Source organism: Nycticebus coucang, chromosome 3, assembly GCF_027406575.1.
Source record: "Nycticebus coucang isolate mNycCou1 chromosome 3, mNycCou1.pri, whole genome shotgun sequence".
Classification (NCBI taxonomy): domain Eukaryota; kingdom Metazoa; phylum Chordata; class Mammalia; order Primates; family Lorisidae; genus Nycticebus; species Nycticebus coucang.
The window spans coordinates 65,440,383-65,512,316 of record NC_069782.1 but is presented as its reverse complement, the minus strand read 5'-3'; the positions used below and the strand labels follow the sequence as shown (position 1 = coordinate 65,512,316).

The 71,934-nt window shown below is 43.6% G+C and overlaps 1 protein-coding gene and 2 pseudogenes across 5 annotated transcripts; 1 reads left to right on the top strand and 2 right to left on the bottom strand.

Moving 5' to 3' along the window:
• Positions 1–3,283: 3,283 nt before the first annotated feature.
• On the top strand, positions 3,284–7,451 carry LOC128580990 (Bardet-Biedl syndrome 4 protein-like; annotated as a pseudogene). Its single transcript, XR_008378762.1, has 2 exons — positions 3,284–3,301; positions 5,617–7,451. The product of XR_008378762.1 is annotated as a Bardet-Biedl syndrome 4 protein-like (transcript).
• Positions 7,452–20,410: 12,959 nt separating this feature from the next.
• On the bottom strand, positions 20,411–21,726 carry LOC128582532 (40S ribosomal protein S13-like; annotated as a pseudogene).
• Positions 21,727–34,195: 12,469 nt separating this feature from the next.
• Positions 34,196–71,450, bottom strand: LOC128582517 (zinc finger protein 823-like). Of its 4 annotated transcripts, XM_053586484.1 has the most exons (8): positions 71,292–71,450; positions 64,657–64,783; positions 63,967–64,027; positions 62,521–62,893; positions 53,396–53,470; positions 48,482–48,552; positions 47,134–47,260; positions 46,029–46,576 (listed from the first exon to the last, which is right to left on the bottom strand). In XM_053586484.1, exons 1-7 carry the CDS (start codon positions 71,292–71,294, stop codon positions 47,251–47,253), a joined length of 720 nt encoding a protein of 239 aa, XP_053442459.1. In that variant the 5' UTR covers positions 71,295–71,450; the 3' UTR covers positions 46,029–46,576; positions 47,134–47,250. The 4 variants fall into 4 exon arrangements, with proteins under 4 accessions (XP_053442458.1, XP_053442456.1, XP_053442457.1 ...); XM_053586483.1 differs by lacking the exons at positions 48,482–48,552; positions 53,396–53,470 and adding an exon at positions 34,196–34,437 and having other exon boundaries at positions 46,516–46,576; XM_053586481.1 differs by lacking the exons at positions 48,482–48,552; positions 53,396–53,470 and adding an exon at positions 43,470–46,020 and having other exon boundaries at positions 46,516–46,576.
• Positions 71,451–71,934: the final 484 nt, after the last annotated feature.

Below are 71,934 nucleotides of genomic sequence, written 5' to 3'. Positions count from 1 at the left end.
CATTCCTGGGTTTTTTTGTTTGTTTGTTTGTTTTTAAAGAAAGGATCTTAGGGCTGGGCAAAGTGGCTCATACCTATAATCCCTGGGAGCTCACTTGAGCTTATGGAGTTTGGAGTTCAAGACCAGCCTGAGCAACAGCAAGACCCTGTCTCTAAAAATAACCAGGCGTTGTGGCAGGTTCCTGTAGTCCTAGTTACTCAGGAGGTTGAGGCAAGCAGATCAGTTGAGCCCAAGAGTTTGAGGTTGCTATGAGCTGAAATGCCATAGCACTCTATTGAGGGTGACGAAATGAGACTTTTTTAGACAAAGAACCACGCCTATATTCAGCAACATGAAAACTTGTTTAAAAATTCCATTTAAAAAAAAAATTTGTGTTTCTATCTACATCAACATAATTTGTTATGAGATAATTTGAATGTTTAGCTACCTGTGGCCTTCCTTTTCCTGTCATTATCAGAAGGAGGCATGACTTATAACCTTTTTGTTTAAGATGTGGTTAAGTCTTTAAAGAGACTACAAAAACCATTCCAATAGAAGAGTCCCTTAGGCTCAAATGGCTTTAACAAAATGCTTATGATTTATACAGCAATTTCCTACAAGTCTGAAACTAAAATCAAGATTCTCAATGCCTATAGAAAAGTACACTTTATAGTCTTACTTACTGCATTTGGTGTATTTTGCTCTTATGTTGCTTAAAAGGGTTTAAAGGTTAAAAAAATGCCTTCACCTCCATTCCTATCTGGCCTAGTACATTTCATTGGCTGTAAGCCTTTTTGACTCTTAGGCCCCCTTAGCCATAAGGGTCCCAGCAAGGGCCTAGATGGAGCACCACTTCAGCAATCAGGGATGTCCAGCCCTTTTTCTTTCCTGCTACACATAAGAAGAATAACACTCTTGGGCCACACACTAAATGTACAAACGCTAACAAAAGCTGATGAGCAGGCGGCGCCTGTGGCTCAACAGGTAGGGCGCTGGCCCCATATACAGAGGGTGACAGGTTCGAACCTGGCCCTAGCCAGCTAAAACAGCAGAGGCAACTGCAACAAAAATAGCCGGGTGTTGCGGTGGGCGCCTGTAGTCCCAGCAACTTGGGAAGCTGAGGCAAGAGAATAGCCCTAGCCCAAGAGCTGGAGGTTGCTGTGAGCTGTGATGCCATAGCACTCTACCGAGGGTGACAAAGTAAGACTGTCTCAACTGTCTCAAAAAAAAAAAAAAAAAAAAGCTGATGAGTAAAAATAGTCTATGCATACTTTTCCCTATGTCTTACACCAATGACAAGCAAAACAGTCCTCGAATCTACATTTGGCCCATGGGCTACAGGTTGGACACCCTTGCTGGCAATGATGGGACCAAAAAAAAAAAGGTGTGGCCATCAATGCTCCTTATGGCAAATCTTAGCCAAGAGGAAGAAAATATACCCTACCCCCATGGGACCCAGAAAACTTTAAAGCTGAGTTCCTGGCCACAAAGGAAAGGAATATGAGCATTATTTGGCACACTTCATTATACATCCTCCCTTTTTTTGAGGCAGCATCTCACTCTGTCTCCAGTGCAGTGATGTGATTATACCTTACTACAACCTCAAACTCCTGGGTCAAGGCAATCCTCCCTCCATGGCATCCTGAGTACCTAGGACCACACGCATGTACCACCACACCTCCTAATTTTTTAAAACACATTGTTTTAGGTATAAGAGTCTTACTACGTTGTCCAGGCTATGAAGTTGGTAAATTAAATGTTCTTTGTAAAGAACAACAATAAATTATAATATCAAAGAAGCAAAGAAACTGATTAAAAGACAGGCAAAGGACTTGAACAAATGGCCAATAAGGAAATGAAAGATGCTCAACATCATAAATCATGACATACAAGTATTTTTCACAGTATAGTTCCAGGTAGATATTCAACGCTTTCCACTCTGAGTATATGAATAATACTCATATAAACAAATGATACAACTTTAAAATAGAGCCACTTGATGTTCTTTGAACTAATTAAAATACTGCAGCTGTTTCAAATATAGCACGGGGGACACATAGTTAATAATGATGACAACTGGAAAGAAGTTGGCATTTTGGAACATGAGGATGAAACCAGAAATTTATGGATTTATTTTTAGCCTTGGGAAGAACTAGGCTGGGGATCAAGGTCTTCCTCTTTCACTAAACCTGAGTCATCCTCTTCCTGACCACCACTACCTTTTCAAGAAGAGCCCAGTTTTAGCAAGAATCTTTCTAAGGCAATTTAGAGAGCATTCCCCACACAAAGTTCATATCCAGTCGTTTTCCCTTTCTCCCACCTATGATAATGAATGAAGTGCCATTTCTCTCACCCTTGATACCTGCCCAATATCCAGCCTCTCCACCTTGCCCATCAGCCATGTTAGTACCGTCAAACCTCTTTCCTGTTACAGTTCTCATGACCTATTATTGCAGTTGTGTTGAATAAAACCTTCCGTGACCTTTTTAATAAAGTTTAAGTAACATCTCTCTTTACAAGGCATAAAATTGTTTTTTCTTTCTTTTAGACAGAGTTTCATATGTCGCCCTCAGTAGAGTGCTGTGGTGTCACAGCTCACAGCAACCTCAAACTCTTGGGTTTAAGCAATTCTCTTGCCTCAGCCTCCCAAGTAGCTGGGACTACAGGCGCCTGCCACAATGCCCTGCTATATTTTTGTTGTAGTTGTCATTGTTGTTTAGCAGGCCAGGTTCGAACCCACCAGCCTTGGTGTATGTGGCCGGCGCCCTAACTACTGAGCTACGAGTGCTGAGCCTTTCTTTTTCTTTTGCAACTTCTTTCTTTTTTTTTCAACTGGGTCTTACCACTCTGTCACCCAGGCTGGATGGAGTACAGTGGACTACAGTCACACACCACTATGCCTGGTTAATTTTTTTTTTTTTTTGTAGAGACAGAGTCTCACTGTACCACCCTCGGATAGAGTGCCGTGGCGTCACACAGCTCACAGCAACCTCTAACTCTTGGGCTTACGCGATTCTCTTGCCTCAGCCTCCCAAGCAGCTGGGACTACAGGCGCCCACCACAACGCCCGGCTATTTTTTTGTTTGTTTGTTTGTTTTTTTTGTTGCAGTTTGGCCGGGGCTGGGTTTGAACCCACCACCTTCGGCATATGGGGCCGGCGCCCTACTCACTGAGCCACAGGCGCCACCTGCCTGGTTAATTTTTTATTTTTGTAGAGACAGGGTTTCACTGTGTTGCCCAGGCTGGTCTTTACTCCTAGCCTCATCTCAAGCAACATTCCTGCCTAGCCATCCAAAGTGGCTATATGAGGACTGACCAGAAAGTACCGAGCTATGCAGGTTTCTATTTTTCAAAGTACATGGGTGGATACTTTCTGGACAGCCCTTTTATACATTTTAATATATGCACACACATATATACTTACCTGATACTATATTAGATAATGGCACAATTATACTATAATACTATAAATTACTATCTTCTTTAAATACTGACACAAAAAGCCTTAGTAATATACTTGTAAGGAAGATGAGAAATAAATGATAATATCTATACCCCATGATCAAGCAGAATTTATTCCAAGAAAGCAACTCAATTCATGCAATACACAGCAATAACAAAATCCACATCAAACATCACAAGAGGCCACGCACCACAGCTCATGCCCGTAATCCTAGCACTTTGCATGTCAAGTTGAAAGGATCAATTAAGGCCAGGAGCTGGGGACCAGCTTAAGCAACATAGTGAGACCTTGTCCATACAAAAAAAAATAGAAAAATTAGCTGGGCATGGTGGCAAGCACCTGAGTCCCAGTTACTTGGGAGGCTGAGGCAGGAGGGTAGTTTGAGCCCAGGAGTTTGAGGTTGTAGTGAGTTATGTTGATGCCACTGCACTCCAGCCTGGGCACAGAGTGAGATTCTGTCTGCAAAAAAACAAAAACGGAAGAACATCCTGTTAGATGAAGGAAAGTAGGGACAAACCCCAAGAGCTCTTCACAACAAGAATACTCAAGTAGCTGGGCGTGGTGGTTCAAGCCTGTAATCCCAGCATTTAGGAGGCCAAGGTGGGTGAACTGCCAAAGCTCACAGGTTCAAAACCAGCTTGAGCCAGTGCGAGACCCCATCTCTAAAAAAATAGCCAGGCGTTGTGGCGGGCCTGTAGTACCAGCTACTTGGGAGGCTGAGGCAAGAGAATCGCTTAAGCCCAAGAGTTTGAGGTTGCTGTGAACTGTGATGCCACGGCACTCTACCAAGGGCGACGTAATGAGACTCTGTCTCAAAAATATATATATACTGGATTCAACCAAGATAAGGGTTTCTTCCTCTTCATTTTTAATTAAGGGGGTCTCCATATATCACTAAGGGTAGCCTCAAAATCATAGCCTCAAGCAATCCTCCCACCTCACCCTCCCAAGTAGCTGGGACTAAAACTGAGAGTCGGCTCAGCGCCTGTAGCTCAACTGGCTAAGGCGCTAGCCACAAACACCACAGCTGGTAGGTTGGAATCCCGCTGGGGCATGCCAACAATGACAACCAAAACCAAAAAACAACCGGGCATTGTGGCGGGCACCTGTAGTCCCAGCTACTCGGGAGGCTGAGGCAAGAGAATCGCTTAAGCCCAAGAGTTGAAGGTTGCAGTAAGCTGTAATGCCTGGGCACTCTACCCAGGGCAATAGCTTGAGGCTCTGTCTCAAAAATAAATAAATACCCGGGCGCCTGTGGCTCAGTTGGTAGGGCGCCGGCCCCATATGCCAAGGGTGACGGGTTCAAACCCGGCCCCGGCCAAACTGCAACCAAAAAATAGCCGGGCGTTGCAGTGGGCGCCTGTAGTCCCAGCTACTCGGGAGGCTGAGGCAAGAGAATCGCTTAAGCCCAGGAGTTGGAGGTTGCTGTGAGCTGTGTGAGGCCACGGCACTCTACTGAGGGCCATAAAGTGAGACTCTGTCTCTACAAAAAAAAAAAATAAATAAATAAATAAAAATAAAACAGGATCGGTGCCTGTGGCTCAAGCGGCTAAGGCGTCAGACACATACACCTGAGCTGGCAGGGTCAAATCCAGACTGGGCCCACCAAACAATAATGACAGCTGCAATCAAAAAATAGCTGGGCATTGTGGCAGGCGCCTATAGTCCCAGCTACTTGGGAGACGGAGGCTGGAGAATCGCTTGAGCCCAGGAGTTGGAGGTTGCTGTGAGCTGTGATGTCACAGCACTCTACCCAGGGTGACAGCTTGAGGCTCTGTCTCAAAAAAAAAATTAAATAGAGTGTGGCTTTTTGTTTAATTTGGAGAACACATCATAAGGGGTTTGGGATCTTAAATTATGCAGAAAATTATGCTGCCTGGCATTTGAGCACAATGAGACAGAAGAAGAAATATCCCACAAGAGGGGACTTTCTAAACTATGTGTGTGCGGGACTAATTTGGTTTATAAAGCAATGTTCTCTAATTTTCTCTGTGTGATTAAGACAGTCACACAAACCATTCCCTAGGTCCTTTCTTAGGCCTTAGACCCTAAGAAAGGAGTTTGGATTCTAAGTCCCATTTCTCTCTTGCTGAGCAGTCCTCCCTGTAACCAGAGTTGAGATGACCTACTTTTGAAGAAATGCCCAAATTGTCTACATGTATTTCCATGGGTAGCAGGAGGCTCCATGGAGTCTCTTGAGTGTTGCACAAGGGCAGATTCCTGTGCATGCTTCTGAGATCAGTGTCTGTCATCCACATCTGTTTCCCTCTGCACATCTGTGTTGCAGGTTCTCACCAGAAAATACAGAGCTTCTTACAACTCTAGGATTACTCTACTTACAGCTTGGCATTTACCAGAAGGCATTTGAACATCTTGGGAATGCACTGACTTATGACCCTACCAACTATAAGGCCATCTTGGCAGCAGGCAGCATGATGCAGACCCACGGGGACTTTGATGTTGCCCTCACCAAATACAGAGTTGTAGCTTGTGCTGTTCCAGAAAGTCCCCCACTGTGGAATAATATTGGAATGTGTTTCTTTGGCAAGAAGAAATATGTGGCAGCTATCAGCTACCTGAAACGAGCCAACTACTTGGCACCCTTCGACTGGAAGATTCTGTACAATTTGGGCCTCGTCCATCTGACCATGCAGCAGTATGCATCAGCTTTTCATTTTCTCAGTGCAGCCATCAACTTCCAGCCAAAGATGGGGGAGCTTTACATGCTCTTAGCTGTGGCTCTGACAAACCTAGAAGATGTAGAGAATGCCAAGAGGGCCTACACAGAAGTAGTCCGCCTGGATAAGGTGAAAAGGGTGCCCTGGCCCAGTATCAGGAGATGGAGAAGAAAGTCAGCCTGCTTAAGGACAGTAGCTCTCTGGAACTTGACTCTGAGATGGTGGAGATGGCTCAGAAATTGGGAGCTGCACTTCAGGTTGGGGAGGCGCTCATCTGGACTAAACCAGTTAAAGATTGCAAATCAAAGCACCGGACTACTTCAACCAGCAAACCTACCAGCATCCAGCAGCCTCTGGGCTCTAATCAGACTCTAGGACAGGCAATGTCTTCAGCAGCTGCATACAGGAAGCTCTCCTCAGGTGTCGGAGGAACGTCCCAGCTCTCAAAGCCACCATCTCTTCCTCTGGAGCCCAGAGCCTGTTGTGGAAGCAAGTCCAGCTGAAACATCAGAACAAATAAGAGAAAAATAAGAGTAGGCTGACCCCAGAGTAGGGGTTTCTTGGATGAAGATGTTCCAGACTGGGGAAGGTCACATGACATAGAGCGGAGGACACCACTGTCACCACTATTCCCTGGCAGGCACCACAGAATTAAAACACAGACTGCTGAGTGTGTTGCGATGGTCACGAGAAGCCCAAGGTGCTTCCTACCTACCTGGTAGTAGCGTTTGAGGTAGCAGCCCCTCTATTAGACCCATAAGCCAGGAAATAGGGAGAAGTCAGCATGGACCATTCCTTTCAGAAGTGGGAGCGAGGCTTTTGAGGCTCTGTGTAGGTAACTGCAAGTCAGCAAGGCATATGATGCTGTTTCCTTTGAAAGGAAACTTTTATCTCCTGGCTGACTGACACCTTCCTTTGAGCAAGAAAAGACAGAAAGACCTCTGCTCAGTAGCCCTGTGATGGCGAAGGCTTGGCTTGACTGGGATAGTCCCCAAGGCAAACACAAATCTTGAAAAAAGGCTAAGTTGAGGCCCAGCCTGGTGTGTATTCAGCTACATTTGCCCAAAGGGAATCCAGAACAAGCCCTGAATTTTGTTCTTGAGAGAGGTCAGAGTCTAGAAGCCAGATCATGTGAGTATGAGAAGAAGTAGGAGCCGAGGGCTGGTCTAGTATCAGCACCAAGATCTAAAATAAAGGGAAGAGCTCTTTAGCCGAATAAGACAATGAGTGATAACCACCGACCAGATGGTATTAACGCATTATCTGAATGTCTTTTTAAGAATAAAGATTATGTATTATCATTCTTATGGGGAAAGTTGTTATTCAGGTATAAAAATAAGAAATTATAATAAAAGCTTTTTTTTTTTTTTTTTTTTTGTGCTTTTTGGCCAGGGCTGGGTTTGAACCCACAACCTCTGACATATGGGACCAGCGCCCTACTCCTTGAGCCACAGGCGCTGCCAATAAAAGCTTTTAAAAATAAAAAAATTAAATAAATAAGTAAAACTAGGAGCCACCACACCCAGATCAATATGAGCCTTTGCATAAATGAATAAACTGGTACACATACCCAGTAGAATATTTTATAGGGATGAAAATAAATGAGATATTGAGCCACAAAGCCATAGAGAGACTTTAAATGTATATTGTTACCTGAAAGAAGTAAGTCTGAGATGGCTACTTACAGAATAATTCCAGGTATATAACATTTGGGAAAAGCAAAACTCCAAAGGCAGTAACAGGTATTAACCAGGGAATAAGGAGTGATGGATTAGGAGAGTGATGATTCAGTGTAGCAAAGGGGGATTTTTAGGCCAGTGAAATTCTTCTGTATAAGATACAAAGGTAGGTATATGACACCTGCACTTATAAACCCACAGAATTAAAGCATGAACCTTAATGTAAAGGGTGGGCTTTAGTTAATAATGCATTCATCAATTCTCATCATCATCAAATGTAATACTGTTTCATCAACTCACACTACACAAAGTCAAGATGTTAAAAAAAAAATAGGGAAAACTATGAGGTAGGAAGGAAAAAGTGGAAATTGCCTCTGTTCAATTTTTTTGTCAAATCCCCCTTGCTCTAAATAATAAGCTCTAGTCAATAAGAAAGTGAATTAACTACCATTCCATGGACAGTTCATCCTAGATATCATTTGCATAAGAAAACATGCAAAAATATGCTGATATAAAGGTGCTTATGCAGGTTATAAAACTAGGAAGAAAAGTTAGGGAAAATCCCAGCAATATTTCATTCACTGTGCAATTATTTTATGTGTTTTTTGCATATGTAATATTTTTTTAAAGTTTCTACAATATAAACTATACATAAGTAAATCTCAGTGCATTTTGAATGTATTATTAAATAATTTTTTAAAGGTAGCCTATTGAACTAATTTCTGTTAAAATTAATTTTCTTTTCTTTTTCTTTTTTTTTTTTGTTTTTTTTGTAGAGACAGAGTTTCACTGTACCGCCCTCGGGTAGAGTGCCGTGGCGTCACACCGCTCACAGCAACCTCTAACTCTTGGGCTTACGCAATTCTCTTGCCTCAGCCTCCCAAGCAGCTGGGACTACAGGCGCCCGCCACAATGCCCGGCTATCTTTTCTTTTTCTTTTTTTTTGAGACAGAACCTCAAGCTGTCGCCCTGGGTAGAGTGCCATGGCATCACAGCTCACAATCTCCAACTCCTGCGCTCAAAGGATTCTCTTGCCTCAGCCTCCCAAGTAGATGGGACTACAGGCCTGCCACGCTATTTTTTTTGGTTGCAGCCGTCATTGTTGTTTGGCAGGCCCAGGCTGAATTCGAACCCGCCAGGTCAGGTGTATGTGGCTGGCACCTTAGCTGCTTAAGCCACAGGCGCGGAGCCTAAAATTAATTTTCTTAAAGTCCCAAGAAGGGTAGTGAAGGATATAAAACGATTATAATGCAAGAAGTATACATGGAGGCCACGTGTGGTAGCTCACACCTATAATCCTAGCGCTCTGGGAGGACAAGGCAGGAAGATCTCTTGAGTTCAGGAGTTAGAGACCAGACTGAGCAAGAGTGAGACCTTGTCTCTGCTGAAAACAGAAAAATTAGCTGGGCATTGTGGTGAATGCCTGTAGTCTCAGCTACTCAGGAGACTGAGGCAAGAGGATTGATTGCTTTAAGCACAGGAATATAAGTTGCTGTGAGCAAGGTTGATGCCATGGCTCTACTCTGGGCAACAGAGTGAGAGACTCTGTCTCAAAACGGAAAAAAATATATATATATGGAAAGACATCATATGTCCTTAGAAAGGAGACAGAATATCCCCATATGATGTAAATATGTCAAATGGTCTATAAAACCAGTGTATGGTGCCCCATGATCACATTAATGTATACAGCTATGATTTAATAATAATATAAAATTTTTTAAAAATTAAAAAATATCCCCATAACCTCTCTTAAATACATCTAGTGTTATATTAAATCCCATAAAATTCACAAATAGGTTTGTTTTGTTATTCACTGAAATGAAGAAAAACTACTCTAAGTGTTTTGGGCCTGTAGTCCCAGTTACTTGGCAAGCTGAAGTGAGAGCTCATAAGGCGGAAGTTCAAGGACAGCCTGAGCATTATCTCAGCTCTAAAAAAAAAAATATATATATATATATATACACACATATATAGTTATATATATATAAATAACATATATAATTATATATGCCACATTGTAAATACCCACAACCAAATCCCCTGGAGCTCTGTCAAGGTAATGATACAGACTATAGCTACTCTCCTGAGAGACACAAGAAGACCAATTATTATAGAAAAAAGAACCCACTTGTATAAGAAAAAAAGCAGAACACTTTCAGAAGTTACAGGCAAATTGTATGTGTTTACAATGGGGAAAGTTTTCTTCTCCAAAAGTAAAATAGGCCCAATAGAAAAGATTGACAATTTTTTTTTTAATTAAGAAGAGGCCTTCGGGCGGAGCCCGTGGCTCAGTGGGTAGGGCGCCGGGCCCCATATACCGAGGGTGGCGGGTTCAGGCCCGGCCCCGGCCAAACTGCAACCAAGAAATGGCCGGGCGTTGTGGCGGGCGCCTGTAGTCCCAGCTACTCGGGAGGCTGAGGCAGGAGAATCGCTTAAGCCCAGGAGTTGGAGGTTGCTGTGAGCTGTGTGAGGCCACGGCACTCTACCGAGGGCCATAAAGTGAGACTCTGTCTCTACAAAAAAAAAAAAAAAAAGAAGAGGCCTTCAAGCAACTCAGGCACCCCTAGTTCACAGGGACCCCACACCCACCTATGTGTCAGTACATTTTCCAGCTTGGGACACATCCTAACTGTGCTGGTGAAGCCCAGTGTGGCTCACTCTAAGGCAGTGCCTAAGCTACCAGAAAACTGAATTTTATGGGGAAAAAATGCAATCTGTAACTAATTAAACTCTTCTTGTACTTCATAAACCAGCCTTGTATACAAAATGTTGTAAACCTGTTAACAATTCTTTGGGCATGGGCGGCATCTGTGGCTCAGTCGGTAGGGCGCCGGCCCCATATACCGAGGGTGGCGGGTTCAAACCCGGCCCCGGCCAAACTGCAACCAAAAAATAGCCGGGCGTTGTGGCGGGCGCCTGTAGTCCCAGCTACTCGGGAGGCTGAGGCAAGAGAATCGCTTAAGCCCAGGAGTTGGAGGTTGCTGTGATCTGGGTGAGGCCACGGCACTCTACCGAGGGCCATAAAGTGAGACTCTGTCTCTACAAAAAAAAAAAAACAATTCTTTGGGCATTTTTGTTGACACAGCAAGAACTTAACTGTTAAATTCAGACCACTGAGCTCATTTCTTTGGAGTCTGTTTTCTGGAATAGCTAGTCCCAGCTTTTCACATGAATAAACGCTTTTCTGATCCTTTTGCTTATTTCAGGCTCACGAGTTCAAATAAAGCGACTGTTGCCAATTGAGTATTTAACCTGGGTTGGCTTCTCCTGAATGTTATCAAAGCCTTTCCTTCAACCTGTAAGCTAAAAGTAAAATCCTAAGCCCTTCAAGGAGGGGAGCGAAAGGGACCCCAGAAATACCTTAAAATTGAATTTGGATCCTTGACGAGAAAGGAGGTTAGACATGCTTTTTTTTTTTTTTTGGCAGTTTTCTGGCCGGGGCTGGGTTTGAACCCACCACCTCCAGCATATGGAGCCAGCACCCTACTCCTTTGAGACACAGGCGCCACCCTAGACACGCCTTTTTTTTTTTTTTTTTGCAGTTTTTGGCTGGTGCTGGGTTTGAACCCGCCACCTCCAGCATATGGGGCCGGCGCCCTACTTCTTTGAGCCACAGGTGCTGCCCTAGACACGCCTTTTTATACCCCTTTCTTCCTGGATGTTAGGCACACTTGATCAACATTAATATTTAAAATAGAGAACACAGGCTCAGCGCCTGTGGCTCAAGTGGCTAAGGCACCAGCCACAAACACCTGAGCACCTGAGCTAGCGGGTTGAATCCAGCCCGGGCAGCCAAACAACAATGACGGCTGCAACCAAAACATAGGCGGGCATTGTGGCGGGCGCTGGTGTCCCAGCTACTTGGGAGGCGGAAGCAGGAAAATCGCTTGAGCCCTGGAGTTGGAGGTTGCTGTGAGCTGTGATGGCACAGCACTCTACGTAGGGTGACAGCTTGAGGCTCTGTCTCAAAAAAAATAGAGAACACTAACAAAGACTTTGTGTGGCAGTAAGACACCAGTTAAAAACAAGACCCAAGGCCACGCAAGGCAATGGTTAAATCAGGCTCACAAGCCATAAAACCTAGTTAAACAGGTCTTTTTACTGTCAGGGTATCACATGGCAGATAGCAGTCCCCTTTATCTTAATTTAAGCATTCCTTCCCGGTGACAACAAATTTTTAGATCCATGATTTCTAAGCCCCCTCCCCGCCGCCCACCCTTAGAAATGAGAAATGTCCCGCCTTTTCTGGCCAAACCAACGTATACTTCCTAGTTTTGATTAAAGACTTTTCCTACAATTCCTGTCTTTCTGAAATGTATAAAACAACTATAGCCTTGATCACTTGCTCAAGGCTACTAAGTTTGTTTCATTCGTACTGGGATGAGATGAATTTTTAAAAATTATTTCATAAGTTGTTTTTCCATTAACCAACCACAAACTATAACTGGGTGTTTCTCATTCGCGAATCGCTCTTTAATTTATAGCGGTGCCTCAGTTTACTATTTAACAGAAGGAAGTGACTGGGGACTCCACAGACGCAGCCCCACCCACGCACGGCCCACACACCGCGTGGGGACCCTCCGCGCTGACTCCCCCCACCGTCACCGCACAATGTGGGCACATGCGGGGCTGGGGCCGCGGAGCTGCCCAGAAAGGGCTGTGGGGCCGGAGCCGAAGTCGCAGCAAACGGACGAGACAGGACGCCTGGAGCCCGGCTGCCGCCCCAGCCCCTCCCTGGGGAGCTAGGGCCGCGGGGAGACCCGGATGCCGCCACAGCGGTTCCAGCCAGTCCCGGCTCTCGGTCTGGGAACCTCCCCAGACCCACACACTCACCATTTCCCGGCTCCTGGGTTGTCTCGGGAGTCCTTTCTAGGCTCTTATGACTAGTGCAAATCCCAGCGGGACAGAAGCTGTGGCAGACCCACCTGAAGCCTCTTGGAGAAGCAAATACCGGGCCCCGGAGCGCGGCGGAGGCGAGAGTGGAGCGAGGTTAAAGGTCACCTCCTCCTTCCCGCGGCGCGTTTGAACAAGCTGAGCGTAAACCCGCCCCAGAGCCCCTGATTGAATGGGACTTCAGACTTCGCCCCCTGGAACCTGAGTGATAGGGAACTGTGGCCTGCGGGGCCAGGCTGATAAGTTCTACCCACAGCTTCTCAGGCGGAGCTGCCTCTCAGCCTGGTCAATGTCTATTTGGGTTTCAGCCCTAGCTGAGCTGAAGGAGCTTCTAGAGTGCTAGAAGGAGCCCTAGCATCGTCCTCACTCAAGGGGCTGTCCCTGTTTCTTCTTCCTCGAGACCTGATAGGGTCCTGGGACTGGGAATGTAGGTTGAGGCCTAGCCAAGGCTACCTCACATGGTCTCCTATCCGTTCCTCACAGTATGGAAACTCTCCCGCCTTCAAGTCCTTCATTTTCACCACCAGGAAACTCTCATATTGCGTGAGTTTATGTCCAATTCATATTGTGTGGAATATGTCCAATTCATAAAAGCTTTCTCCAAGATTCAGTTCCAGACTATTCTCTCTTGAACCTGACCTGACATTTTCTTCATAGGCAGAAATTACAGTCTGACTGCAGCGACCCTGTGCATGCCACAGCTAAAGCACTGTCCAGAAAATGGCCCCAGGCGCCAGAGTTACAACCTAAGAAACACAGAATCCGGACTGCATCTGCATGTGTGTCCCTTGCTGTCCAGTGCTCTGGGGCTTCTCAGAGTCCACCCTCCTGCGTGTCTGTCCTGAGCAGCTGGAGCCTTGCAGGGAGGGCAGGCTGCCGGGGAAGCGGGAGGGAGCCCCATGTCCCTCCCTCGGCAGCCTCCAGACTGGCCTCAGCTTGGAGCCACTGGCCTGTGGCTCTGCTGCGCACTGCCGGGTGTTCAACTGCTTCTCACCTCACCAACACTGCCCCTCAATCTCAGTGTTAGAAGAAGACACTAGCAGGCCTCTGCTTTCCTCCTGTGTTTATGGAAAAAGTGGATAAGGAAAATTTTAGGATAATTTAACTTCATTAAAAGATTTCCAGATTGTGGCGGTGAGTGAGGAACCCCAGGCGGGACACAGCGGCCCCGTGGGGAGTGGGGAGGGCCGCAGAGCCTGATGAGGGGTAAGGTCCCCAGGAAAGGGATGGCGACCTGGGAGCGGGCCCGGCTCTACTTCCCAGCGGGGACGGGGCTTCCGGGATCAGAGCTCTTTGCGGAGCCCAGGCATGGGAGGGGCGGGGGGGCGCCCGTGGGAGCTCGCGCAGGCCGAGGCGGCGGCTGAGGACAGAAAAAGAGACGCAATCGGGGCAGAGCGAAGAAAGGTTTGGAGGCGGGGAGGCGAGGCGAAGTTCAGACCGTGGCGGGTCTGGTTGTGGGCAACATTTTCCATACAAGGCCGCTGTATAAGTTACAACAACTTTTTTTTTGAAACAGAGTCTCACTCTGCCTTTGGTAGAGTGCAGTGGCATCATAGCTGACAACGACCTCAAACTCTTGGGCTCAAGTGATCCTCTTGCCTCAGCCTCCCAAGTAGTCACAGCGCCCGGCTAGTTTTTCTATTTTTAGTAAGGAGGGCGGTAGGGAGGGGGTGAAGCTGGACTCAAAGTCCTGAGTTCAGGCGAGCCACCCGGGTAGTTTGTGTTCTTTACCCTGCTGCTTCTTTTCTTTTCTTTTTTTTTTTTTTAAGAAAAATCACCTAGATTTTTATTAAATCAAAATTCATAAAACAACATAAGACAAAAATTAGACAGCAAACTAAACTTCAAGATAATTTAAAAACACGAGGGTTACTTCATTAGCTTTTGAATTCAAGCAAATACATTTTAAAATTAAATTGTTTAAATAAACTCCTCAGATCTTCACTTGAATTTGTTAAAGAACTTGAGATATGGGAGAAACCAGTTCTAAGATTTTCCTATGACTTTTCCCCCCAATTCTATTTTTAATCTAAATCCCATTTCTGTTTTTTTATTCCATCTCTTCTTATGCCATGAACATTAAAAATTAACAGCAATGAAGCTTATAATATTTCCCAGAGCCTCATCCCACTCAGTGTACGTGGAGATGTAGTTAGAAAACAAGAAGAGTCAAACACGCACACGGGCACACACACAAATGCAGACGCATACAATTCAAAAAGTTGTGAAGGAGCTCTTTGTAGCAAAGACTCTGTACCTAACGTTAATTATCTGAAAATCTGAGGCAAGTGATCTTCATTATGTTTTTCTTTCATTGCTTCTAGAATTGTAACAAACAGCCGAGATTTGCTCAGTAAAAATGTGATGAAATTATCAGACACTATACATAAAACCATCATAAATCAAACCAAAATCAGAATGCCTCAAGGTTAACATACATTGGATGACTTGTGGGTAGAAGCAAACATTCTCATCCTTGGTGTAAATCATTGGTTTTGTTTGTCCTTCTGACTGAAGTCCAACAAACAACCCTGGGCTCTCCACAGATTCCAGGCTTACCGGAATTCCAGGCTTCCAAGTTCTTCTTAATTTTAAAATGACAGGCAGTATCTCCTGTACCCTTTTCCTACCGTTCCCTTCCTAGAAGATCTTATATACATTTGTATGAACATCTTGTCACCATCTGCATTCTTCTTTTTATTTTATTTATTTATTTTTTTTTTTTGAGACAAAGTCTCACTATGTTGCCCTCGGTAAAGTGCTGTGGCATCACAGCTCACAGCAACCTCAAACTCTTGGGCTTAAGCAATTCTCTTGCCTCAGCCTCCCAAGTAGCTGGGACTACAGTATTTTCTTTTCTTAAAAGCTGGCTTTATTTCCTTTTCTATTTAAAAGAGTGTATTTAACAATGCAAGTCTTTGTCTGAGCCCAGGAAAGTTAATCTATAATGAAGATCAACCCTGAAGAAGGAAGGGTTTTTCCCTGGCTGGCTTTAGTCATTCACAACATTTTACAACACAGCAAAGGTTGGAAGAAGTCTAATATCTAACCAGGGAACCGAGTTAGGGCCCTCCAAGTTACAGCTGCTGGTCACTGACTGCAATCCCCATAATCTCATTGCTTTAAGGCTCAAAATAATTTAAGGTTCCAACAGCTTAGATTTTGGATTATTCATTTGCACAGCCATTAACAGTCTTCAGGTCGCATTTCCTCCTGTTCCTTTCTTCAACATGGAAGGATTCCTGGGTTGGGACCTTAACTGCTAACCATCACCTCATGAGAGTTTGTAACCCTGTCTTGTTTGGAAAATCCATCCTGCTCTCTTTCCCCTGTACATATAATGAAGGTTATATCAGCGTTGTGCTTTTCTCGAATTCTTCCTCCTCTGGGTCAAGTAGGAAACACATATGACCCATTCATGTGTATTTGTGAAACAAGCAAAATCAAATACCTATTGAGGCTTTGGCTTTTGGCTTACAAAAGGGAGATCAGTAGCTTCAGGGGGGAATGTTTTCAAACAAATCGCAGATGATTGAATTATCTGAAACACTTTTCCTACTTAAAGAAATTTGAAGTGTTTCTGTTTAAATTATTCCCTTCTCTAGTAATCTAATGTTTCTTGTAATATCCATGATCTTAGCAGTTATCTTGTTCTTCAGTTAATGCATAATGAACAATATAGCACTTTAGCTTCTGCATCAAGGGAAGTTAAATTTTGAGACTTTTGTTTTGCAAAGAATACTGTCATTACACATTAACCATGACAAAAATAATTTGAAAGGTTAATTTTATTCTATGTATCTGCCCTTTTAATAAAACAATTTTAAGAAAAAGAAAGTTTCCTATCTGACAGTGGGAAAGAAAGGGAGAGAGCCTGTCTGTTTCCAGCCCTGTGTGCATAGCCCCAAGGGTTGAGCAGAGTCTCTGAGCCCCCAGTGGCCTCTCCCTTCTATTCTGGCCTTTGCTCTGTAGCCCTTGAGTGAATTTCAGTTAATTTCACCCATATTGCTTTGTCTTGAGGGAATGGGTACTGGTTTAGACCACTGTGATCTAACTATTTTTCTGCCACTTGTGGGGAGTGCCATCCCAGGCTGAAGACTGCAGTCACAGAGATAAACCTGTGTACCTGTTGTGTACACAGAGAAGGTTGTAGGTTCAAGTCTTGTTTGAGAGCTGTAGATTCCCTTGCTTGCAGGCTCCTCCTGTGTCCATCTCTTGCTTTTCCACACCAGGGCTACCATTGGAGGTGGCCCGACAGAAAAGCTTTCCCTTTTTGAGTGAGGAACACTGCAGAGCTCATAGCACGCGTTTTCAGGAGGATTGGGTGCCAGCTGTGTTGTGCCTTCCTCTTTGTCTAGTCTGTTCTATGCTGTGGGGAAATCATATCTGGGAGACTCGCCCATAATGTTAGTGTCATATTAAAGAAGACTTCAAGGGGATTGATACAATTTGGATATTTGGACCCTCCAAATGTAGTAAAATTTTTTGATTTTTTTTTTTTTTTGAGACAGAGTCTCCTTTTATTGCCCTTGGTAGAGTGCCGTGGTGTCACACAGCTCACAGCAACCTCTACCTTCTGGGCTTAAGCGATTCTCTTGCCTCAGCCTCCCGAGTAGCTGGGACTACAGGCGCCCACCACAACGCCCCGGCTATTTTATTGTTGCAGTTCGGCCAGGGCAGGGTTTGAACCCACCACCCTCGGTATATGGGGCTAGCACCCTACTCACTATGCCATAGGCACAACCCAAATGTAGTAAAATTTGATCCCCAGTGTCGGAGGGGGGTCTGCCTGGGAGGTGTTTGGGTCACAGGAGCAGATCTCTCATGAACGGCTTGGTGCTCTCCCTGTGATAATGAGTGAGTCCTTCCATTACTAATGGTTGTTTAAAAGAGGATGGATTTGTGACTGAAAGACTTGGGGCAGGACCCCCCACTCTGCCCTGAGCTCTGACGACCCCCCAATCAACCGCAAGAGACGGCGCTTGATGCAAAACGCAAGAGGATTTTATTCCAGCATGCTGGGACTTGACTCACAACTCTTTTAGGAGCCGAGAAGTCAAGCCCTGAACAGCAGTTTTTACAAGCTTATAAAGGCAAAAACCATAAAGTAGGGAGGGGCAGCAGACATAGCAGGGGCTTTAGGGAGGGGTAGCAGATATAGGGGCTTTTCCAGATAAGAAGAACTCTGGTTCATTACTCATCTATCTTAAGACAAGATCAGCAGTCAAACATTTGCTTAGTTTTTTTCTTTCAGAACCAGTTACCGGTTATCTGCTTCAGCTCAGGGCTATTTCCTAGGACAGTTACAAAAGGTCACATTCTTATGGTGGGGGCGAGGGGTGCTGCTACATATCTGGTCCCCCTCCCCCTTTGGATTTGGTAGTACTTTCCTTCATGACCAGGCTGAACAAGATCGAAACCCTGTCTCTACAAAAAATAGAAATATTAGCCAGGAATGGTGGCACATGCCTATAGTCCCAGGTACTTGGATGGTTGAGGCAAGAGGATCACTTGAGTCCAAGAGTTTGAGGTTGCTGTGAGCTATTGATAATGCCACTGCATTCTACCCAGGGCAACAAAGTGAGAGTCTGTCTCGAAAAAAAATCATTTAGGTCATGGGGATTACTAATTAGAGAAGGATCAAAACAAACAATTATAGAAAAAATTGTATTAGATGTAACTCAGGGAAATACACTAGCAATATATTTTTTTTTCATTTAAAGAAATATTTATTGTTCTAGATACTGGTCTGGGTGCTAGATTACATCAGCAAATAAAGCAGATGAAAATCCCTGCCTTCATGGAACGAAGTGATGTTCAAGCCTGATCAAATTGTTCCTGAAGCCTTACAATTTCTAGACATTTGAGTTACATGTGCCAATAAATTCCTCAAACATTTAAACCAGTGTGAGAGCTTGTGTGGTGTTGTTTTAAGTCTTTGTTTTTTTGTGGTGGTTATTATGTGCCAAGTATCCTAAAGGCTATCAACATCCACTAGTTGTGGTGGCACCTGAGCCAAACCCTGGATCTTTTGGTCACATTTCACACCATGTTCAAGTCAAGGAGGGGCACAAAAGATAAAATGCTCCCATCTCTGTCTGAAAAACCAGTCACCTCTAGGTGGCACACAGCTCTTATAAATAGTCAGGAAGCAGCTTCATACTGAAAAGGAATTTTAAAAATTTTTTAAAAGATAAAAGGAAAGGAAAAAAAGAAGAATTCCACAGGAAATTAAAGAGGAATTAGGGAGATAGAATGTAGCAAGCTTCACTGGACCATGGCCAGAACAACTGGCTAGAACAAGCCTCCCCTTATTAAAAGCATCGGGAAAGGCTGAGTGTCCAAGAGCATCAGGACCTTCCTTCCCATAGCCTCTCATCTGAGAGATTTTTAATGAATGGTATTTGTGGGTATAATAGCTATAAGTGGATAAGCGTCTTTTGTTCATTTTGTCCCCAGAAAATCACTTGGGAAACATAATTCTCTGAATTCTAAAATTCTCCGAATTCTAAAATTCTCCAAATGCCTTTTTGTTTTAAGCAAAATCAGTGTTTAGTTCTCCACTTTGTAGAGTTCACAAAAAAATAATCCCGTTTTCTGGAAGTCTAATGAAATACGTCCTCCTATAACTGAAGAGCAGGGCTAAGGATTCTTAAAAAAAAGGTTCGCAGGAAGATTTATAAAAGCAACACACAGGCACACACCCTTCCCTTCAACTAGAAAGTAACCTCACAGCTAAAGGCTGCCTTTTAATAAGTGCTTTTGACCTTGTAAGTTGCCATGGACATTCTGCGATTTCTGCCTCACCAGCACCCACACTTCCATCTTCTGTCAACAGCATCCTGTTCTCCTGGGAAGCCAACCTTCCTCCTCTTTCAGGCCTTCTTGGGTATTCAGACCCGACCTCCGCCCTTGGCCGCAGAGATAGACAGGAACCCAGACCCAGCCAATCAGAGCACCACACCCTGCTGTCCACATGGTAATTGGTTCAGGGATGGTCACATGGCCCAAACCAAGCCAATGAGAACCAGTCCAACAACTTCAGGAATAACCCTGCAGTCCCTTTGTACCCAGCCTGCTGAGCTGATAGGATGAAAGCCAGGCTTAACACAGTGCTAATGGAGCGATAGCAGAATGGGGACGTGGAGTCTCAACGATACAAAGCTTACCTGGACCTGCAGATCCAGCTCTGCTTAAAGGAAGCAAGCCGTATCCCTAAACTCTATAAGTCTTTAAAGTATTTGAGAAAAAAAGAAAAAACTATGTGCGTGTGTGTGTGTGTGTTTTGGCTTGCTATGTTTTAAATGTATCTTCCAAAATTTATATTGAAACTTAATCCCCATTATGGTGGTATTAAGAAACAAGGCCTTTTAGGAGGTAATTCAGAGATGAGGGCACAACCCTTCTGAATGGATTAGTGCCTTGTGAAGGGCTGGAAGGAACTAGTTTAGGCACCTTCTGGCCTTCCTCCACGTGAGGCCACAGCAATAAGGCACTGTCTTGAAAGCAGAAAGCGGCCCTCACCAGACACCGATACCTTGATGTCTTCATCTTGGACTCCCCAACCTCAGGACTTTAAGCAATACATTTCTGTTTTTTGTAAATTGCCTTGTCTGTGGTAATTTGCGACAACAGCACTGATGGATTAGGACACGGTTTAAGTCTGTTACGCTTCTATCACTTTCAACCAAACTACCCGGCTAATTCCTAAGCACAGGAATGTGCCAAATTGTTCCCCACCCAGCTCTTCCCTGCACACAATACAGTCAATCACAGCGGTTTGGAAATAGCTTGGGGCCCTACTGTCTAGTCTTCAGGCATCTTACAAATGCTCCGTCTTTTTACAAAGATGCTGGTTCACAGTGGGGCCCTCCCTTCATTCTCTCACCCACCTCCCCACATTCCCACAGGCCTTTACATCTGGTGGATTGCTGAGGCTGAGCTCTTTCTTGAGAATGACCCAGACTCCAGTTGCTGCATGAATTGTTTGATCAGCAGGGCTCTGAGTCCCAGGGCAGGAGGTATCTCAGGGTTCATGGGACAGGGTGGCTATTAAGTACTTAAATGTAGCATCTTTGTTGTTGTTGTTGCTGTTGTTGTTGTTGTTAAAGAATGATTTTATTGCTTGAGTTCATAGACAAATTTATGCAACCAGGGCACAGTCTGTGGTTGACTCATATTTCCAATTGGGAGGAAGTCTTGTAATATCGAGCCAATCGATGGATTCAGCTCTCTATCACAATCAGATGGAATTTAGCATACTTATCCTTTCTTTTCCTCTCAAGATGCTTTTGAACAGTGATACCACTTTCTTAATTAAATGGTAGAGATCTTCAGGAAGATCAAGATAAAGTCCTTTAGACTTAAGGATTCTCAAGATTTTATTGCCTATCACAAAATGTACTTGAGCAAGGCCTTGTGAGTCTCTTAGGATCACATCTACCTGTGAGGGAGTCGGGCCCTTCTTGGCCAGTTTGTATATTTGCTCCTTCACGTGATTAGACGTTAACTTCAGTTGAGTGGGAACACTGTGACCACAGGGCAAAGCTGACGGTGACATGCCCTTTCTGGGATAATGCATGTGACCCATGATGGCGGCAGTAAAGCAGCAAAAAGAGAGCCTGATGTAGCATCTTCTACTTCTTGTGGAGGTGGATGACTCACGGCTAACTGGAGTCCTAGCCAATGTGGACTTACCTGGGTCTTCAGATCCTAATGTTCACCTTGGCTTTAGGAACCTCCCAGGAAAAAAACAGGACAGAACACCATAGAAAGTCAGCAGGCCTTTTGTCACAGGTGTCTTTGATTTCTCCTCTTCTCTGACAGGTTGCTGAACTCCAGCTCCCTGGGTCCTGTGAACTGTTTCCGTGTTCGTGGACTTGGCACTCAGTTGAACTTCCTTGGGGAGAGCTTGAGCAGGAGTGTGGAGAACTTTGGGCATTGTCTGGGGCCCCAGACTGAGCCACTGAGCTGGGCGCAGGAAGCCATTGTGAAAGAACTCAATACACAAGCAATATTTAGGTACTGTCAGTTGTATAAAAACTTAGCCAGGTGTGGTTGTGCCAGCTGTAGTACCACCTGCTCAGGACGATGAGGTAGGAAGACTATTTTAGGCCTAAACATAGGAGCCGGTGGGGGCAAAACAGAACTTTTGTCTACAAAAAAAATATTTTTTGATGGTTGGGGAGCTTTGAGGCTAGAAAAGAGATTTCTATTTAGGGCATTAAAGAAAACTTTTCTATTAAAAGAGATTTGAAGTGATACTCATTCCGAGAGGGAACTGTATATAAAAGACTGTGTATAGCCGGGCATTGTGATGGAGGCCTTATAGCCCCAGCCACTCAGGAGGCTGAGGCAACAGAATTGCCCAAACCCAAGAGTTTGAGTTTGCTCTGAGCTGCGAGCTCTGAGCTATGATAATGCCATGGCACTCTACCCAGGGCAATGGAGTGAGACTCTGTCTCAAAAGAAACAAAATTTACAGGTCGGGTGTGATGTCTAACATCTGTAGTCTCAGCTACTTGGGAGGTAGACAGGAGGATCTTGAGCCCAGGAGTTTGAGCTATGATGATACTGCTGCACTCTAGCCCAACGATACAGAGTAAAACTCTGTCTCAAAAAAAAAAAAAATTACAGTGAGTTAGGATCATGCCACTGCACACTAACCTGGGTGACAAAGGAAGACCTTGATTATCTCTTAAAAAAAAAAAAAAAAAAAAGGCTGGGTATGGTGGCTCACACCTGTAATCCTAGCCCTCTGAGAGAGACCAAGGCGATGAACCAAAGCAAGCTCAGAAGTTTGAGACCAGCCTGAGCAAGAATAAGATCCTGTCTCTACTGAAAATAGAAAAACTAGCCATGGAGCTGGGCATGGTGGTTCATGCCTATAATCCTAGTATTCTGGGGGGGCCAAGGCAGGTGGATTGCCTTGAGTTCACAGGTTCAGACCAGCCTGAGCAAAAGCAAGACCACATCTCTGAAAATAGCTTGTGGGTACCTGTAGTCCCAGCACTTGGGAACCTAAGGCAAGAGAATTGCTTGAGCCCAAAAATTGGAGGTTGCTGTGAGCTATGACTCCTCAGCACTCTACTGAGGGTCACAAAGTGAGTCTCTGTCTCAAAAAAAGAAAAGGAAGGGAAGAGAGGGGAGGGGAGGGGAGGGGGCCCAAACTTGTGGGCTCAAGGGAAGGGAAGGGAAGCAAGGAGAAGGCAGTGATCTCTAGCGTGAATGGCTGCTTCCAGGCCATGATGCCAACCAGCCCAAGATAGGCAGAACCTCTTGATGCTCTTGGTGGTGGTGATGGAAGAGGCCACAGTGCTAAGGGTGACCACCAGGATGCCCAGGAGCACCTGGGCCAGCCCCAGCATGAGCAGGACCTGCAGCCAGGCTCAGTGGAGACAGAGGTGGTTAAGGCCCCAGATGCTGGACTGGCGGGTCAGAGAGCAGCTGGAGTCACTAGGCAAGGGCATCATGCCTACCACGAAGGTTGCCTACGAGTCACTCAGCACCCTCTGGTGTTTGGGAGCATCTCAGAGGCACCCAAAGCCCAGTCCTGTATCCTCTCCATCCCCCCTTGTTCTACAGCCCAGCCCCTAGCTCGGTCTCCTGACGAATGGCCTTCAGACACCAGCTGAGGTAGGCCCCAAGCGAGGGAGGGAGGGGTGTCAAGGAGGGACCATGTAGTGCTTCTTCCCCACCATAAGGACTGGATGGGTACTGTGCTCAGCACAGTGATAGGGCCCCAATCACTGCCTCAATTGCATCTCCCCAGGGAAAAGGGATGTAGAGAATCACTCATCATGGAGTGAGGAGAGGGTGATGGTCAGAGCCCACGGAAGGGCAAGGAGAGTAAAGGTAAGAAAGAGAGAAAGAAGTCTAGAGAAGACAGGAGTGGTTGGCACAGGTACCCCTAGAGGTGTGATCAGTTTGCCCTCAAGGTTTCCAGAGGGTGGCTCCCCTCCCACCTGCCTAGGTCCCCTCCCCACCATGCTCTGAGTTCCAGCTGGAGCAGGTTGGGGACTTGATATAACGTTTTATCTAAAAGACTCTAAAGGATGGTGCCTGTGGCTCAGTGAGTAGGGCGCCAGCCCAATATACCAACAGTGGCAGGTTCAAACCCAGCCCCGGCCAAACTGCAACAAAAAATAGCCGGGCGTTGTGGCGGGCGCCTATAGTCCCAGCTACTCTGGAGGCTGAAGCAAGAGAATCACCTAAGCCCAAGAGCTGGAGGTTGCTGTGAGCTGTGATGCCATGGAGCTCTACCGAGGGTGACAAAGTGAGATTTTGTCTCTAAAAAAAAAAAAATCAGAAGAAAACATGAAAAAACTCTTCTGGACATTGATCTAGGCAAAGAATTCACCACCAAGAAGTCAAAAACATCTAACAACAACAAAATAGACAAATGGGAATGAATTAAACTGCAGTGCTTCTGGACAGCAAAAGAAACAATCGACAAGACAAACAATTTGCAGAATGAGGGAAGACATTTTCAAACTACAAGGGGAGGGGGGAGGATGCCAAAACAATGTATACACATTTGGAAAGATGTTATCAGTGTATGTATTACTTTTATTCCCTGTAATCAGAAGTGTCTGGATGCTGATGGTAACCACTTTGAGCACCTCTTGTAATTGCAGAAGTCAAACAGTGACTTCATCTTTTGTCATTGGTATATATTAAAGATTGCAATTTTAATACAGTTTTTCTTTTGAGACAGAGTTACTTTGTCATCCTCAGTAGAGTGCTGTGGCATCATAGCTCACAGCAACCTCTAACTCTGGCTTAAGCAATTCTTTTGCCTCAGCTTCCCCAGAAGCTGTGACTTACAGATGGCTGCCACAATGCCCAGCTATTTTTAGATGCAGGGTCTCACTTTTGCTCAGGCAATTCACCCACCTTGCCCTCCCAGAGTGCCAGGATTACAGGAGTGAGCCATTGTGCCCAGCTTTGTGGAGTTTTTTTGAGACCATGTCTTACTCTGTCATCCTGGGTAAGGTGCCATGGTGTCATCCTAGCTCACAGCAACCTTAAACTCATGGGCTCAAGAGACCCTGTTGCCTCAGCTACCTGAGTAGCTGGGACTACAGGTGCCCACCATGATGCCCAGCTAATTTTTCTATTTTTCGTAAAGACAGGGTCTGGATCTTGCTCAGGCTGGTCTTGAATCCTGAGCTCAAACGATACACCCGCCTAACAGAGTGCTAAGATTATAGGTGTGAGCCACTGAGCCTGGCCTTTTAATAGTTTTTTGCCTGCTTGAAATGCGTATGCATTTTTTTAGCACCCTCAGAGTACATGTATCCGACAGGAGACTTATATCCAGAATTTCCAGGAAACTTAAGAGCAGGAAAAAAAAATGAAAAAGTGGGCTACTGACTTCGAAAAAGTCATTTGGAAGAAGTTTAATATTAAAATTAAAGAAATAGGCTCAGCATTTATAGCTCATTGGCTAGGGAGCCAGCCACATATACCAGAGCTGGCGGGTAACATATACTGGAGCTGGCAGGTTCGAATCCAGCCAGAGCCTTCCAAACAGCAATGACGACAACCACAAAATAGCTGGGCGTTGTGGCGGGCACCTGTAGTCCCAGCTATTTGGGAGGCTGAGGCAAGAGGATTGCTTAAGCCCAAGATTTAGAGGTTGCTGTGAGCTGTGATGCCCTGGCACTCTACCGAGGGCCACTGAGTGAAACTCTGTCTCAAAAAAATAAATAAGGCAGCAGCTATAGCTCACTGGGTAGGGCGCCAGCCACATACACTGATGCTGGCGGGTTCGAGCCTGGCCCGGGCCTGCTAAACAACAATGACAACTGCAACCAAAAAATAGCCAGGCATTGTGGCAGGCGCCTGTAGTCCTAGCTACTTGGGAGGCTGAGGCAGAGAATTGCCAAAGCCCAAGAGCTGAAGGTTGCTGTGAGCTGTGACACCATGGACCTCTACCAAGAATGACATAGTGAGACTCTGTCTAATAAATAAATAAATAAATAAATAATGCAAATTTCCCTATTTAAAAATAATTTTCTTTCTTTTTAGAACCAGGTGAAATGACTCATGCCTATAATCAATCCTAACACTCTGGGAGGGCAAGTCAGGTGGATCCAGGCAGGAGTTGGAGACAAGCCTGAACAACAGCGGGACCCCTCTCTACTAAAAACAGAAAAACTAGCTGGGCATTGTGGCAGGCGCCTATAGTCCCACCTAATCAGGAGGCTGAGACAAGAGGATCGCTTGAGCCCAAGACTTTGAGGTTGCTGTGAGCTATGATGCCAGAGCACTCTACCCATGGCCAAAGAGTGAGACTCTGTCAAAAAAAAAAAAAGGACTTCTCCCTCCCTCTATTGTTCTCCACCAGCTGGTTCACTGCTCATGTCCTGGACAGCTCCCCAGTATCTCTTGGCTTTGGAGGCATGCTACCCATTTCTCCTTGGGATCTTTAAGTGATACATAGTTTCTTTCTTTTTTTTTTTTTTTTGAGACAGAGCCTCAAGCTGTCGCCCTAGGTAGAGTGCTGTGGCATCACAGCTCACAGCAACCTCCAACTCCTGGGCTCAAGCGATTCTCCTGCCTCCGCCTCCCAAGTAGCTGGGACTACAGGCACCCACCACAATGCCCGGCTATGTTTTTGTTGCAGCTGTCGTTGTTTGGCGGCTGGGATGGATTCGAATCCACCAGCTCAGGTGTATGTGGCTGGCGCTTTGGCCGCTTGAGCCACAGGAGCCGAGCCTACATGGTTTCTTTTATGTTGTTTGTTTTCTTTCTTTCCTTTTTCTTTTCTTCTTCTTCTTCTTATTCTTCTTTTTCTGGGGGGGAGACAAAGAGTCTTGCTTTGTTGGCCTTGGTAGAGTGCCAGAGTGCCATAGCATCAGAGCTCACAGCAATCTCAAACTCTTGGGCTCAGGAGATCCTCTTGCCTCAGCCTTTTGAGTAGCTGGGACTACAGGCACCTACCATGACTCCCACCTATTTTTAGAGATAAGGTCTCACTCTTGCTAAGGCTGGTTTTGGACTCCTGAGCTCAAGGGATCCACCCACTGTTGTGCCCAAGTCACGGGATCCCCCACATAAATCACCCGGAGACCAAGTCCAGTAAAAAAGCAAGAGGTTGTTTATTTACAAACTCCAGCCTGGGCTTCCTGGTCCTGGCGCAGCAGGAGAGCAGAGAAGTCCCCGATATGGAAAAGGAGGGAGGTTTTTAAGGGTACAGAAAGTAAAAAAAGGGAGGAGGTGAGGTGAGCTGCTGAGGCAAGCTGATAGGGGATCTAGGGGACTGAGCACTTGTCCTTGGCTGTCTGGGAGAGTGTTGTTATCGCTGGGAGCAGACATTGTGCAAGGGCCCGGATCATGGGGCAAGGACAGGGGCAGGGGAGGGAGCAGGTTGCCTAACGCCTTTGGTATGCAGCTGCAAAATGAAGGCTGAGGGACAAGATGAAGTTAGTTTTAACAAAATGGAGTTAACTTGGTCCTTACACCGCCTCAGCCTCCCAGAGTGCTAGGATTATAGACGTGAGCCACCTCCACCAGTCTTTCTTTCTTTCTTTCTTTTTTTTTTTAACGAGACAGGGTCTCCTTATATTGCTTAGGTTGGTCTCGAACTTCTGGCTTCAAGTGATCCTCCCACCTCAGCCTCCCAAGAGGTAAGACTACAGGTATGAACGACAGTAGTTAGAAAAGGGGTCTTTCTGTGTTGTCCTGGCTGGTTTTGATCTTGTGTTTGCTTGAGTTTCCTCTGGTTGGTTTCACCTAACCAAGACACCTGAACCAAACTTCTATCCAAATAAGGGCTCTCTTGGAAAAATTATCTTGGCATTGGCTATCTTGGAAGAAATAAGATGGAATAAATACAGAAGCATAAATGATAAGTTAAACCATACATTTCATTAGGATTTCCTGGAAAATTTGAACTTATCTATAATCTATGAATTGGTCATTTTTTCCCATTGACTAAAAAAATGTATGAAGTCTTGGGTGGTGCCTGTGGCTCAGTGAGTATGGCGCCGGCCCCATATACCGAGGGTGGAAGGTTCAAACCCGGCCCCAGCCGTACTGCAACAACAACAACAAAAATAGCCGGGCATTGTGGCGGGTGCCTGTAGTCTCAGCTACTTGGGAAGCTGAGGCAAGAGAATCACCTAAGACCAAGAGCTGGAGGTTGCTGTGAGCTGTGACGCCACAGCACTCTACTGAGGGTGATAAAGTGAGACTCTTTCTCTAAAAAAAAAAAAAAAAGTATGATGTCTTTGCACTTGGAAACAAAAACAAGAGTGACATTGTCAGCAAGATGAAATACTTGAAAGAATTCAAGTCCTATAAGCAGTGGAACATGTTGAGTAAATTGGGTGACCCAGGCCGGGCAAACCAAGATGATAGAAAGCCAGTTGATAGCAAAATTAAAAAAAAAATTGGGTGACCCATAGCCTCAGATGGCAGCATGACTGCTGTAACCTGAGGCAAAGAAAGACATAGACAAACCTTTTCAACATAATATTAAAAGTATATGAGTGATATTATCTCACTGCAAACTCAGAAGAGGCAAAGTATGCTTCTTGATAAATACATGGAAAATGTACAAAGAACAACAACAACAACAACAACAACAAAAAACATGATTGTGGTACTGAGAGACCTATGTATTTACCTTTATCCACATTCAGAAGGTTACTCCACTCTCACTGTGGCTCTGCAACCTGGGGTGGGTCACTGCTGCACAGTGTGTGGAGAAAACCCCAGGAGTCAAGAAATTTAATTCTGGGAGCTCCACACACTCTGCTCTCTTCCCACCTCACAGCATGGAATGTTCCCTTATCCAGAGTCTCAGTTCTCACCGGTGGCCATTTATGTATTAGGAGTAGTTTAAGGCTCTGGCCTGTGCTTGCTTTCTTTTCTTTTCTTCTTCTTCTTTTTTTGTAGAGACAGAGTCTCATTCTATCGCCCTCAGTAGAGTGCTGTGGCATCACACAACTCACAGCAACCTCCAACTCCTGGGCTTAGGCGATTCTCTTGCCTCAGCCTCCCTAGTAGCCTCCCTAGTAACCCGCCACAATGCCTGGCTAACCTGTGGTTTCTTTTTTTGTAACATAACACTGTTGACAACAAATGTGTGAGGACTGCTGAACACCAACCAATTCTCCAACATCAACTAGAAATTCAATTTTAACTCACCCTGCATTACCACAGACCCCCACAGTTGAGACCTCATCCCCACAGCACAGTCCCCAATGCTAATGCCACTTGCCAGGCCCACGGGCCAACCTTTTAGCCAGCTGGGTATAACCAACAGCCCAGTCCTCAGTTTCAATAATTTGCTAGAACTACTCATAGAACTCAGTAAAACATATTGCTTAAGGTTATTCTGGTATAAAGAGGATCTCAAGAACACATAGACAGGGCGGCACCTGTGGCTCAGTCAGTAAGGCGCCAGCCCCATATACCGAGGGTGGTGGGTTCAAACCCAGCCCCAGCCAAACTGTAACAAAAAATAGCTGGGTGTTGTGGTGGGCACCTGTAGTCCCAGCTACTCGGGAGGCTAAGGCAAGAGAATTGCCTAAGCCTAGGAGTTGGAGGTTGCTGTGAGCGGTGTGATGCCAAGGTACTCTACCGAGGGCCCTAAAGTGAGACTCTGTCTCTCTAAAAAAAAAAAAAAAAAAAGAGAACAAATAGATACAAGAGAGATACACAGCAAAGGTAAGGGGGATGGACAAAGCTTGGGTCCCTCCACCCTCCCAGCACATCCATGTGTTCACAACCTAGCAGCGGTCTCAGTGTCTTTGTCCCAAAATGCTGATGAACCCAGCAAAATCACTGAAATTCAGTGTTTACTTTTGGAGAAGGGAAGGAAATTGTAAGGCACTTACATTTTGTAGCTCATTGGGAGAAACACAAGTACCCATCCCTTTCAGAGAACCAATTCCATTTAATTACTACTTTCATAATAATAAATCATTTAGTAAACAAATAATATTTGAGATCTTCTACCTGTTGCCAAGTCCTGGGCACAGGATTTGCCATGAATCTGTCAAGTCCACATAACAGTAATAAAACAGAGTTATCCACTGTCACAAACTCTCCGCTCTAAAAAGGAGGGGAACTGATGTTTTGGTTAAGTCTCTGTGATTCATCAGCACACCTACTGCACTTTTTTGTGCAAATGTATTCATTTTGCTGTAGCCATAATGGAAACACTTTTTCCCAGTTTTTATCCCCTGATAGAATAGACCCCTGAAATTCCATTTGAAATTACCCAATTAAAAAAAACAGACACACACACCAAAAGGAAGAATAAATAAGTTTTTTCTTAATGGAATATAAGACTAGATGTATTATTTGTATTTTGAGACCTAATACTTTATAGCTTCTTGGAAATACTTTATCTTCCCTATCTTCTATGATAGAATGCATTTTACAGTTAGTAATAATTGAACCTGAAATGAATGAACCAATCGTTTCAAGGTGACTAATGCAGGGAGGGGCAGTGCTGACTGAAACAAAGACAAGTGTCAGGTGACGTCATCCTGTCAGCTGGGCCCCACCCACCCACCCATGCTGCTCACTCCAGTGCTCAGCGACCACCCTTCAGAGACACTCTGCACTGGGTGCTTTTCAGCCTCTTGCCCCACCTCGCAGAGCTAGGTTCCACTCTTCCAGGGGATGGTTTTCTCCCTTCACTAGCCTGAGAATCCAGAAGGCAGGAATCACTTTCTCTAACATCTACTAGGTATCCAGAAATTCAATGTATGAAATACCTGACCAGCTATGTGTCTCCAAAGATTGGAAACTGGGGTTCAGGAAGAAAACCTGAGGGTCCTAAGGGATGAGTTTTTTAGATGAAAGGTAAACCAGGTGACTCCTTCCACTCTAGAGCATCCAGCTACACAGAGACCCAAAACCCTACAAGAGACCTGGCAGCTGTGGGCACCTACGTCAGTCCCAGGCAGTTCTGAAAGACAGATAGTGGGCTAAGGCCATGTCACTCTGAAAAGTTTCCTCAACCCAGGACATTCTGATAGTGTCTATGCCTAGGAAAGGTAAGTGGAGGTGAGGGACAGAGATTTTTTTACAGTGGAGAGTCAGACTAATACAGGGTTCCTCCCACTTGGGGCTGAACAGGGACATTCCCTCCGCCCCCCATTTTCTAGGCCTAGGTGAGCTCATAAATCAGTCTCATCACAGACCCCCATCTCTAGGCATAAACAGGCCACCCTTTCCAGGGCTTAGTCAAGCAAGGTCTCGAAAAAAGGAGCCGGAAGGGATCTGTGCCATTCCTCCTAAAGTAGGGAGCACACACTCTAATTCCTTGCCTGGGACAAGCACTGCAATTATTTTCTATCTTTCTAGACCTCTGGCCAATTGTGACATAATTCCCTAAACCCCCTGCCACATGATAGGAAAAGCATCATTTTAAACCCACTAGACTGAAGGGAGGGCTTCCCACTTGGACCCCTCCTCTGCTGGGGAAGGTTCTGTATCCCCCCTTTTGCTTATCAATCTTTCTTCCATCAATAAACCCTGTCCTGTAGCTGATTCGTGTGGCCTGTGATTTCACTCTTCCAATCCAGAGACCAAAAGAACCCGACACCCCACACACAGAGATATGGGCGACAGGGTGGTTGTTCTCTGCCTTCTTCAAATGGGAAAGGTTCAAAACACAAAATAAATTTGAAAAAGAGCCATACTTTGCTATCTGAAAACAATGTAATGACAATGGCACATCTGTTTGAAATAGCCTGGGGTGCAAAGAGTTGCTGGTGGTAATTGAGAAGAGGCATTTAGCGGGTGATGACTGTGGCTCAGTGGGTAGGGCGTCAGCCCCATATACCAAGGGTGACAGGTACAACCCGGCCCCAGCCAAACTGCAACAAAAAATAGCTGGGCATTGAGGTAGGCGCCTGTAGTCCCAGCTACTTGGGAAGCTGAGGCAAGAGAATCACCTAAGCCCAAGAACTGGAGGTTGCTGTGAGCTGTGACTCCACAGCACTCTACCGAGGGTGACAAAAGTGAGACTCTATCTCTAAAAAAAAAAAAAACATTTAGCTTTGTGAAATTCACAGGGAATCTGGAACCCACGGGGAAGTGCTAGCCCCAGTTACAGGGCTAGCCCCAGGAGTTAGTATGAGCCTCCAGGACAGTGGATTTGGACCCCTGCTTCTCACACCTTCAGAAAAAATGGAGGGGAACTGGTCACCTTTTGGAGTGACTGGGGACCCCAGATACCACACTCCCAACCAAGCACTATTCACACACCAACCCAGGGACCCTCCCTCAATATCCCTCCCACTGTCGCTCCACACTCTGAGATACGCAAGGCTGTGGCCACGAAGCTGTCCAGAGGTGGCTATGAGGCCAGGGCCCAGGTCTCCATGCAAGGACCAGACAGGATGCCCAGGGGCCCAGCTACCGGCCCAGCCTCTAGATGGGAGGGACCAGGCCGAGGGCCCAGCTGCACTGCAAGTGGTCAGAAGACTTGCAGACTTTCACGTGCTTGATTTGTTTCAATGTGAATATGCAATGACACTATGTGAAGTGTTCTGTGTTACTCACTGGGAAGAGATTTAAGGTGACACCATGGGTAGGTGGTGTGGTTTTATTCTCTAAAGAACTCCTGTGCCACCCAGGAGTAAAGGTCTGGAGAACTGAATATCTGTCTGGTGAACTCCTGTGGAAGAAGTGAACGGGCAGAAAACACCTGTGCGGTGAGTGCCCTGTGCAGGTGACCTCTAATAAACTTGTCTAAATTGCCCAGCTCAACTTTTCTGAGTCATTCCTACGTTTCTTATACCCATCTCATTTTTGGTGGCAGGATTGTCCTGAAAGAGGCAGGCATAATGGACATATATGCTTAACCCACGGAGGGACTGCAAGGAACAGAGTGAAGGACCCAGATGCTGAAGTCTTTATTTGGATGCAGCAGGATACCTAGGTGGCATTTCTGCAAAGAGTTCCAAACAATGTGTTTAGAGCAAAGATATGGATCCCATGAGGAGGGGTTTGGTGGAAACTGTAGTGAACCAAGTACCTTGTATCTTTGTATTGCATACAAAGGTGGTCACCAGGAGGCAGCTGTAGAAGGCTATTAAGAAAATAGGAGGGGGCGACTGAACTCTGCTTCTGGTATGAGCTAGTTAAACCCATATTCAATATGGATGGTGAGTCAATGTGAAATTTTAAGACTGAAGTGTAACACAACTAGAAACAGCTGACACAGAGCTTATGCAGGGCTATGTGGACAAAAGGGTCCATGTATTTCAATGACTGAGAATCTATACTGTGTTTCCTTAATTAAATGTTGCCTCCAATCACAGAGGTGCTGACAAAGAGGTGGGGGGCCACCAACGCACAGCCCCACAAGTTACAAGTCCCTCAGCCTTCGCCTGAAGTCATTTCCAGCACACTTAAAAATCTGGTGTCTTTTCTAACCCGTCATATTTTTTTCCCCTTTCAGAAGGCAGAAACTGTGGGAAATGCAGTCTGCTTACATCACAGCTTCAACAGCAGCCTACAGGGATCTTCCCAGTGGCATGTGGGAGCACCTGGGCCCTTCTATCCCTCCTTGAACCTGCTTAGTGGCTGCAGGCATGCCTGCAGCTCCCCACTATCTAGGTTCTCAGAATGGCACCTGTTTTTTGTTTGTTATTGTTGAGACAGAGTCATGCTCTCTTGCTCTGGGTAGAGGGCCATGGCATCACAGCTCAAGTGATCCTCTTGGCTCAGCCTTCTGAGTATCTGGGACTACAAGTGCCCTATATGTGCCTTTGCTTGAGCCATGCTGGAAAGGCAAGTAAAAAGTCTTTTTTAGAACTCTCTGTGAGGGACTGGGATAGAACTCCATAAAAAAGCCTAGAGCTTCGTCACGGAGGTAGTAAATTGCCTGGGAGACGGGTTAGCTGAAGGAGGACAGAGGCTTGCATGAATGCAGCTGTATATCTTAGTGACTTCCAGTTTGTTCTTTGAAGATGTTTTTTCAGCCGCCAGATGGTCCAGTAAAAGGTTAAGGTATTCAAACAACCTTCCCCTCCTGAGTTCTTATCTTTGTTTTAGTGAAGTAGTTTAGAGTGGAATTTTAATTAAAAGTTAAAATAGGGGCAGCACCTGTGGCTCAGTCGGTAGGGCGCCGGCCCCATGTACTGAGGGTGGCGGGTTCAAACCCGGCCCCTGCCAAACTGCAACCAAAAAATAGCCGGGCGTTGTAGCGGGCGCCTGTAGTCCCAGCTACTCGGGAGGCTGAGGCAAGAGAATCGCTTAAGCCCAGGAGTTGGAGGTTGCTGTGAGCTGGGTGAGGCCACGGCACTCTACAGAGGGCCATAAAGTGAGACTCTGTCTCTACAAAAAAAAAAAAAAGTTAACATAGTAACTTTAAAATAAGGTAGTGGAATGTATATCAGTTAATTGGTAGACTGTTAGACACTGGGCACAGTTGAGCCTTGTCATGAGACCAATGTGGAGAAGTGTTGTCATTTATTGATTAATGATGCATACGGGCAGTAATGGGTATATAAGTTGGTGGAAAATAAAGGTTGCTACTTGCCATCCCAGAGCTTGTAGACCCCTTTATTTCATACAATTTCAAAAGCAAGCCCTATACTTTGTGACACTGACCACGCACAAGAAACTTCATGCAACATTCTGGCGCAGCGAGCAGGGTGAACTTCACAGAGACAGCACGGCCGGCTTCTTTCAGAACACTCCCCAGCTTGTCCGGTGGACACTTAAGGTAGGCTTTGGACTTGGAAACCAAGAGGTTCTGGTCATTCTGTGGGTACATGAGACTCTTGGCAATAATAAAGGGAAACAGAAAAATGGGTAACTCTCAATCTCTAGAAGAATAGTATGTTGCTTTACTAAAAACTATGTTGAATTCCACAGGCATTACTGTTAAGTCTAGGATCTTAAGAGAGTTGTTTCAAGTGGTGGCCAAACACTGCTGTTGGTTTACACTAGAGAAAAAGAATCAGCTTAATATAAAGGTGTAGAGGAATGTTGGAAAGGCACTTAGGCGTGCACACCAGAGAGGAGAATTTATAAGTAGAGATGTTTGGAGTGCTTATCATTTGGTAATGGTCACTTTAGAGCCTTTTCAATCTGAATCAGAAATGAAGGAGTTAACTCCCCTTTCTCCGCCATCCTCTCCTCTTAAAGAGGAAGAAGGCTGTCCTGAACAGCCAATTTGTGATGAGCCCATGAAAGTCCTGATCCTGAATATAAAACTGAGCCAGCTGAGCCAAAAGAAAAAGTTAATGATGGCTCTTAGAAAGATTTTATAGATGTTGAAAGTGATTCTGATCATACTATTACTAATCATTCTGACAATGAAGAAATGAGAGAATTAAAAAGAATGTTAACTGAAGAATTACAAAATATAGAAAAAAGGATGTTGCAGGCTATAGAAAAGAGAGGCTCGCAGAGTGACATTCGTTATAATACAGCCTGTTGGCCTCTTATACCCCATGCCACAGCTTCCAAACAATCTTTAAAGCGGCAGGATGGGCCTTTAACACCTACGGCACCTGCCACAAGTCCTAAACAACCTTCGACGTGGCAAGATGGTTCTTTAACCCCTACGGCCACTCCTGGCTTATATCCAGTTTGGCCTAATCCTCCAGATCCCAGATGTGACTAGAGTTCATTTCCCATTAGATAGTACAAGATTTAATATAGTCCATGACGTGCCAGTTTCTACTTCTGCATTACCTTCTAAATCAAGAGAAAATGGATCTGTTGATGACTTTTCCTGTTTTAAGAGAAATAGAAGAAGACGGGTGTGTTCATGTTTCTCATATTCAAATAGAAATAAAATTTCTTTTTTTTTGTAGAGACAGAGTCTCACTTTATGGCCCTCGGTAGAGTGCCATGGCATCACACAGCTCACAGCAACCTCCAGCTCCTGGGCTTAAGCGATTCTCTTGCCTCAACTTCCCGAGTAGCTGGGACTACAGGCGCCCGCCACAACGCCTGGCTATTTTTTGGTTGCAGTTCAGCCGGGGCCGGGTTTGAACCCGCCACCCTCAGTATATGGGGCTGGCGCCTTACTGACTGAGCCACAGGCACCCCCAGAAATAAAATTTCTAAAGGTCTTAAAAGATGCAGTTCATGGGTGGTGCCTGTGGCTCAAAGGAGTAGGGCACTGGCCCCATATGCTGGAGGTGGCAGGTTCAAGCCCAGCCCTGGCCAAAAACTGCAAAAAAAAAAGATGCAGTTCATGCTTATGGCCCTAATTCTCCATATGTTATAGGAGTGTTAAGTTCCTATTGTGGAGGGCAGCACCTGTGGCTCAGCGAGTAGGATGCCGGCCCCATATACTGAGGGTGGTGGGTTCAAACCCAGGTCCAGCCAAACTGCAACAAAATAATAGCCAGGTGTGGTGGTGGGCACCTGTAGTCCAAGCTACTTGGGAGGCTGAGGCAAGCGAATCGCTTAAGCCCAAGAGTTTGAGGTTGCTGTGAGTTGCGATGCCATGGCACTCTACCAAAGGTGACAAAGTGAGACTCTGTCTCTAAAAAAAAAAAAAAAGTTCCTATTGTGGAGGCCATTTACTCATATCCATAGACTGAGAAACACTGGCTTGTAAAACATTAAGTCCTGGACGGTTTATTCGATTCAAATCATGATGGATGGAGAAAGCCAAAATACAGGCTTGCCCGAATAGGGCTGAGCACCCTCCTTCCTTTTCCTTTGAATAATTAACTGCTGCAGGTGAATATGAAGGAGTGCAACAACAGGTGTTGTTTACTCAAGACCTTTTAATTCAGATAAAAGATGTGTGCATTAAAGCATGGCAACATCTTAATGAAAAAGGGGAGATTAAACAATTTTTTACCAAAATACTGCAAGGAAATAATAAGCCTTTCTCCAAGTTCATTGTTCTATTACAAACAGCAATTGAGCGCTCCGTCCCTGGAAAGGAGGCTTGTAAAATGCTCCTCTTACAAGTGGCTTTTGAAAATGCTAATGTGGATTGCAAGCACAAGTAGAAATCAGGAGAATGTCACTATTGACCAATACATTCATGCCTGTCACGAAGTGGGATCAAGCATATTTCAAGCTAATTTGCAGGCTACTGCTTTGGCTTCCACTTTACAAGCTGGTTCTGGGAAAGCCAAATGTTTCAATTGTGGAAAAACCAGTCATACCAGGAAGGAATGTAGAAAAGGGAAAGAGAAAATCGAAAGTAAACCATCCAGTTTTTGCCACCACTGTGGAAAAGGCCGGCATTGGACAAATGAGTGCCGATCTGTTAAGGATAAAGATGGCAATGATCTCCCACCTCTTAGAGGACAAGAGAATAATGACTCTAACAATAATCAGGGAAACTCCAAAGCTGGCTCAGCTCAAGGCCCTCAGACAAAAAAACACGAGCTCTCTTCACAAACCGTTCCCTGTCTGCAACGGACAAGCCCATGCCCAAATGAATCAGAATTAAAATTATAAAATTCAGGTGCAAGATTTCTTCCATGCTACACAAGGAAGTGCAGCTTTAGACCTCCCTATTCAGTCTAATGTTAATCTTAATGTTGGAGACACTCCGAAAAAACTGCCTATAGGCATTTATGGCCCCATTCTGCCAGGAACAGTAGGTCTAATAATAGGAAGAAGTAGTTTCACTATGGGAGGACTTAATGTCCACCTTGGAATCATTGATGAAGATTCTAAAGGTGAAATCTTAATTATGGCTTCAGCCACCAAAGATATCCAGTTATCCGCTGGACATCAAGTGGCTCAAATACTAATTCTACCTTATCATAAAGGCAAGGCCACCCCTGTTACTTGAGAAGGCGGTTTTGGAAGCACGGGTAAACAGGTTTTTCGGCATACTTTCTTGAATGACTCCCATCCTCAATGTAATGTTTCTTTCAGAGATAACATTCAAATTAAAGGCTTGGTTGACACAGGAGCTGACATGTCCATAATTGCCTCTTACATGTGGCCAGAAGGCTGGCCTAAAGTTAAAGTTAAAAGCAACATTTTTCAGATTAGGGACAATGCCTGATATTGAACAAAGCACTGTTACTTTAAATTGTAAAGGATCTGATGGACAAGCAGCTAGTATACTCCCCTTTATTGCTCCCATTGCAGTTACCCTCTGGGGGAGAGATTTGCTAAAACAATGGGAAGCTATGCTTACTATCCCTACAATTTCAAAAGCTGCTAAAAATATTATGTTTAACATGGGCTATGATCCACTCAGCCCAGCCCTACATGGGAACCTGAAGCAACTCAAATTGGCTGTGATAAAATAGGCTTAGGACTGCCTTCTTTATAGAAGGATTTTTCCTAGGGGGTCCTGCCCGCTGCTTCGCCCTTTTCTTACAATGGAAAACAGACAAACAGGTTTGGGTGGAGCAGTGGTGAAGCACTTCTAACTTTTCTAGAGGAAGAAGACGGGCGTGTTTATGTTCTAGAGGGAAAATTAGAAGCGCTTCATCAATTAGTTAATGAACAATTACAGGCTGGTCATATAGAACAATCTAATAGCTCCTGGAATGTTTTAGTCTTTGTGATTAAAAAGAAGTCAGATAAATGGAAAATGTTAACAGATTTAAGAAAGATTAATGCCATCACTGTAACCTGGCTTATTGTACCCTCAATGAATCCCCAACAATAAAAAATAAATAAATAAATAAATTACCTAATTGTACAATTCAACAAATACTGAATACAAGCCCAAGGAAAAAGTGAAATTCATTAAAATTCTCTTAATCACTAGAAAGAAAAAAAAAAAAAGAAAGAAAGAAAGATTAATGCCATTATCCAGCCCATGGGTTCCTTGCAACCAGGAATCCCAAATCCAACTTTAATACCAAAGCATTATCCAATAATCATTATTGACATACTACCAATTGGCATGTTCTAAGTTTAAGGAATATGGTCTTCAATTAGTGGAAGATAGAGTCCAAACTCAAGAACCTTGGGAATATTTGGGATATCGTATAACTGCTCAAAATGTTATTCCTCAGAAAATTCAGATTAGAAGAGATTCTCTTCGCACTTTAAATGATTTCCAAAAACTATTAGGAGATATTAATTGGATAAGACCAAATTTAGGAATTCCTACTTATGCACTCAAAAACTTATTTGCTATTTTAGAAGGAGATTCTAATTTAAATAGTCCTAGAAAGCTTACTCCTGAAGCTGAAAAAGAATTACAATGGATTGAGGAGCCTATTCAAGATGCTCAATTAAATTGAATTTCTCAAATTAATAATTTTTACATTTATGTATTTCCATCAATGCACCCTCCCACAGGATTAATAGTATAGGAAACAGCTTTTGTAGAATGGTGCTTTTTACCAAATAAAGCATCTACAAAGATGGAGACATACATTCATAAAATGGCATTTATCATTCTAAAAGGAAGACAACATTTAAGACAATTAGTTGGAAGAGACCCAGATAAAACTGTAGTCCCTTTGACTAATAATCAAATTTCTGATTTGCTTATGTTAAATACCGAATGGCAAATTGCTTTGTCAGATTATATGGGAACCATAGATAATCACTTTCCACAGGATAAAAGAATTCAATTTCTTAAAAATACTTCTTGGATATTACTTAAAATTATAAAATTAGAACCTATTCCAAATGCAGAAACATTTTATACAGATGTTAATAAAATGGGAATGTTAGGATATGTAGGCTCTCATTCTCAGAAAGTACAATAGTCTCCTTACTCATCTGTACAAAAAGCAGAATTATTTGCCATTATTTTATTATTAAGATTATCCTAATTAATCTTTAAATATTATCAGCGACTCCTTATTTTCTACTCATGTGGTTCAAAAAATTGAAACTGTTACTTTACCTACTAATACTGAGGAACTTACTGTATTATTTACATCTTTACAACAATTAATTAGAAACAGAACTTTTCCCATTTATATTACTCATGTTAGAGCACATTCTAATTTACCAGGACCTACTTCCCAGGGAAATCAAGCAGTTGATCAATTAGTGGGAACCAGCCTGTCAGCTCAACATGAACATACTATACATCATACTAATGCTAAAGCATTAAAAAGAAGACATAATATATCATGGCATACAGCACGGGCAATTATTAGATCCTGCCCTATGTGCCAGCCTTTGACAGCTCCACATCTACCGATGGGAGTCGATCCTAGAGGATTAATCAGCTATGGCAAATGGATGTTACTTAATTTCCAGAATTTGGAAAATTAAAATATATTTATCACTCTGTTGATACTTATTCTCATTTTTCATGAGCTTCAGCATTATCATCTGAAAAAGAAGATGCTGTCATTACTCATTTACTGGAAGCTTTTTCAGTTCTGGGAAAGCCTTCAACTATAAAAACAGACAGTGGATCCACTTACATTTCTAATAAATGTCAAGCCTTCTTTAAATTACATAATATCAAACATTACTGGAATGCCTGGAAATAGCACAGGACAAGCCATAATTGAAAGACAAACTAGAACACTAAAAGAAATGCTTCTAAAACAGAAAAGGGGGGAGGGAGAACAGTATAATATCACCCCTAGAAAAAGAATATCTTCAGCACTTTTTACTTTAAATTTTTTTAATATGAATGAGAAAAATGAAATTCCTACATAAAAACATTGGGTAACTGTTACTCCCCACCACCCCATTAAATCAGCCAGTATACTATAAGGACACTTTAACCAATGCTTGGGTTCCAGCACATGTTATACATTGGAGAAGAGGCTATGCTTATATTTCTACAGGACATACTAAACTTTGGATTCCAGATAAACATCTGAAGTTTTGACATGGCCCCACAGAACCATGCCCCAAAGAAGAAAAAGGTGACAGAGGAGAAGATAGCTGCCAACTTAGAGAAAGTCAACCTGGGACTGACTTGGAGATAGAGACGGACAATTCTGCCCCGGAAAAAGGATGAGAATGACGTGACTTGGGGGCAGATAGAGAAATTGTGCTTAAAGGCACAGGAGTTGGTATATCACACCCACCAGGAGATGAATGCTGTTAATCTCTTTCTGGCGGTGCTCACTATATTATCTGTGCCCACTGAAGGACAAAAATATGAATACTGGACTTATATTCTTAACCCTCCTTTATTGAGAGGTGTTAGCTGGCTAGAGCCCATGGTGCCTGTTTATGTCAATGATTCATCCTGGCTCCCCAGTCCCAATGACACTAGAGGGCCATTTAAGCCTGAGGAGGAAGGTACCATTATTTTTAATTATACAACTGGAGTGACTGGCTCTCCTATTCGTTTTGGAGATCAACCACATTGTCTTAATATGGTTATACAACCTTGGGTCAGTTTGTATGAACATAAGCCTGATTATATGTATATGCAGTTTGAAGTATTTATGTTAAGTACCTATTCTTTAGATAAATATCATGTTAACCATGTCCTTCCTAATCCTGAGTTACCACCATGTGTGATGCATTCTTTTAAAGAAATCTGAGACTGGATACATTGGACTAAATGTAAAGGACCATTCTCTTTTTTTTTTTTTTTTTTTTTTTGTGGAGACAGAGTCTCACTTTATGGCCCTCGGTAGAGTGCCGTGGTATCACACAGCTCACAGCAACCTCCAACTCCTGGGCTTAAGCGATTCTTTTGCCTCAGTCTCCCGAGTAGCTGGGACTACAGGCGCCCGCCACAACACCTGGCTATTTTTTGGTTGCAGTTTGGCCGGGGCCGGGTTTGAACCCGCCACCCTCGGCATATGGGGCCGGCGCCTTACCGACTGAGCCACAGGCGCCACCCAGGACAATTCTCTTATATGCTTATAAATACACCAGGTGGTGAAGTAATTGATTGGGGACCAGTTGCCATTTTGGAAAGCCCCTCTGAGGCACCAGTTCCTTTTGAAATCCCATCTGAAAAAGATTTGAATAAAAATAGAGCTGGTGTAGCTGCCTCCTACTATATGCATTGGAGTAATGGCAGATTTTCACCACCTTTACCAGGTATTGCAGCCTATCCTAAACAAATACATCTGTGGAAGGTTGCAGCTGCTTTACAGCCCATTAAAGCTTGGACTTGGGGACTGTATCATAATCAAAAAAACCAACAATATGCAATGAATTTTGAAGTAAAAGAAATCAAATACATTCAAGCCTGTTTAAAATCACCTTTTGTTTGGCTCAAAGAAAATGTGTGTGGAACAAAGCAACAGGTGAACTATTTTGTTCAACTTGTCAAATGTTTACTTGTATTAACAATTCTTTCCCTGTAGCTGTACCTGCTGATGCCATCTGTCTGTTGGAAAATAAATTTTGAATGTTTTTTCTTTTCCTATAAAAAACAAACAGAAAAAAAAAATTCTTTGAGCTTTAATCCTTCCAAGGAACAACTGTATCTGCTAAGAGTCCACACAGGAATTTGGCTTCCGAACAACCTGACCAGGCTGTGGAAGGAATCTCCAGCGCTCTCCATATTACAGCTGCTGGCAGACAAGTTTTTGAAAAGAAGCAAACGTTTTATTGGACTGTTGATTGCTACCATTTTGGGGATCATTGCTGTAACTGCTATAGCTGCAACTGCCAGTGTGGCTCTGACCCAGAATATAAAGACACAAAACTTTATTGCCGATTGGCATAGGAACTCTGAGCAATTATGGACTGCCCCCAAACAAATTGATACTGAAATTTACAAGGAAATATCAGATTTAGAACAAGCTGTTGTTATGTTAGTGGATGAATTAATTAGTTTAAAGAAACAGATAAAACTAAAGCGTGATTGGAATATGACATCTTTTTGTATTACCCCTGTAATGTATAACAAAACTAAGTTTCCTTGGGAAAAAGTGAGAAAGCTTTTGTTGAATCATGCTAATTTAACCATCGATATTGTGAATTTACAAAATGAGGTTTATTCTACTTTCCAACACAAGTTGGAAAAAATGGATGGAGATTCTATTTTAAAAGGAATTGCTGATGGAACAGAACAATTAAATCCATCACCCAAAATTAATGTACTCATTGCAAGTTCCATTGGTTCATTTGCATTATTGTTAATTTTGTGTTTGATTTAATATATCATATGTAAGAAAGTTAATTAGGCAAAGAAAGAAAATGATAGACATGCTGCAATCTTTGCATTAATGATGAGCGATTTAAATTACAGCTGAAATTACAGCTTAAATTACTTAAGATAAGAAAAAGAGGGGGGGTGGGTGGCGCCTGTGGCTCAAGGAGTAGGGCGCCGGTCCCATATGCCGGAGGTGGCGGGTTCAAACCTAGCCCCGGCCAAAAAAAAAAAAAAAAAGAAAAAGAAAAAGAGGGGGGAGATATAGGCGCAAAGCCTGTATGTGCCTTTGCTTGAGCCATGCTGGAAAGGCAAGTCAAAAGTCTTTTTTAGAACTCTGTGTGAGGGACTGGGATAGAACTCCATAAAAAAAGCCTAGAGCTTCGTCACAGAAGCAGTAAATTGCCTGGGAGACGGGCTGGCTGAAGGGGAGCAGAGGTTTGCACACAACCAGCTGTCTATCTTAGTGACCTCCAGTTTGTTCTTTGAAGATGTTTTTTCAGCCTCCAGATGGTCCGGTAAAAGTTTAAGGTATTCAAACAACCTTCTCCTCCTGAGTTCTTATCTTTGTTTTAGTGAAGTAGTTTAGAGTAGAATTTTAATTAAAAGTTAAAATAGTAACTTTGAAATAAGGTAGTGGAATGTATAGTTAATTGGAAGACTATTAGACACGGGACACAGCTGGGCCTGGTCATGAGACCAATGTGGAGAAGTGTTGTCATTTACTGATTAATGATGCATACCTGCAGTGATGGGTATATAAGTTGGTGGGAAATAAAGAAAGGTTGCTACTCACCATCACAGAGGTTGTAGACCACTTTATTTCATACAATTTCAAAAGCAAGCCCTATACTTTGTAACACTGACCATGTACAAGAAACTTCACACGACACTGCCCACCACAACACCTGCTAATTTTTCAATTTTTAGTAGAGACACGTCTGGTCTTACTCGTACTTAGGCTGGTCTCCAACCCCTGAGTCAAATGATCCTCCTGCCATGACCTCCCAGAGTGCTAATTACAGGAGAGAGCCACCACACCTGGCTGGAAAGTATTTTCTTCATAATGTTTTTAGTGGGTTCCCCAACGGAATAGGTTCATTTTTGTATTTGTTGTTCTGGCATATAAATTGTCTTTTGATTATAATCTCTTGTTGTTTTACTTCTGAGAAAACCAAAATCATGGTATTCTGAAGATGAGAGATGATTCAACAAAACCTACAAATCTCCTGCATTTGGAATCTCACTGGGCCCACTCTGTCTCTCAATGCCAATGCACTCCTGCTAAAGTTATACACTGTCAAACATCATCTCCCTCAAGTCTCAGAGACCATCTTGGAAGAAGAGGATGAATGACATCATAGGAGCTGGATTACAGAGGGGGAGGACAGTAAAAGTGTGGAGGCTAAAGAAACTATTTTGAAGAGGGACTTTACCCAACAAATGCAATCATTGTAACCTGGTTCTTTGTACCCTCAATGTACCCCCAACAATTAAAAAAAAAAAAAAAGTTTGAGGTTGCTGTGAGCTGTGATAAAAAAGGAAAACTATTTTGATGTTAATCTATGTTGACTTATGATTAACCCCTATTTTGGGAAGGCAACTAAGATTTCACTTTATCTACTGTTAACATAAAGCCTGCTCTTAGATCAGAAGTATCTTAACCATAAATCCTGCCCATAGGCAGAAGCACGCTTTGTGAATTCCTGCCTTTCCCAGAGGGATAGATTACAATGGTTCTACACATTCCTTCCCCAAGGCAATATAAGCCCCGGATCTGGGGAGTAATGACATGGGGATCCACCATCTCACCTCAGCACCAAGACAAGGCTTGTAAGTCCTGTTAGATGTTTCTTTCTGAGAAACTGGATCTGGTGGCCTCTTTCTTCAGCCCCTGAGCATTCTAAGACTTTGGGGGAAGGACTGCATAAACCCACTTACCACAGAATATCACATGTTCATATTCATAGGGTTTCCCTCAGTGTGAGTTCTTTCAGTGAAATAACACTAACAAATGCCTTCCCATATTTCGAACATTTATAAGGTATCTCCCCAGTGAGTCCTATGATAATGAAAGGAACTGGGAGAAATGAATGCTTTCCCACATTCCTTTGATATGGTTTCTTTTCAATGTGAATTATTTCTTGAACTCAAAGGCAACTGGAGTGACTAAGGCTTTACTGGCTTTACTATATGATTCTCTCCACAAAGAGTTTCTCTCCAGTGTGACTCCTTTCATGTCTTAGAAGGGAAGTGGACCAACAGAATGCTTTTCCACATTCTTTACATTTATACAGTTCTCCCATGTGAGTTCTTTCATGATTTTGAAAGGAATAGATATAACGATAGGCTTTCCCACATTTACATTTATAGGGTTTCTCTCCAGTGTGAGTTCTTTCATGTCTTTGAAATGAACTGGGAGAACCAAAGACCTTTCCACATATCTTACATTTATGAGGTCCATCTCCAGTGTGTGTTATCATGTGTCTTTGAAAGCTTGTGCGATCTGATAATGCTTTCCCACATTGCTTACATTCATAGGGTTTCTCTCCAGTGTGAGTTCTTTCATGTCTTCTAAATGAACTGGGAGAATCAAAGACTTTTGCACATATCTTACATTTATGAGGTCCATCTCCAGTATGAGTTATCATGTGTCTTTGAAAGTTTCTGAGACAATAAAATGCTTTCCCACATTGCTCACATTCATACTGTTTTTCTCCAGTGTGAGTCCGTTCATGTATTCCAATATAAGAGGAACAAGCAAAGGCTTTCCCACATTGTTTACATCTATAGGGTCTCTCTTCAGTGTGAGTTCTTTCATGTCTTAGATAGGAACTGTAATCAGGGAAGGCTTTAGACCACTGGCTACATTCATAGGGCTTCTCTCCAGTATGAGTTTTTCCATGTATACAAAATAAATTGGCTGAATTAAAAGCTTTCCCACACACCTTACATTTAGAAGATATATCTCCATTGTGTGCTACCATGTGTTTTCGAAGGTTTCCAAGAGAAATGAAGGATTTGCTACATTCCTTGCAGTGATAGGGTTTCTCTCCAGTGGGAGGCTTTTCATGTGTTTGAAAAGAGTGGTGATAACTGAAGGCTTTCCCATACTGCTTATGTGTATGGGGTTTCTCTCCATATCCCTGATAGGTACATGGTTTGTGTCTGCCATCAGCTCTAATGTGCTTATGAAAGGAGGAATGACCAATGAAGACTTCCCCACACACACTGCTTTCATATAGTTTCATTCCAAGAATTTTCTCGTTCACAATACCATCTGAACTCTGGCTGAAGGTTTCTCCACCTTGACCACTTACTTTGCTTTCACAAAATCTCTCTACCACATGACTTCTATAAAAAATAAGAAGCATATTATTAAAACTTTATTAATGACCTTATACTTATTAATAGGTATTGGATTGACATTTACGACATTACCATGCATGGTTTAGACCCTGTTTGAACACAAATGGATTTGGATTAAATGCTGTGTAGGATACCTCCATCACACCTCTTATCAAAACAGGAAACATGGGGTTTCTCATTACTGTTTCCAAGAAAACTGTCAAACATTGATAACTAAGCCACATTTAAGTATGTTTCTGGAGAAAGATTTCTAAAGCTAAATTAAACTTGAAGCTGGGCTTATTCCTTTTCTTTGCTTACAGTTAAAATTTCCTGTCATTGGGTGGTGCCTGTGGTTCAAGAAATAGAGCACCAGCCCCATATACTGGAGGTGGAGGGCTCAAACAGGGCCCCGGCCAAAAAACTGCAAAAAAAAATAAATTTCCTGTCATCCTAAGATTCCCTCCAGGGACATAACTTTTTCCTGTATGAATAAATTACCTTAGATTTCTCATGGGATTTTTGTACCAATCTTCAATATTCTGGCCTTCCCATTTTATTCCTAAAATGTCAATGCAGAAGAATCATAAATTATTACACAATCACGAGAAAACTGTACAATGCTTATGTGTGATTTATTCACCAAAATACATTTGACTCTTGAACACAGGTTTGAATTATTTTTTTTTCTTTTTTTCAGCCTCTGTCACCCCTGAGACACCAAGCCTAACCCCTACTCGTCCTCAGCCTACTTAACGTGAGGATAAGGAGGATGAAAACATCTATAATAACCCAGTTTCACTTAAAAAATAATTAAGTTTCTCTTCCTTATAATTTTCTCCCACTACCTTACTTTATTGTGAGAACACAGTACATAATATAGATGAGGTACAAAATCTGTGTTTTTAATCACCTTATAGTACCAGTAAGGCTGATAGTTAACAGTAGGCTACCACTACTTAAGTTTTGCAGAATAAAAAAGTTATATGAGGATTTATGACTGCTTGGGGTTCATAACCCCTAATCCTTGCATTTGTTCATATTCCTAATCATTGACCTTAATGACCAAGAAACAAATGTTCTCTAATTGACCAAGTGAAGAAATGATGTCATCGTTACCTATACAGTCCAGGTGCCTGATGGTTTCATGCATCACACATCTGTAGAGATTCTTCTGTGACTGACCCAGCAAAGCCCACTCCTCCAGAGTGAAGTTCACAGCCACATCCTCAAAGGTCACTGTGTCCTGAAACAGTGAGAAAACAGTAAGTTGAAACTCAGTAATGGGAATCTATACTCACTACATAAACATCACATAATGCTGTGGTTTCCCAGCATTTACTCTTACTGTCTATACTCACTTTCTCCCACACAGCAATTCTGATGGTAGAATAGAGCATGTAACAATTGAATAGAATCCTCCCTGGGTAGAGTGCCATGGCATCGTCACAGCTCACAGCAACCTCAAATTCTTAGGCTCAGGTGATTCTCTTTGCCTCAGCCTCCCGAGTAGCTGGCACTACAGACAACACCAACGCCCAGCTAGTTTTTCTATTTCTAGTAGAGACAGGGGTCTCACACTTGCTCAGGCTGGTTTTGAACTCCTGAGCTTAAGCAATCCACCTGCGTCAGTCTCCCAGGCTGGGATTACAGGCGTGAGCTACTGCGCCCTGCCTTTATCAGTTTTTTATGTTTTTAGTCTACTGTTTGTAAAGTTATGAGAAATCTGCGTTCAAGAGTACTTGAATCTTACAAAAGTAGACTGCGAAACCTAATCACGCTCTCACATTAACGTGAAATTAAAAAAAAAAAAATTGCCTTAGTTGTTTTCAGATCAACGCGGGAGGAAAGGCTGGCGCTAACCAGTCTAGAGGACCTCCCCTCCTCAACGCACGCACTCAGACAACCAGGGAACCCAGCTCCTTCCTCTCAGCGTCCTCAGGCGGCACTTCTCATCCTCTCAGCGATCCCCACACCGTCCAGACTCCTGAAAACCCCTGTCCTTAAACCTCTGGAGGAGGGGAATTAAGGTCCTCTCCCCTGTCCTCATTCGGCTGGCATAGGATTAAACTGTCTCTGCAGCGACCCTCCGTGTCTCGGCGTATCGACTCACGCTGATCGGGCAGGGGGTTCCAGCCGCACAATCCGGGGGCACGCACATGGGGATCCGGGGCCGAGGTCGCCATGCACACAGCACACAGGACGGCCGGAGGCCCGGCTACGGGCCCAGCCTCACCCCGCGGGCCGGAGGGACCGAGAGCCGAGCTACGCCCGCGGCTACTCGGGTCCGCAGACTCCCGAGCGGACCGCGGGGAGGCCCGGGTCCCGCCACAGCCGGTTGCGACCGGTTCCAACCAGCCCCCGCTTCTCGCCTGCGGACGTCCACACACTCACCATTTCCCGGTTTTCGCGGGGTCCCACCGTCCTCTCTAAGGCTCCAGAGCGACAGAGGCTGTCACAGACTTACCTCCAGGGGTCTCTCAGTACTGAGTCGCAGCCAGAGCCGGAGCCGGAGCCCAGGGACAGGGATAGTTGAGGCTTGGGAGCAGAAAGTCACCCAGTCCACCAAGAGCGTCTGATTGACAGATCTCACGACCGCGCCCCGGTGTCCCTGATTGGATAGTCCTCCAGTTCCCACCCACTGGGGAATGGGTGACAAAAGAAGCGCGGTTACACTGAGCTAAGAGGAGCCAAAAGAGCAAGTTCCAGTCACATCCCTTTGGAAGGGTGAGCTTCCTCCCGGCTCTGTGACAAGACTGTTCCTAGGGGGCACATTTGCAACTAAGCAGATTTTCCTGCTTGTACTCCATGGGTTCTTCCCTACTTCTTTCTCCTGGAGAGGGGGTCACCAGTGTGTGCAGGGAATTCCAAACTAATCTTCAGGAGGAGAGATTCCCTGCCTTAGCAGGAGGAGGCCCAGATCACACAGACCACACTGGACAGGAGGGAGGGCCTGATGTCCTCCAGGGGCAGGAACTGGGGATGAGGCTACTGACAGCATGGCCACACCTTTCTCCCACCTCATCTCTCAATCTACTGATATTCAGCCAAGGAAGTAAAAACATGCCAACAATGAAATAAAATTATAAATAGGCGGCGCCTGTGGCTCCAAGGAGTAGGGCACCAGCCCCATATGCCAGATGTGGCGGGTTCAAACCCAGCCCCGGCCAAAAAACTGCAAAAAAAAATTATAAATATATGGAAAATGTGAAATTATACTGCAACAATATTCTACAAAGGAATCAATAGAAGAAAAGCAAAAACTTAAACTAGCTTAGATTAACACCCTCTGAAGTGCAGTGGTGAGATCATAATTCACTGCAGCTGAGAACTCCTGCCTCAAGCAATCCTGCCTCAGCCTCCTGAGTAGCTGGGACTATAAGCAGGCACCACTATGCTGATTCCAAATGAATAATATAAATTGAGGGGAATGATATTGATCCACACATGAATTAATAAATTGTGGTATATGTACACCATGGAATATTATGCAGCCTTAAAGAAAGATGAAGACTTTACCTCTTTCATGTTTACATAGATGGAGCTGGAACATATTCTTCTTAGTAAAGTATCTCAAGAATGGAAGAAAACGTATCCAATGTACTCAGTCCTACTATGAAACTAATTTATGGCTTTCATATGAAAGCTATAACCCAGTTATAACCTAAGAATATGGGGAAGGGGGAAAGGGAGAGGAGGGGTGAAGGAAGGATGGGGGAGGGACGGTAATTGGTGGGATTACACCTATGGTGCATCTTACAAGGGTACATGTGAAACTTAGTAAATGTAGAATATAAATGTCTTAACACAATAACTAAGAAAATGCCAGGAAAGCTATGTTAACCAGTGTGATGAAAATATGTCAAATGGTATATAAAACCAGTGTATGGTGCCCCATGATCTCATTAATGTATACAACTATGATTTAATAAAAAAAAAATAAGAAAAAATAAATTGAGGGGAATGAAAGAGCTGGTGTGGATTTAATCTGGAGCCATTTTAAGTGCTTGAAAAGGGAAGCTATTTTGTTTTTTTTTTTTTGAGACAGAGCCTCAAACTGTCACCCTGGGTAGAGTGCTGTGGCATCACAGCTCACAGCTCCAACTCCTGGGCTTAAGCGATTCTCCTGCCTCCATCTCCCAAGCAGCTGGGACTACAGGCTCCCACCACAATGCCCGCCTATTTTTTGGTTGCAGCCGTCACTGTTGTTTGGCAGGCCTGTGGTGGATTCGAACCCACCAGCTCAGGTGTATGTGGCTGGCGCCTTACCTGCTTGAGCCACAAGCACTGAGCCAAAGGGAAGCCATTTATACTAATGCTTAAACTTTAAAGAAATGATTGAGTGGGTCATTGGTGGATGGGTTCCCAAGGAAACTCCATTCAGGTTGTTAAACGCATTCCCAAGTTGGGAGCCAGATTCTGATGCTGAAATGGACCCCAGAATGGTTCAGAACCTGATGATGAGTCAGAGACACTTATTTAACTCTGGGAGCTCAACATGCCCTCATATACCCTCTGCAGAGTGTGAAAATCCTCACTCCTTCACCACTTTGATTTTCACCAGCAGAAAGTTCACCTGGAGTAAGTTAAATGTAATAACCTACATAAACCATCAAATTCATAAACCCTGACTGTAAGACAGCAGTTCTCAACCTGTGGGTTACGACCCACAGGAACTGTATTAAAGGGCCACAGCATTAGGAAGGTTGAGAACCACTGCTGTAGGAGGTAATCTAATGAGTGGTGCTGTGACATTCACAGGTTTTCCTCATGTATGTAAATTACATTCTGATACCAGCAACTCTATGCACACCCACACCAAAACACTTGTTGTGTGAGACTTCCTCCAGTGTTTAAAGCATATGCTCAGGTTAGAGTATTCTGTATGTGCCCTCAATGGGCAGAGAGTATAACAGATGGGAAAACACAAGCAAATGAAATAGTCATTGAACTTATTCAAGATATAACAGTCTATCCTGGAAGGTGGTTTCTAATGAACAATTTAAATCAAGGAATTGAGAGAGCCACAGGTGACTCACCTGGGACCAGATAAACGGCTTGAAAGGGAAAGCTATTTATGCAAGGCACAATTGTCCAGGAAATGGCCCCAGGCACCAGATGTACAATTTCAGAAAGTATAGAACCCTGGCCCTACTGACATCTACCCGTGGGTCCCCTGCTGTCCCATGCTCTGAGGCTTCTCACGAGTCTACACTCCTGAGTGTCTGTTCTGAGCAGTTGGAGGCCCTGCAAGGAGGGCAAGCTGCCCGGGAAGCCAGAGGGAGCCCCATGTCCCTCCCTTGGCAGCCTCCAGACTGGGCTCAGCTTGGAACCACTGGCCTGAGGCTCCGCTGCCCACTGCAGGGTGTTCACCTGCTTCTCACCTCACCAACACTGAGCAGTTAAATGGGGCAAAGCCCCTCAATCCTAGTATCTGAATAAGACACCAGTAGAGTCCTGGGTTTCCTCCTGTTTTTATTCGTAGAAGAAGAAAATTTGAAGATATTGTCTATGAATTTTAAAAAGTTGCAAATATTTATTCCTTTGAGAACAGAAAGATTATAGCCAACTATTGTTTTCACAGTAACAAACTTATGTAGAACAATTAAGCAGATGTGAACTCTCCCTTGTACCTCTGCTTCACACTTCAAGGTTCTCACCAGACACTTTGTGCCCAAGAAGTACATGCCCAGTTTACCCATTTGAAACTTTTTTTTTCAGACAAAGTCTCAAGCTGTCACCCTGGGTAGAATGCCATGGTGTCACAGCTCACAGCAACCTCAAACTCTTGGGCTTAAGTGATTCTCTTGCCTCAGTCTCCTAACAGCTGGGACAACAGGCACCCACCACAACACCCAGCTATTTTTGTTGTTGTTGTTGTCACAATTGTCATGTTGTTTAGCTGTCCCAGGCTGGATTCGAACCCACCAGCTTCCATGTATGTGGCCGACACCCTACCCACTGAGCTACAGCCAAACCCCACCCTGACCCACCAATCATGTCTTTAACTGCATCCTAAGTATTGTATAAATAACTTTCCTTCTCAGGCACTCAAACTGGCCCCAGATTAAATCCACCTCTGGCTCTCTCATGCCCCTCAATTTAAGTTATTTATCTGGGACCAGAAGAGTGGCAGTAATCCCAGCTACTCAAGAGGCTGAGGCAGGGAAGATCGCTTGAGCCCAGGAGTTTAAGGCTGCAGTAAGCTATACTCACACCACTGCACTCTGGCCTGGCAACAGAGGAAGACCCCTGTTTCAAAAATAAATTAAACAAGGCTCGGTGCCCATAGCACAGTGGTTATAGCACCAACCACATACACTGAGGCTGGCGGGTTCGAAAACAGTCTGGGCCAGCTAAAACAACAATCACAACTACAACAACAACAACAACAACAAAAATAGCCAGGGGCTGTGGCGGGTGCCTGTAGTCCCAGCTACTTGGGAAGCTGAGGCAAGAGAATCACTTAAGCCCAGGAGTTTGAGGTTGCTGTGAGCTGTGACAACACAGCACTCTACTGTGGGTGACGTAGTGAGACTGTCTTGAGGGGGAAAAGTGGGATCACCTGAACCCAAGAATTCAAGACCACCAGGACAAAATAGTTAGACCATCTCTCAAAAAGCAACCAAAAAATGGTGGACATGGTGGCTCACATCTGTAATCCTAGCACTCTGGGAGGCTGAGGAATGTGGATTGCTTGAGCTCAAGAGTTTGAGACCAGCCTGACTGAAAGCAAGACTCCATCTCTACTAAAAATACAAAAACTAGCCAGGCATAGTTATGAAAACTTGTAGTTGCAGCTACCCGGAAGGAGGCAGGAGGATTGCTTGAACCCAAGAGTTTGAGGCTGCAGGCTATGATGATGCCACTGCACTCTAGCTTAGGCAACTGAGTGAGACCCTGTCTGAAAACAAAAACAAACAAACAAACAAAAACCTCAAAATCACTGTAGTATTTTCCACTAGCAAAAATGGATTTGTGTGGAAAATAAGGAAAAAACTTGATGGCTGAGCATGACTTAGTAAGAGATCGTTTCCTTAGGAAATCAAATGTACACACTCATAGTCTATTATCACAGAACACTGTCCTCTCCCTAAAAAATAAGCTACTACTCTGAAAGACAGCTCACTCCTCACATTAATTGTCTCTGGAATAATGTTATATTTATTTGATCCCAGACAGGTGTTAAAAGAGAAGGCAGTGTGTCACAAACTAAGTGGATGTTGGCAGTTTATTTAAAGCCTTTGTATATTTCTATAAATTGTAGCAATTAAGTAGTAGATCATTGTATTAATTTAAATATGTATAAAAGCAAACAAATTTTAAAATAAATAGATAGCTATTTCTAAAAACCTTCGAACAGAAATAAACATTCACTCACCATGGTGGAAAAACCAGTCAGTAATGTTGATTCCTCTGAGAAACAATAAAGAAACTGCAGGAAAAACGAAGAACCCTATATTTGACAGGAGAACACATTTTGGTGGGGAGCTCACAGATAAGACATACAATTTGTGAGTTGCAGTTTGAACACAATATAGAAAACTTTAGTGGTAGATCCTACAAAGCTCTGATTTTGAGTTACAATGTTTCCTTTTAGTTTTCTTTAACAAAATAAAACACAATTTCTTCCCTACCACTCAGTCACAAAGATACTTATCAGCTGCTAAAAAAAAATTTATACTTCACTGGCTCATGCCTGTAATCCCAGCACTTCAGGAGGACAAAGCAGGTGGATCGCCTGAGCTCACAAGTTTGAGACCAGCCTGAGCAAGAGCGAGACCCTGTCCCTAAAAATAGCCAGGTGTTGTGGAGGGCGCCTGTAGTCCCAGCTACTCGAGAGGCTGAGGCAAGAGAATCACTTGAGTCCAAGAGTCTGAGGTTACTGTGAGCTATAATGCCATGGCATTCTGGGGGGAGGGGCTTGTGGGGAGGATGGGCGACAAAGTGAGACTCTGCCTAAAATAATTTTTTTTTTTGAGACAGAGTCTCACTATGTCGCCCTTCGTAGAGTGTCGTGGCGTCACAGCTCACAGCAACCTCAAACTCTTGGGCTTAAGCGATTCTCTTGCCTCAGCCTCTCAAGCATCTGGGCCTCGCTAGGCCTGGCTATAGGCGCCCACAGCAATGCCTGCCTATTTTTTTTGTTGCAGTTTGGCTGGGACCGGGTTTGAACCCACCACCCTCAGTATATGGGGCCAGCGCCCTACTCACTGAGCCACAATGCCACCCAGCAAAGGAGATTATTTGTAAATGTTCTGTTCTGTCCAACTGATCTATACATCTGACTTTTCCCAGGAATTTTCTAATTTACTAATGATGGAGAGCCCCATTGTGTTCCACATCACTGTCATACAGGTATAGAAATGCTTTTGAAGCCACAAGAGGACCCATTTAGACCTGTGGGCCCCAATCTTTTTGGCACCAGGAACTGGTAAAAGAAGTTTTCTATGGATGGAAGGGTTGGGCAGACAGGTGGAGCTCAGGCAGTGATGCCAAGAATGGGGAGCAGCTATAAATAAGATGAAGCTGCTTCCCTCTATTGCCCACTGCTCACACCTCCTGCTGTGTGGCCAGCTGTTGAAAGTGGGGGAGGTGTTTAAGTTTCATGGAAGACAATTTTTCATAAGACAATTGACAATTTTTCCACAGGGGGAGGAAAGAAGGGAGTGGGGAGTGGGTAAGTGGCACTCTGTGACCCTACTCCTAACACTAATTCATGTCCTGGGGATTGGGGACAGTGGTCTTAGACGATCTAGATTTACCTCTGTTTTGAGATGGTCCCTCCTATAAGTGAAATTTGGGGGCAAGCATAACTGGTTATGGCATAGTTTCCCCACATAGAACATGTGAAGCATATTCTTCATTCACAAATTGAGATAGTTAAGTCAGTAAAAAATAATTTGCTCTACCCTCGCAACCACAAATTTTCTTTCCCAGTGCACTGTTATGAATCTCACAATATCTGAATGAAAGCAATATGGCCCAGGGAATCTTGCAAAGGCCAACACAGACCCTCAAAGCACTCCAAACAGTGAGTGGCAGGGATGATGCCACTGCCCTCTAACTCAGAGACTGTCTCAAAACAAAAAGAGAGGAAAAGAAAAGAAATTAAGGAAGAAAGAAAAATGAAACCTATTGCCTATTGGTAATATACTTTAATAAAATCAAGGATCACAGAGAATGAAAAATGAAAAGAAAATTAACACTACCTATTCAACTGATGAAACTTTGTGTAAAGAAAATTTAAGAAATCTTCTCACCACAATGTGTTTTCTTTTTCCTAAAAGTAAGTAGAACCCCACAGTCCAGATACATTTACGAATAAAGCACTGGGCAGCGGCGGTGGCTCAGTGAGTAGGGCTCTGGCCCCATGTACCAAGGGTGGCGGATTCAAACCCAGCCCCAGCCAAACTGCAACAACAAAATAGCCAGGCGTTGTGGCGGGCACCCGTAGTCCCAACTACTCAGGAGGCTGAGGCATGAGAATCGCCTAAGCCCAAGAGCTGGAGGTTGCTGTGAGCTGTGACACCACAGCACTCTACCAAGTGAGACTCTGTCTCTAAAAAATATATATATATATAAATTATATATATAATATATATATAATATATATATAATATATATATAATATATATATATATATATATATATATGTGGCACCTGTGGCTTAAAGGATAGGGTGCTGGCCCCATATGCTGGAGGTGGTGGGTTCAAACCCAGCCCCAGCCAAAAACTGCAAAAAAAAATAAAAATAATAATAATATAAATAAAAAATAAAGCACTGGGCGGCGCCTGTGGCTCAGTTGGTAAGGCGCCGGCCCCATATACCGAGGGTGGCAGGTTCAAACCCGGCCCCGGCCAAACTGCAACCAAAAAATAGTCGGGCGTTGTGGCGGGCGCCTGTAGTCCCAGCTACTTGGGAGGCTGAGGCAAGAGAATCGCTTAAGCCCAGGAGTTGGAGGTTGCTGTGAGCTGTGTGAGGCCATGGCACTCTACCGAGGGCCATAAAGTGAGACTCTGTCTCTACAAAAAAAAAAAAAATAAATAAAGCACTGTCTGGGTATTGTGGTGGGTGCCTGTAGTCCCAGCTATTCAGGAGGTTGACCCAGAAGGATCACTTAAATCCAGGAGTTTGAGGTTGCTGTAAGTTAGGCTGATGCCACGGCACTCTAGCCTGGGCAACAGAGTGAGACTCTATCTCAAAAAATAATTAAAAAAAAAAAAAAGGAAGATCTTTACTACTTTATTCTTATGGGTTTTTTGTTTGTTTGTTTGTTTGTTTTGAGGCAGAATCTCACTATGTCACCGTTGGTATAGTGCCATGGCGTCAGAGCTCACAGCACCCTCGAACTCTTGAGCTTAAGTGATTCTCTTGCCTCAACCTCCCAAGTAGCTGAGACTACAGGAGCCTACCAAAAGGCCCAGCTATTTTTTTGTTGTAATTGTCATTATTATTTAGCAGGCCCAGGCTGGGTTCCAACTCATCAGCCCCGGTATATGTGGCCGGCACCTTAACCACTGAACAATGAGTGCCGAGCCTACTACTTCATTTTATTTTTAGTTTGTGCTACTTATTTCATTCTCATACTCTGGTGTATTTGCTCATGAACAAATCTCTTTCATGACTCAACTTGTGTTCACGAATGTGTGCAAAGGAAATTAAAACCATACCTTCTAAACAGACAACTAGAGGGTGTTAGAATACTCCTTGGATCTGAAGTGACTACAACCCAGACCAAGAACAAAACTGTATGGCAGCATGTAACCTAAGCCTGGGGTCCAAATTTAAAGGCTACCTCAAAATATCAGATCTTCTGTGGACATAGAAAATGGACAAACTCAGTGTTGACAAAAAAGAATGAAACCAAGAGCTACTTTTTATGTTGGTGGTCCAATGGGGACTTTACTGTAATATGGCTCCCCCTCATTTCTTATGGCACTAAATAAAAATAGAATAAACTTTACTCAATTCTGGCTGCCAAAAGAAATACCAGAACCTAGGTGTATTAACCAAGTAACATTTATTTATTATTTATTTATTTTGAGACAGAGTCTCACTATGTCACCCTTGGTAGAGTGCTGTGACATCACAGCTCATAGCAACCTCAAACTCTTGGGCTTAAGTGATTCTCTTGCCTCAGTCTCCCAAGTAGCTGGGACGATAGGCACCTGCCACAACGCCTACTATTTTTTTGTTGCAGTTGTCATTGTTGTTTAGCAGGCCCAGGCTGGGTTCGAACCCACCATCCTCAGTGCATGTGGCTGGCGCTGTAACCACTGTGCTACAGGCGCCAAGCCTAACCAAGTTAACATTTAATTTTCACCATACCAAGAGCAAACCAATGCAGATTCAGTGGCTGGCAACAGTTGACTTGCTGGTTCAAGGAAAGCTGTCATCACATTGTCCTTGTACAGTGGAAAGCAAAAGCAAGCTCTCTGGAGACCCATGAATCCCATTCATGAGGACTCTATCCTCAAGGTCACATGTAATCCTAATCACCTTCCAGAGATCCCATCTTGTTTTCCATATATTAGGTGGTAGGGTTTAAACATATGAATTTTGGGGGATGAATAAACTCAATAATATTCTTCCCCTCAAAATTTATGCCATCACATGCCAAATACATTCATTCCATTCTAACATCACCAAAAGTCTGGACGCATTTCACCATTAACTCTAAATCCCCAAATCAAAGTGTTATCTAAATATCACCTGGTGATATTCAACTTGGGGCAAATTCTGTTCTGGCTTTGAACCTTAGGGGGAAAAATGAATTAAGTGCTCTAAAATACAATGAACAGCACAGGCATTCCATAAACATTCCTATTCCAGAGGGGAGAAACATGAGGGGAGAGAGAGGTGAGCATTCCCAAACAAGTCCAAACCCCACAACATAAACATCATGAGATCTTCAGGCTGGAAAGTAATCTTCTTTGGCTCAATACTCTGCCCTCAAGGCACACTTGACAAGCGTTGTGACTCAGCATCTCTGTTAGACATGGGTTAGATGCCCAAGGCTTTCCTGGCACTGCCTCCACAGCTGTAATCATCTTGCCTATGGAAACTCCAAAATGCCCCATACTATTAATACTCAGGAGACATCCCTCATGATCTCTGAACAGACACGATGGTCCTTCATTCTTGTCCTGAAGAACATCACATATTCACAACTGAATGGTCAATGGACCCTCTCTGTAAAATCTGAGAAATCCCACATTTCTTCCCGCTTGAGTGACTAAATTCGTGGTTCACACCCATACTACTATTTCTTTTCTTTTCTTTTTTTTTTTTTTTTTTATTTTTTTTTGGCTGGGGCTGGGTGTGAACCCGCCACCTCTGGCATATGGGACCGGCGCCCTACTCCTTGAGCCACAGGCACCGCCCCCATACTACTATTTCAATCAAACAGTCCTTGAACACACCCATTGGCTTCTCCTCTTAACATGCTTTCTAATTTTGCATAATAGATAGAAAATTTTACACATTTTTTAGTTCTGGCTCCTTCTTGCTCAATACACGTAATTCCATCCCTAGTCACTTCTCTTTTCTCTTATTTTATTATTTGCAATCTTAATGCAATACTAAATTTCATCACTTACTAGATCTACTTCCCACAAAACACTAGCACATGAGCACAAATCGACAAATTCTTTGCTTCTTTCTAAGGATCTTCTTTTCTCCATCTTCCAGTAAGATCCTCAATTCCATCTGAGACCTCAACAATATGCCTGCCATTGTCCAAATATCTACCACCATTCGGTACATTAAAAGTTGTTAAATTCCATGAAATTTACTTATTTTTTCTCTTTCAGCCTTTGGTGGTATATCCAGGAAATCATTGCCAAAACCAGCACAATAAAGTTTTCTCTTTTGTTTTCATCTAAGAGTTTATATATTTAGGACTTACATATGGGTCTTAACTCCATTAGGGGTTAATTTTCGCCTATAGTATTTGGGAAGAGTACAATTTCATTCTGTTGCATGTGGATGTCCAGTTTTCCCAGCACCAACCATTCTTTGGAAACACTAGCCTCCCTTTACCCCCCACGAATGGTTTTAGCATCCCAGTAATTAGGCTGCATATGCAGAGGTATACAAACATCACTGCAAAAGTTTTGACAAAGACTGTGTTATGGTCCATTATTTCACTTCCAAGAACTACAGACAAAGGCAGCATCCTTTCTGATTCACCTGTGCGAGTTTCAACCTGCTCAGCTTATTGGCGTTGCAGGGGGGGCTTCATTTGTTTCCATCCCTCTGCACTCAGTCAGCTTCAGCTGTGGAGCTGGAAGAGCGGACTTTCCCGTAATGATTTCTGATGATTTTAAAAGTGGGTTAAACCAGCCTCAAAGCCTTGAGTGCTTGCAACAACGTTTTGGGGACCTTACTCCTTCCCATACAACAAGGTTTTGGCAGTTTCAAGAATTTAGAAGAGGCTGAACTTCAGTGAAAGTTGAGAGGAGTGGGCATCTGGTGACCACAGTGACTAAGGAAAACATCACCTCTGTGGAAAACATGGTTTGTAAAAACAATTAAGTGGCATTTAAGGACACTGAAGAAGCACAACAGATTTGACTGCCAGCAGTATCCAAAATCCTGCACAACTATCAAGTCAGGGAATTTTCATTCTGATGGGGGCCTCACACTATGGCAGATGAGCAAAAGCACATCTGTGTTGAATGGTGTGAAGAAATGCTGATCAGATTCCACAGAGGCAAGTCTAGATATGTTTCTGACATTGTTACTGACGAAACCTGGACATACCGGGTTGATCCACAGAATAAGTGTCAGTTGATAATGTGGATTTTTCTGGATGAAAATCCACCAACAAATGTGAAGTGGCCCTGAAGTGCCAGAAAGAAAATGGTAGTAACTTTTCTTCTTCGAGAGTGGTCATGTCACAACTGTTCCTCTGGAGGAAAAAGGACTGTTACTGCTCAGTAGTACACAACAGTATGCCTACTAAAAGATTTTAGGAAGTTCAAGAACAGAGGCCAAGGACAGGACTGCGGGTGCATCTTGCACCATGACAATGTGTCCACCCATACAGCCAACATCACCATTTAGTTTCTGGAGTCCATAGAGTTCACACTTATGTGATACACCCACTCCACAGTCCTGACCTGGACCTATGTGATTATTTCCTGTTCCCCCTTCCTGCATGCTCAGCAGACAGTTCTCTAGGCCTGAAGAAGCTGTTTACAACTAAGACAGTGGGCTTACAGCACTTGAAGAAAATGAGTGGAGAGTGTTTTCAAAAATGATTCACAAGAATGCAAAAGTTCATAGAATATTGGGGAAATAATTTTGAGAGAATACAGTGATCAAAATAATCCTACGTTTGTTAACTTTTACATATCTCAAAACTTTCATAGTGTCCCTTATATTTCTGTGCTATAAACATTTTGCTCTATTGATGTCATGTCTGTCTGTATGCTGGTACCGAACTGTTTTCATTACTATACATTTGCAGTAAATTTTGTTTTGTTTTGAGACAGAGTCTCTCTGTCACCCTTGGTGGAGTGCCATAGCATCACAGCTAACAGCAACCTCAAACTCTTGGGCTCAAGCGATTCTCTTGCCTCAGCATCCCAACTAGCTGGGACTACAGGCACCCACCACCACACCCATCTAGTTTTTCTATTTTTAGTAGAGATGAGGTCTCACTCCTGCTCAGCCTGGTCTTAAACTCTTGAGCTCAAGCAATCCACCCACCTCAGCCTCTCAGAGTGCTAGGATTATAAACATGAGCCATGGCACCAGGCCTAATTTTGAAATCAAGAAGTGAGATTCTGCCAAGTTTATTTAAACTTTTTTTTAACTTTATTTTTGTTTTTCAAGACTATTTCATCTTGGCCTGGTACAGTAGCTCATGTCTGTAATACCAGCAACTGAAGAGCCTGAGGGAAGATGATGGTTTGAGACCACAAGTTTGAGGCTGTGGTGAACTATGATTCTACTGCTGTACTCCCAGCTGGGCAACAGAGACTACTTTGCACTTTCTGACTTCACTGTGATTTCAAATGTAGAAAATGAAAAACGTGTAAAAGTTACTCCCAAAGGATACAGCCTAAAAAAAATTCCTGAAATGTTAGCAGGTAGTATAGAATGCTATCTCTCAGTAAAAAATAAAAAAGTTTGGATGGGTGCAGTGGTTCATGACTATAATTCTAGCACCCTGGGAGGCCAAAGCAGGAGAATCACTTGAGGTCAGGAGTTCAAGACCAACCTGAGCAAAGCAAGACCTTCTTTCTGCTAAAATAGAAAAATTAGCTGGGTGTCACAGTGGGTGAATGTAATACTCAGGAGGCTGAGGTAGGAGGATAGCTTAAGCCCAGGAGTTGGACGTTGCTGTGAGCTAGGCTAAGGCCATAGCACTCTAGCCCAACCAAGAGCAAATAAAATAACATAAAAACAAAAATGTTCGGTCTTTCAAAAAGATCAACTTTCGAATACATGAAAGGACTCATCCCAGACCATTCAACAGTTGTATGGTCTATCGCTTGTACCTTCAAAAGTTTGCAAGAGAAATGGTACTTCCATCTTCTTCATATTCACTATGTTTTTCTCAAATGTAAGTTTTTTCATGTTTTTAAAAGTACTGGAAAATTGGAAGGCATTACCAAAGTTTTTCATTTATAGGACTTCTGCAGGTGAGTCCTTTCATGATTTACAAAGGAAGAGGGCCAATAAAATGCTTTCCCACACTCCTTACATTTATATGTTTTCTCTCCAGTGTGAGTTTTTTCATGTATTTTTAAGTATTTCAAACTAGTGTAGGCTCTGCCACATGTTTTACATGAATAGGGTTTTTCTCCAGTGTGAGACCTTTTATGTCTTTTAAGGGAACTGAGAGAATAGTATGCTTTTCTACACTCCTTACATTCATAAGGTTTCTCTCCAGTATGAGTCCTTTCATGTATTCGAAAGGACTTGGGACAAATGAAGGCTTTCCCACATTCATTACACTCATATGCCTTCACTCCACTGTGTGTTCTTTCATGTAATCGGAGAGAACTGGAAACACTGAAGACTTTCCCACATTGTTTACATTCATAGGGTTTCTCTCCAGTGTGAGTCACTTCATGTCTTCGAAAGAAACTGGGAGAATCAAAGGCCTTCCCACATACCTCACATTTAAGAGGTCCATCTCCAGTGTGCGTTATCATGTGTCTTCGAAAGCATGTGCGAAAAGAAAATGCTCTCCCGCATTGCTTACATTCATAGGGTTTTTCTCCAGTATGACACCTTTCATGTACTTTAACAAAATAGGGACAACTAAAGGCTTTCCCACACTGTTTACATTTATACTGTTTCTCTCCAGTATGAGTTCTTTCGTGTCTTAGACAGGATCTGTAACTGGGGAAGGCTTTAGAACACTGCTTACATTCATATAGTCTCTCTCCAGTATGAGATCTTTTATGTAAACGAAATAAACTATACAAATCAAAGGCTTCTGCACACAATTTACACTTATAAGGTCCACCTCCACTGTGCCTTACCATGTGTCTTTGAAGGTTTCTATGGACACTGAAGGTTTTTCCACATTCCTCACAATCAAAGGGTTTCTCTCCAGTGTGAGGCCTTTCATGTGTTTGAAAGGAAGGGCCATAACTGAAGGCTTTCCCACATTGTTTATCAATACATGGTTTCTCTCCATGTTCTTGAAATTCATATGGTTTGTGTCCAGTATCAGCTCTGACGTAGCAATTAACAGATGAATGATCACTGCTGCCTCCTCCACACACATGGCTTTCACCTGCTTTTACTCCAGGGATAGTTTTCTTGTTCACAACACCATCTGGAATCTGGCTGAAGATGTCTCTATCTTTACTCCCTTCTTTACCTTCAGACAGTCTCTCTACCATATGATTTCTGTAAAAAAATGAGAAGCACATAACTAAGGTTTATAAATGAATTTATCTTTATTATGAGGTGTAGACATTTTAAACATTATAATGATATGTAGGCTTTACACATTGTTTGCTTTTTTTTTTTTTTTTGAGATAAGAGTCTCAAAAAGAGTCTTGGTCACCCTCGGTAGAGTGCTGTGGTGTCTTAGCTCACAGCAACCTCAAACTCTTGGGCTCAAGTGATCCTCTTGCCTCAGCTTCCCAAGTAACTGGGAATACAGGGGCCCACCACAACACCGGCTATTTTTTTTTTGTTGTCATTGTGGTTCTTTTTGTTTTTGTGAGGAAGAGTCTCACTGCGTCACAGCTCTCAGTAACCTCAAACTCTTGAGCTTAAGCAATCCTTTTCCTCAGCCTCCCAAGTAGCTGGAACTACAGGCACTCGCCACAATGCCCAGTTATTTTGTTTGTTTGTTTAGCAGGCCCAGGCCAGATTCAAACCCACCAGCCCCAGAGCATGTGGCCAGCACCTAACCACTGAGCTACAGGCGCCCAACCTGAATTCTTTAAATATGAATAAACTGAATATGACACAAGATAACTCAAGTACACCTCTTACCAAGACCATAGTATTCATATGGAGTTTCTTTCTTTTGAGACAAATCTCACTCTGTTGTCTGGGCTAGACAGCAGTGGTGTCATCATATTCACTGCAACTTCAAACTCCTAGGCTCTAGCAGGCTTCCTGCCTCAGCCTCCTGAGTAGCTGGGATTACAGGTATGCACCACCACGTCTGGCTAATTTTTTTACATTTTGTAGAGAAAGGAGCTTGCTATATTGCTCAGCATCATCTTGAATTCAAGTGATCTTCCCACTTTAGGTTCCTAAATTGCTAAGATTACAGTTTCCAAGGAAACTATACTATAACATTGGATATCTATGTCACATATAAGTATGAGGGAAAATTATTCTAATTCTAATAATAAATAAATTTGAAGCAGGGCTTTGTTCTTATTCTCTGCTTATTTTTAAAATTTCATGTCATTCTAAGATTCTGTCTGGACATGTGATTTTCTCCTGTGAGAGAAAATTACCTTTGACTTCTCCTGGGATTTTTGTACTGATCTTCAATATTCTGGTCTTTCCATTTTATTCCTAAAATGCAGATCCATAAATAATATATTATTACAAAATTATAAGAAATATGTCAGATTTATCTTCATGGTACATTTTAGCAATGCAAGACTTATTCACCAAAGTACAGTTGGTCCTTGAACAACAAGGGTGTGAACTGCACAAGTCCACCTCTACCAGGATGTTTTCAGCTTCTCTCATTCCTCAGAAAGTAAGACCAAACTCTCCTTTTCTATAGTCTATTCAAGGTGAAGAAAATAAGAATGAAGACCTTAATGATGATCCGCTTACACTTGAAGGACAGTAAATAGTTTCTCTTCCTTAATATTTTATTAACATTTTCTTTTCTCTAGCTTCCCTTTTTATAGGAATACAGAATAAAATACACATAACATACAAAATATGTTTAACCAATTGTTTACGGTAGTAAGGCTACCTGTCAACAGAAGGCTGTTAAGTAGAAAGTCCTAGGGGAGTCCAAAGTTATATGAGAATTTCAACTGCTTAGGTCAAGTTCAGCATCCCAAACCCCTGAGTTGTTCAAGGGTCAACTGTGCTCACTTTCCATATTACAAATCATTAAACAGCACTAATGACCAAGAAACACTTGTTCCCTAATTGAATAAATGAGAAAACGATGTCACTCTTACCTATAGAGTCCAGGTTCCTGATGGTTTCCTGCATCACATCTATGTAGAGATTCTTCTGTGAGGGACCTAGCAAAGCCCACTCTTCCCAAGTGAAGTTCACAGCCACATCTTCAAAGGCCACTGAGTCCTGAAACACCCAACATATACAGAGGAAGTAAGTTAAGACTCACAGCACAAACTGAGATCTATACTCACTTCAGAAGAACTTTCCCAACATGTACTGCCTTGGGGAGAATCAAACCACTACTCTCTGTATATACTCATTTGCTCCCACATAGCAATTCTGATGCTGGAATTGAACATATTCCATACAGTCACAGCTACATAGGAACATGACTCTTGGTGAGTTACCTAGGAGATGATCTGACTGAATTATCCCTAATATCTAATTGTACAGTGGATCTGTAGTTCCTGTCTTGAAGGAGCCCTATTGCCTATTGTGCAATGGATAGTTAACATTAGCAGTCCTGAGACTATATATCCTTAAAAATGCTGTTCATGGAGTTCAACCATTGATATTATCAAGGCACTAGATTTAGGGATGGACCTTACCAATGTAACTAATAAGAGGGGCTGAGTGTACCTAAGTTGCTTATGCAAACAATATGGTATTTTCTTTTTTCTTTCTTTTTTTTTTTTTAGAGACAGAGTCTTATCGCCCTCAGTAGAGTGCTTTTGTGTCACGGCTCACAGTGACCTCTAACTCCTGGGGTTAGGCGATTCTCATACCTCAGCCTCCCATGTAGCTGGGATTACAGGCACCTGCCACAATACCCAGCTAAGTATTTTTTTTCTTTTCTTTTTTTTTTTTTTGTAGAGACAGAGTCTCACTTTATGGCCCTCGGTAGAGGGCCATGGCCTCACACAGCTCACAGCAACCTCCAACTCCTGGGCTTAAGCGATTCTCCTGCCTCAGCCTCCCGAGTAGCTGAGACTACAGGCACCCACCACAACGCCCAGCTATTTTTTGGTTGCAGTTTGGCCGGGGCCAGGTTTGAACCCGCCACCCTCGGCATATGGGGCCGGCGCCCTACCGACTGAGCTACAGGCGCCGCCCTTTCTTTTTTTTTTTTTTAGAGAGAGTCTCACTCTGTCATCCTTGGTAGAGTGCCGTGGCATCACAGCTCACAGCAACTTCCAGCTCTTGGGCTTAGGTGATTCTCTTGCTTCAGCCTCCCCAGTAGTTGGGATCACAGTGCCCACCACAACACCTGGCTATTTTTTTGTTGCAGTTTGGCCAGGGCCGGGTTTGAACCCACCACTCTTGGTATATGGGAACAGTGCCCTACCCACTGAGCCACAGGTGCTGCCCAGTATTTCCTTATTTTGTGTCTTTCCTCTAAGAAGTTGTAATTTTGTTACAAACTTGGCAGAAGGAACCTACCTGAAATCGAATCAACTCATAAATGTCCCAAGAAAAAGCAAAAGTAAAAGCAATAGGCCCAGATAGTTTCACTGGTGAATTCTGCCAAACATTGAATAAATAAAACCAATTCTATTCAGTATCTCCGAGAAAACAGAAGCAGAGGTAACACTTTCTAATTCGTTATAAGGCCAACATTACCCTAACACCAAAACTAGACAGATCTTACTTACATTCTCTCCTATGTGAGGCTGTGAGAAGAAGACTGCTATCTGCAAATCGGGAAGCAGGACCGTATCAGAGAACTGACCTACTTAAATTTGAATTCCCAGACTCTACACATTTGAGAAATGTTTACTTGTTGTTTAAGGCATGCACTAATGGTAATCCATGACAGGCCTTAAGTGACTGAGATAGAGAAGCTCTTTCCCAAACACATCAAGACTCTGAAGTCAGTCGGGCACAGTGGCTCACACCTGTAATCCTGGCATTTTGGAAGGCCAAGACAAGCAGATTGCTGGAGCTCAGGAGTTCAAGACCAGCCTGAGCAAGAGTGAGACCCAGTCTCTACTAAAAATAGAAAAACTAGCTGGGCATTGTGGCGGACATCTGTAGACTAAGCTACTCAAAAAGCTAAGGCAAGAGGATCACTTGAGCCCAGGAGTTTGAGGTTGCTATGAACTATGAAGCCACGGCACTCAACCAGGGTCACTGAGTGAGACTCTGTCTCAAAAGAAAAAAAAAAAAAAAGACTTTGATATCTATAGTAATCAGGAGAGCATAGTATTAGCAGAATGATGGGTACATACAAGGTCTGATAATTAAGTTCTCTAACATGCTACTGTGTGCTTATGGTGGCATACCGTACAAACAGTGTGGTAAGGTTTCATAATCTTGAGTATATCAGTGTCTCACAGCTGTGTTTGTGTCAACACGTAGCCGTGTCCTGCTTAGTGGTATTCTTTATTGTTGTTGCATGTTTTGGGGAGCCATCACAAGAATGTCAGAGCTTGAATTAGAGCAGCAAACAAACACTAAATTTCTTGTGAAACCTGGCAAGAGTGGAAATAAAATCAAGGACATGTTAGTCCAGGTTTATGAGGACAATGCAAGAAAATGGTAGTGTACAAATGGATTAAATGTTTTGCTAAGAGAGAAAAATCCTGATGAGGAGAGGTCAGGTGGCCAATAACAAACAGAACTGAAGAAACATTACAAAAATTTGTCAAATTGTGTGTCAAAATCATTGCTGATTGTGAGAACCTAAACACTAACAAACAGTTATAGGAAAAACTTAACTGAAAATCTTGGCATGAGAAAGATGTATACAAAAATGATCCTGAAGGAACTCACCAATGAGCAAAAGCAAAAGAGAATAGAAGTTTGCCAAGACCTTTAGGAGAGAAAAGATGATATTTGGGGCCATGTTAGCACTGGTGATGAAACATGGGTGTACAAACAAGACCCTAAAACAAAGCGTCAAAGTATACAATGGAAGTTAACCAATTCTCCACAACCAAAAAAGTTCTGTCAGTCCAAATCAAGAGTCAAGATGATGTGGATAACCTTCTTTGATAACAGAAAGATTATTTATTATGAATTTGTACCAACTGGACAAACAGCTAACTAATTTTTCTATTTGGAAGGACTGAAAAACTGCGTGAAAAAGACGAAAACAACCAGTTTTCATGGCTCTTGCACCACAACAATGCACTAACTCACATGGTGCTGTCTGTGAGGGAGTTTTTAGCCAGTAAACAAGTAACTGTATTGGAACATACTTTCTATTCACCTGATCTGGTCCCCAGTGACTTTTTTCTTAACCTGAAAAGAAAAGAAATATTGAAAGGAAGACATCTTGATAACATTTAGGATCTCAGCTGAACAACTCCAATGGCCATCCCAGAAAAAGAGTTCCAAAATTGTTTTGAAGAATGGACCAAGCACTGGCATTGGTGCGTAGCCTCCCAAGGAGTACTTTGAAGGTGACCATAGTGATACTCAGCAATGAGGTATATAGCACTTTTTCAAGAATGAGTTCACGAACTTAACTGTCAGATCTTGTAGACCAATGGAAAATGCCAAATTAGAAAAAGAGATCTACTTAAGAGACAAGAACCTATGAAGGAGGAGGTCCTGCCAGGTAATGATAGAAATGACAGACATTTCAACACAAGAGACAGGAACAATACCACCATCTCATTGCCTGACCATTAGTGTGTCTCCAAAGATTGAAAACAGAGGTTCAGGAAAGAAAACCTGGGTGTCCTATGGTGCCAAATATTTACATTTTTATATCCTTTTTTCTTTTTCTCATTCCTCATGTTGAATCTTTTATTTAATATTTCAGATTAATATGAAGGTACAAAACCATTAGGTTACAATGTTTCTATTTGTTAGCTAAGGTCCCTGTTGTAATAGTGTCCTGTACCCAGAAGATGTGCCAAATACCCTTACATTGGGCTCATTAGCTGGAAGCTTATTAACCCTTCCTCCTTTCTCCCCCCAACTTGAATTAAATTGAGTTTTTCTCTTGTGTGAGCCTGTATTAGTTCATCTACTGGCTTCATATTGAGTACATTGAATACCAGCTTTTCTCTTCTATGATACTTTACTAAACACAATGCTCTCCAACTCTATTCAGGTTAATACAAAATATATAAAGCCTATATTCTTTTTTTTTCCCCTATTTATTTATTTTTATTTCAGGTTAATGCGAGGGTACAAACAACTAGGTTACAATGTTTGCATTTGTTAGGTAGAGTCCCTCTTGTAGTTGTGTCCCACAGAAATATCAATTAAAAAAATATATAGAGAGAAAATAACAAATAAGCCAGACTCACTTAGTAGAGAAACCAGAAGGCAAACGTTCTTAACATGCAGAGTAGGCGAGCCTGAAGGTGCTGGAGCTGGACCCTGGGAACCTCAGTCTCACCACCACCTGGTATATGACCCTGGGTGAGCTACTTAATCACTCTGTGTCTCACCGCAAGATGGGGATGAGAATCAATCTACCTAACATCCCTGGCATGGAGTAAACACTCAGTGAATAGCCATTTATTATTACAATGCCAGAGAATATTAAAACAAGATGTCCAATCTCACCATTTGTTTTAGGTAAAGAAATTGAGCTGGATAGAAAGGTGATGACTTCAGTAAGGCAGGATGAAGCCTGAAATCCAGACAGACCAGTTGCGGGGAGACAGGGAGCATGCTTTCGGGTGACACACAGTTGTATTCAAATCCAAACCCTGCCCAGATCTACAGTCCAGGGGCTACAGGGACAAGTTCTTAAGCCTATCTTGTCCAAGACTTTGATTGTGGTTTGGTTAGCTCTACTTAAGGGAGAACTTTTTAAGGATGGAATGGGCTGCCTTGGAGAAAGAGCAAGCTCTCCATCAGGGGGATTAAGGCTGTGTTAGCTCTTGGAGGGATGGAAGGCCTGTATTCTTTTTATAGCTGAACAGTATTCCATGGTATACATACACCAGTTTATTAATCCATTCATGGGTTGATGGGCACTTGGGTTGTTTCCACATCTTGACGATTACTAGTTGAGCTGTGATAAATAATCTAGTGCAAATGTCCTTATAATAAAATGTTTTCATTCTTCTAGGTAGATGCCTAGTAATAGGATTGTGGGATCTAATGGAAGGTCTATTTTGAGTTCTTTGAGGATTCTCCATACTTCTTTCCAAAGAGGTTGTATTACTTTGCAATCTCACCAACAGTGTAAAGGGGTTGATTATTTAGATTATTGGTTCTCAACCTGTGGGTCGTGACCCACAGGAAATGTATTAAAGGGTCACAGCATTAGGAAAGTTGAGAACCACTGATTTAGATGAAGGGTATACCAGAGGACTCCTCCCATTCCATGATATCCAGCTGTGCCTCTGGGAGGTCCCACCCTCATGCCACAGGCTGTCTTCTGGAAGGAGTGACCCAGGACCTGATATACCTGCTAAGAAAACTGGTAGCCTTGTGCATCTTGGGGCAGCCCCCAGCAGTTCTGAAACCCAAGACCAGGAAAAGATAATAGGCTGAGGACACCTCACCAAGAAAAGTTTCCAAAGAAGAATTTCAACCCAAGGACATTCTGATAACATGGCTGTGCCCTGACAAGATAAAAGGAGAGTTACAAAGATTTTTTTTTTTTTAACAGAGGAATGTCAGGTGGTTATTCTCTGCATTCCTCATATGTCAAAAAGAAAAACAATCTTTTTAAAAGAGCCATATACATCGCGCCTGTAGTTCAGTAAGTAGGGTATCAGCCACATACACCAAGCCTGGTGGGTTCGAACCCAGCTGGGGCCAGCTAAAACAACAATGACAACTGCAACCAAAAAATAGCCGGGCATTGTGGTGGATGCCTGTAGTCCCAGCTACTCGGGAGGGTGAGGCAAGAGAATCGCCTAAGCCCAGGAGTTGGAGGTTGCTGTGAGCTGTGACGCCATAGCACTCTACTGTCTACTCTACATAGGACGACATAGTGAGACTCTGTCTCAAAAAAAAAAAAAAAAAAAGAGCCAATATATGTCTACTGAAAACAGAAAAAGTAACCAGGCATGATGTGGACAGCTGTAGTACCAGCTACTCTAGAGGCTGACGAAGGAGGATCCCTTGAGCCCAAGAATTTGAAGCCGCAGTGAGCTATGGGGAAAAGTAAAAGGGAAGGTAAAAAGGAAAAGGGAAAAGGAAGAAAGCAAGCCGGGGGACAGAGGTGACAATGTTGCTGTGAAATGAGGAACGAAAGGTAGTGATACAAAATGCTGGGAAGGACCTGAAACCCAAGGCATTTAGAGCCAGCCCTAGGGGAAGCTGGGTTGAGGGGACAAGGCGTTGGATTTAAGACCCAGCTACTCACACCTTCGAAAGCCCCGAGAATTGGTCGCTCTTGAAACAAATAAGAGAAAGGAACACCACAGACAGCAGCTCCTACTTACTAGGATCCACACACGCCAAATCGCAACCCTCCCCCATGACCTCGGTGACGTTGTCACCGCACATTCTCGGGACACCGGGAGGTATCCACAGTGGGCTCCGGGGGTGAGAACGAGATCACTGCGCATGGGCAGGAAGGGACGGCGGGGGCGGGGCGGCCAGCCCCACCCTGCTGACCCGAGAAACCGAGGGCCAAGCTGTCCCAGTGGCTACTTGGATCCGCAGACTCCGGAGCGGATAGCGGGGAGGCCCGGGTCCCGCCGCAGCCGGTTCCGCCGGTTTCAACCAGCCAGTGCTCCCCGCCTGGGCACGTCCGCCCCCGCACACTCACCATTTCCCGGCTTCCGGGTGTCCCAGTGGCCTCTCTATGGCTACGGCTACCAGTGTTGGTTACACCACGATCGAGGCTGCCATGGACTTACTTCACGAATCCCTCAGTACGGAGCCCAACCCAGAGCGCTGGGATGGGGAAGAGACTCCCCGGGGCTTTTTGAACCCCGCGGCGTCTTTCCGGTGGCGTGTGTGATTGACAGGTCTCAAGACGGCGCTCCGGCGGCCCTGAATGGATAGTCCTCCAAGTCCCGCCCTCTGGGAAAATGACTGACAGAAAAGAAGCGATCTTAACCCTTAGCTGAGGGGAGCCAGATGACAGATCCTATACACAGCCCCTTGGCAGGTGAGCTTCCTCTATGAGCTGGGACCTAACACATCGCAGGGGGCATTTTTATTTAAACACAGTACTCAATGCCCCTTTCCTGCTTCTTGCTGCAGAAGGAGTCATTAGAGTGTGCAGGAAATTCCACATGTCAGAAAGGAGCTATGGTTCTCCTTAGAGAGGGAAAGGTGCCCAGTCCACATCTGGCCTCCATGGATCAGGAATTTGGGATGAATGTTGAGGGAAGCATGGCCAAGGTTTCCTCACACCTTCTCTCTCAATCTAGTCATTCTCAGGCAAGGAAATAAAAATATGCCAA

Excerpts from the sequence above, each read along its gene's own strand:
- LOC128582517 (XM_053586481.1), bottom strand. Across the intron at positions 46,577-47,133 it reads CAGGCACCTGGACTGTATAG|GAATAAAATGGGAAGGCCAG; the intron begins GTAACGATGACA and ends TTGACATTTTAG. Across the intron at positions 46,021-46,515 it reads AATCCCATGAGAAATCTAAG|AAGTCATGTGGTAGAGAGAT; the intron begins GTAATTTATTCA and ends TATTTTTTATAG.